The following is a 59,564-nucleotide window of genomic DNA, read 5'->3' as shown; positions in this document are numbered from 1 at the left end:
CCCTCCAACAGCAACTACATGGGAAACATTATTTATATTATTCATATTTTAAATAATCTGTAATCACTTCAATCTGAAGTGATGAACTTTAACCTTTAGCCTCCCATCATGTCTCATCTGAAAGCTTTTAATTAATTACAACATTTTACTTTCTTTCTTTCTTGTGTTTCTCTTCAACAGAATCAGAATCATCTTTATTGTCACATCACAGGTTAAAGGTGTAAAGAAGTGGGTGAAATTATTTTTTGTGTAGCTCCATCGTTTTATTATTTTCAGAAAGAGAAAGAAAAGAAGACGGGGGAGGAGAGAATAAAAGATGAATTAAACAAAGATATTTACATACTGTATGTAAATAAATAGCATAAGGTAAAGCATGTACATGAGGAGACATAAGGTGCATAAGGTACAGTATGTACATGAGGAGACCTAAGGTGCATAAGGTGCAGTATGTACATGAGGTTAGACATAAGGTGCATAAGGTACAGTATGTACATGAGGACATATAAGGTGCATAAGCAGCAGCTATATACATGATTATGTGCAATAATCCAGACTGTCGTCTTTCTGGAAACAGATGATGTAACATCATATCTTTAATCTGATTGGCTGATTCTTCTGAACTAAAGAACGAGTCCTCCTTCATTCTCTTTCAGACTCCAGAACTTCTCTTTCAGTAAACATCTGTTTATTCTGATCTGTTTATTCTCATCTATTAAATTCAGTTCAGTTTTGATCAGTGATGATGAAGATTACAGCCACCCTCCTCATCCTCTCCTCTGTACTTCATGTCAAAGCGATCCCAGGAAGTAAGTACATTATATTTATGTTATTATATAATATATACATTTATATCTACTGTTATTATATAAAAACAAATATGGACAATGCACAATACAAACAAATGACTTCCACGAACGCTTGCATGCACAAACGCACACACACACATGCACGCATCCTCATACACACACACACACACACACACACACACACACACACACACACACGCACACGCACACGCACACGCACACACACACACACACACACACACACACACACACACACACACACACACACACACCCTCCTTTTACCTGTATACAGTATTGAATCTTGAATGTTGGTCCAAATACATAAACATTAAAACAGATGTTAGGAGCTGTTAATGTGACATCATGAAAAAAAAATCTGTATGAATTACTTTCATAATAAAAAATAAATAAATACATAAAAACATTTTAATCTGTTTCAGTGTGAATAAAACGTTTGACAGGAAGCTACTTTTAATATCCAACCTTTCACTTCATATAAGAACCAAACATGATTGTTTAACATGATGATTATGTGTTATTGTCTGTGAAGAAGTTTGTTGTTGAATTTAATTTCATCTTTGTTACTTTTGCAGTGTTCCACGAGGAGATTAAAGTCCTTGGCTGTTCAGACACAGTTAAAGACCCATATAAAGAGGTCATGTTGGGACTGGATGGTGAAGTGATGTTCTACGCAGACTTCAACAAAGGGAAGGAGGTGGTGGCTCCGTTTGTGGCTCCAATGACCTTCCCAGGAGCTTATGAAGTAGCTTTGGGTGATCAGGCGCAATGCAAACACAACCTGGACACCATTCGCACTGCCTTGAAGAAACCACCAGTGAAAGGTACATGAATACTATTAACACAGTTATTAACTTAAACGGTTGAATACACACACACACACACACACACACACACACACACACACACACACACACACACACACACACACACACACACACACACACACACACACACACACACACACACACACACACACACACACACACACTTCAATTTATTCATTTCATTCTCAATTAAAAGACATGAATCATGTCAAAATCCAAGATAATACGATTATACAACAGTTACCATCCAAATAAAACACATCAAAATTCCTTGGACTCTATTAAAACAAAAATCGTATTAATTAAGTACTGTACTTAAGTACAATGTTGAAGTATTTGCACTTTACTCAAGTATTTCCAATTTCTAATATTTTTTACTTCTACTCCACTACATCTCAGAGGCAAATAGTGTACTTTTACTCCATTATAATTATTTGAAAACTTAGTTACTAGTTACTTTGTAGATTGTGATTATTATTATAACACATAGTAACAACTTCAGCCCTATCGGCCTTTTGAAAATAGCCATCTACAAGCATGAGGCATTGTGAGCTTAGATCTGCTATTTTCAAAAGATTTGTATTCATTTGAAAACTTGAAATGGGACATTTTGTACAATGAGTACTTTTACTTTTGATACTTTTTAAGTACAGTATTTCTACATTGCAGTATCGATACTTTTACTTAAGTACTTTTTCCACCACTGAAGGCTGGTAGAGTGTGTTGTTAATGTTGTTTTATGTTCGTTTAATTAATCAATTAATATAAAAAGTTGCGTGCATGTGACCCGCACTGCATAGTGCACCCCCCCCCCCCCCCCAGCGCACCATAATGACATATTTAATTGTCTATTTCCAGATGGATATGTGTTCTATTTGGCTTACCGCTGTGTGTTTAACTCCAGTGAGCTGAAGGACATACAGTACATACAGTCATATAATTTCGATGGTGATGAGCTGGTCAGGTGGGACAGTAGAGTAGATCAGTATGTTGGATACACTGAGTTTGGTGTGAAGAACGCAGAGCGCTTCAATAAAGATCCTACACTACTGCGTGTGATGAGAGCACAACGAGAGGCAAACTGCAAACACAACGCTGAGAGCGCCTACTCTGTTCTGAACAAGAGAGGTGAGCTGATCTCAGAGCAGCACTCAACACTCATCACCTCATAAACTATAACATGAAATCACATGATTCTATTCAGAGATGATTAATGGTGTTAATATTGATCTGATAATGATTATAAAACATTACTTAATCTGCTGAGACACTCAGACACATTTCAGATCCTCTTGATTTATACTATCTGAACAGGCTGTCACGCAGTGGAAATAGCAGATCTACAAGCTCACAACATGTGGTGTCACCATCGTACACCGAGTATAAATGAAACATATAGATCTATTTCTGAGTGTTTTCACCCTCATATAATGACCTGCCTAAAACAGAGACACCAGGAAGGATTAATGTTTTTAAATTAACGTTAAAAAGAACCATGCAGGCTAAAACACACCTCTATACACTTCATTTCACCACCTGATTTTATATTTTAATGATTGTCTTTACTAGTTTGTTTTTTATGTTTTTAATCACAATATTTTACAGGATTATGTGTATTGTTTTGTTTGTTTTTACTCTTATTAATTTGAGCAATGTTCATTAAATGATATTGCTGGTTTATTGTTGTTTATGTAAAGCACTGTGTAACTGTGAACTATTTAATATGTTTAAATTACGTTATATAAAATTCTATGTTGTAGAAAACTGTAGACAATGGTAGAATCTACAGTTTACTCTATGAAACGTTGTTCTCTGGTGCCATCTGGTGGCCAAACACTGACTTTTACAGTTACAATTTACAATGCAGGCATTTATCAGACGCTCTTAATCCAGAGAGACTTACAGTAAGCAAGGAAAACACAAGTTAATACATCAAATATATAGAAATAGTAATCTAGAATCATAGGTAAACCAAGAACCTATCATCAGTCTAAACAGTATAATATCAAATACAAACATTTTGGCTGGTTGAAGACCAAGTGCGTGCAGCTTTCTGGATCATTATAATCATTCATTATCATCATTATGATCATGATAATGACATTTTCCTATGACGGTTATATAATAATAATAATAATAATGATAATAATAATAATATTTATTTTTATTATAAATTGTACTTATTTATCCAGTGGAGCCCAAAGTGAGACTGAAGTCAGAGACTCCCCCTCGTCGTAGTGAACACACTCACATGCTGAGGTGCAGCAGCTACGACTTCTATCCTAAAGTGATCCTGGTGACCTGGTGGATAGGGAAAGAACCTTTGACCTCTGGCCTATCCTCTACCGATGAGCTGTCTGATGGAGACTGGTACTACCAGTACCACTCCTACCTGGAGTACACACCCAGGTACACACCTAACAGACACCTATACATAGAAATACACACCTAATAGACACCTATACATATATTCTTTAAAAATAAAACAAGTGTTACTCACTTGCTGAAAATGGCCCATTAATTGGTAGGCTAATATTAAGTCTCACACACACACACACACACACACACACACACACACACACACACACACACACACACACACACACACACACACACACACACACACATACACACACACACACACACACACACACACACACACACACACACACACACACTCTCACACACACACACACACACACACACACACACACACACACACACACACACACACACATACTAAGTTTCTTCTGCCTCTTGCCTTCCTATTTTTTCTGCAATGGGGAGGGAATAGTGGAATACACAATAAACACTATAGCGGAGGAGAGCCCAGCGGGGCATTCACGCTCCTACACGAAAATAGTCAAACTTTTTTTTTCTCCAAAACACTAAATAACAACAAAGATAACGGATCAATGTCGAATCGCGGCGCGTTTCAGCGTGTAGATCGTCTACTTTCGCAATCTGTCCTAATAGTGCTAATTAATGAGCGGCGTGACTCATTTTGGTGCCCGCCCTCTGCACCGTGGTTCCCCCCCCTCTGCACCCTGGTGCGTGGGCCCCCCCCTCTGCACCGTAGTTCCCCCCCCTCTGCACCGTGGTGCCCGCCCTCTGCACCGTGGTTCCCCCCCCTCTGCACCGTGGTGCCCCCCCTCTGCACCGTGGTGCCCCACACACTGTGCGTATAGATACTGATCATCCTCCTCAGATAGAAAACATGCTGTGCTTTTTGAAGAGGATCATCAGCAGATAAATGTGTGTGTGTGTGTGTGTGTGTGTGTGTGTGTGTGTGTGTGTGTGTGTGTGTGTGTGTGTGTGTGTGTGTGTGTGTGTGTGTGTGTGTGTGTCTTACAGATCAGGAGAGAAGATCACATGCATGGTGGAACATCCCAGCCTGACCGCGCCTATCAAGATGGACTGGGGTCAGTTACTGTAATCTACTCTATTCTACTGTATTCTACTCTACTCTACTGTAATCTACTGTATTATACTGCATTCTACTGTAATCTACTGCACTCTACTGTACTATACTGTAATCTACTGTATTATACTGCATTCTACTGTAATCTACTGCACTCTACTGTACTATACTGTAATCTACTGTAATGTGTTATACTACACTCTGTTTTATGGCAATGGTCATGGTAATGGTCTAGTGGTTAGAGTGTCTGCCCTAAGATTGAGAGGTTGGAGTTCAATCCCTGGCCGGGTCATTCTAAAGACTATCAAAGTGGGACCCAATGCCTCCCTGCTTGGCACTCAGCATCAAGGGTTGGGTTGGGGGGGTAAGTCTCTGTGACTAGAGTCACATCAAGGGTTGGGTTGAAAGATTTGCAAAAAATCTTTATATATTTTTGAATAGTCTAAGTATAAAATAATGGTTATAGCTCAAAACTAAAATGACACAGATGATTCCATGTCAGAGTCAGTGAAGGAGAAGGTGTTTTAATCTACTGTAATAATATAATGAATATAATATCATATAATATCTTTAATATCATATTTGTATTATCAGATGACTCCATGCCAGAGTCAGTGAAGAACAAGGTGGCCATGGGAGCATCAGGTCTGGTTCTGGGTCTGGTCTTGTTCCTGTCTGGATTCATCTACTTCCAGTGGAAGAAACGAGGTGATTAGCATGTTTAATTAACATGTTTAATTAACATGTTAAATTAATGAATCTACTACCAGTGGAAGAAATTAGGTCAGATCAACAGAGGATCACATGACATGTGGAACCCTCACAGAAATGCAAACACACAAACAAACATGTAAAGCCACAACCTAAACTGGTTTATATCGGTTTAAAACCTTAACCGGTTTAGACCAATTTAGAGGTCTAGTTAGAGGTCAAAGTGTGTTCTTTTTGTCACATTTAGTCTTAAATAAGAGTCAAATGTTCACTTTAGTTCTGATGACTGAATGTTATTGTGTTGTGTGTACATTTATGCATTTGATGGACATACACACAACAGTACATAGGATTTATTTGTCTGTTTTAACTGTCTCTCTTCTTCTTCTATCAGGTCGTATTCTGGTGCCGACAACCAATGAGAATCTTTAGACTTCTCCCACACACCCAGGTTCACTTCCTCTTTCTTTTTACTAAACTTTTTTATACATTTTATACAGTTTTAATGTATAAAAGTGTATAAAACTAGAAAACATACACAAAACAACGTGCTTGTGTAAGAAGTGAAACAACTAGCTTGGTAAACCATTCTGTTTAATTTCTTATAATAATGAATCTAATAATCAAATTTAATAATCAACTGTTCTATCAGACAACACTGATGACAATGTGGTCAGATGGGGGGGTCCTCTTTGTGAACTGTGTAGTTTGGACCATTCATCATCAATCAAATATAAACATGTTTTACATTACGCAGGAGTAGATCCCATAGCCTGAGAGGACGTTCAGGTGATTCAGTCAGGAAGGGAAGAGACGACACAATGCAGCCAAACTCTGAACCAATCATTTGAACAAAACATTTCAGTGAACTGTACCCAATGATTCAGTACATTGAACACAACATTTCAGTGAACTGTACCAATGATTCAGTGACTAATAATTTGGGAATGATTAATTTAATTTTATAAGGGAAGGTTATTCTAAAGTGTTAACATGTTATTGTTCACACAGTTAATACATTCTGATTCTTATTGGTTTATTGTCTTTTCACAGAACACCTGGGTGTGTTTTCAGAGAATCAGAGAGTCATCGCTGCCCCTAGTGGAGAGAGGAGTAAATACATGTGTGTCCATTCAGCTTTTAAATACTCATAACAGCAGCACAATGATGACATCATCAACCTTTTTCACGAATGTGTCCTTTCCACAATTAAGAATGCTAATTAGCTAGCCAAGGCTAACGATAATTAGTGTGCGGACTCTGTCTTTTCCCGGTGTTTCGTCCAGTTCGACCTGGTTTTGAGGTTAGGTTAGGGTTAAGGTTAGGTTTATAAACATAGTTTCTGTGAGGTTAAAGGTCAGGGTTTAGGGTTATAATAGTTCAGTTCTACACTATATTGAAACATTAAATAAATGATCACACACACAATCAGAGTTCTTCATAACATTAATATTAATATCCATCTGAATGGAAGTCAGTCAGCCATGTTTGGTTTGGTTTGGTTAGGTTTGGTTTTATTATTTTTTAATTGACCATAAGTCATTTATTATGTAATTGTTTATAATGTGTGATATTTAATGTGTTAAGATCATTATGACATCACTGTTTCACCTGTGATGGGTGGACCTGGACCCTCTAGGGTGGTCCGGGGTTATGGGTGGACCTAGACCTTCTAGGGTGGTCTGGGGTGATGGGTCCACCCAAATTAGAAAACGGTGAGCCACCACAGTCTATGAAATGAATGGGAAACACTGATGTCATGTGTTACGGCCCTGTGTGGCCTCATATTGTGTGTTTTAACCCTCTGAGTGTTCTCAGTGCCCCGTTTGGTAATTGGAGGGTGGAGTGGAGATTGGAGGAGTGGCGTGGTGTCTGGAGACACACCTGGGCTTCATCCTCAATCAGCCCAGCCAGCATAAAAGCCTTTAGGAAGCTCCTTTCCAGGCCTGTTATACCCTCCGTCACCTCCATGTGCTGAACCCTTTCTGTAGTTAGTTGGTGTTTACTACTGTAGGTCTATATAGGCTGTGTGCCATACCTTTTTCTGTTTAGTGCGTAAAGGTAACTTTAATACTGTGTGTTTAAAGTACAGACACTTATTAGATAGGAAACTTCACTTCACTATGTTCCAAACCTTCACCTGAGTGTACTAGAGAAGGGAAGCTTGGTAGGGGTGTGCCGCCGTTTGTTTTGTTCCCCGTTTTGAGCCTGTTTTGTTTAGTTAGGGAGCCTAGACTAGTGGTGCTCAAACTTTTTCACGGCAAGGACCCCCAAAATGATATGTATTTGGCCGCGGACCCCATCTCGAAATATTTAGTTCCAGGGACCCCCCAGAAGCCAAGATTTGCGTTAAAAATGTTAGCTTTAAAAATATATATATTCAAAGATTTTCACTCATTTTCATGTTTTTTCAAAAATAGCAGATCTACAAGCTCGCCGCGCTATGAGCTTGTAGATCTGCTATTTTTGAATAGCCAAAGTGTAAAAGGTTGAAGTGATTTAAAATGATTGTTTGCTATATTAACACATTTTGCTGGGGACCCCCTGAAACCCCTCCAAGGACCCCTGGGGGTCCCCGGACCCCACTTTGAGAACCGACGGCCTAGACTGTAACTCTTGTTTTGGTGTAGTTTAGGTTTTCTTTTCAGGTAGGGTTGGAGTATTTTGGCTTTGGCCACCCTGACGTTTTGTGCTTTCTCTAATCTGTTTAAAAATCTATTGTAAATTTAAGTTTGATCCTATTAATAAATTGTTCCTCTGGTTTGTGATATTTTTTAGATATATTACCCCTTTATAGCCTCTAGACCATATAAGGTCGTAACACTACTGTTCATTTATGTGTCAAGTAGGGGTCGGTCTCTGTGTGTCTGTCTCCCTCTCTGTCTGTCTGTCTGTCTCTCTCTCTCTGTACATCTATTTCCTGTACATTGTCAATGTCTTTCTCAGGTTTTTATCAGTTACTGTGCTTAGGTAGTCTGCCTCAGTATAGTGTCTGTTTAGGGCCAAATATGTTTCTACTTTGTGTTGTGATTGTGTAAGTTCATTCCAATATAGTGATTTATTTATATTTTTCTTATAATGTGGTTACGATACGATAATACTTTATTGTCAGTTCACACTGAAATTTGTCTTGCGACCCAGCAGCCATGTATGCAACAACAAACAGTACACACATTTGACATGACACAAGAAAAACAAAACAAAATACATACATAAAGACATACAAAGACAAGAGCAGTGTCCACCTCTCAGCCTACCCCTGGCCTATAACTCCTGATTAAGCCTCAGTGTCGTCTGATGGACAAAGGACCTCTTCAGTTTGACCTTATTGTATGTAGGAACACTGTATCTCCTTCCTGAAGGAGTTAGGTCTAATCTTTAGTTATAATGTGGTTAGGTCTAACCTTTAGTTATAATGTGGTTAGGTCTAATCTTTAGTTATAATGTGGTTAGGTCTAATCTTTAGTTATAATGTGGTTAGGTCTAATCTTTAGTTATAATGTGGTTAGGTCTAGTCTTTAGTTATAATGTGGTTAGGTCTAATCTTTAGTTATAATGTGGTTAGGTCTAGTCTTTAGTTATGATGTGGTTAGGTCTAATCTTTAGTTATAATGTGGTTAGGTCTAATCTTTAGTTATAATGTGGTTAGGTCTAATCTTTAGTTATAATGTGGTTAGGTCTAATCTTTAGTTATAATGTGGTTAGGTCTAATCTTCAGATATACAGATATAGATATACAAGCTCGTAGCGTGGCACTCGGTGCCGCGCTATGAGCTTGTATATCTGCTATTTTTGAATAGCCAAATTGTAAAATAATGCTTTTTAGCTCAAATCAAAAAGTGACACAGATGCGTTCCTGGTCTTAAAGGGTTAATGGACAATTGAAAAGGACAGAAGCGGTTCAGCATTCTCTAAATCAGAGTTCAATCTTAAATTGAACATTCCAACGTCAATGCTGGCAAGTCCTCAATAACCAAGTATCACAAAACTGAAACGGGTAAATTATGCTTCATTGTATGGCAGGTTCACTGTGCCATACGCTGAGAAAATAAATGTAAGTAAATGTGATTAAAAGTAAATTATTTTCGGCGAGCAACACTGTACTTCATATGAAGTACAGTAGGACATTACTCACCTTCCTAATGTGAAGACACCTCACCACAGACTGCTGAGAGACAAGACAAAGGAAGGGGAGACGTCCTCTTTTAACAACTGATCAGATCCACTGCACTTTGACATGTTTATTTGTCCAATATGTTTCTTATATGCTCTGCCTCTGTATTTATTCTGTGTAATGATTACTGTTAAACTATCAAGCATGGAATCATGGCTGAGATTACAACAGGAAACGGTACAAGTCAATTATTCATACTCTTCTCTAAACATATCTGTAGTCTCTACAGTATCACATGCGCAAATCTGCGTCGTCATGGCAATAGGGGCCTCTGTTCTGACGTCACAGCACCCCCTATATAAAGGTGAAGATGAGTTCCCGGAGTCACACTGAGACAAAGCTATGTACTGAGTTTATACTGTTCCTTCCAGAGCATCACCTACAGCAGAGTCTACAGCACATTGGATCCAGGACTGTCAACAATGGGACGCAGAAAGTCCACCAGGAAGCCAGCAGCGGCCAAGAAGCAACAGATGGGTCTGGACACCATGTTCACCTGTCCATTCTGTAACTACCTAAACTCCTGTTCTGTCACAATGGAAAGGACTCGGAGTGTGGGGATTATAACATGCTATGTTTGCATGGAGGCGTACCAAACGCCTATACATTATCTGTCAGAGCCGGTGGATGTTTTCAGTGAGTGGATAGATGCCTGTGAACAGGCCAACGCATAGCCCTTCAACAAGGTGTCTTTACACTGAAGTCTTCCTCAGAAGGAGGAACCTGCAGCCTGTCATGGATGCTTCCACACACAAGAGGGCGCTCCTCAGTCTGAAGGAGAACAAGGGAGTATGAAGTGAAGTCACTTGAGAAGCCATAATGATGGAGCTGCTTCAGACGCTGCAGTAATTGGAGGATCTGCAGTGTGTTTAATATTTCGCTGTAATTTCTCTGTTTATAGACTGGCTGCTATGCGAGACCTGTGTACTTACAGTAAATAATATTGCACATTTTACTTGTTAACTATGATTTTGACCCCACCTTACATGTTTTGGATCTGGTCATATAAAAAAACAAACAAAGAACAAGCCACATTTAATTCCACTTTAATTCAGCAGTTCAAGTTTAAGTACAACTGCAATTTCCCTTTTCTCCATTGGTTACAATACAGAAATATGTCTGGATGAAAACACAATAAACTGTCTGTCTGTCTGTATCCATAACTATCAGAAGATAGTATTAAGTATTATCCACAATTTATCTCAAACCTTACTGAGGAACATTATCTAGTAAGGAATAGGCAATCATTACAGCATATGTTATGCTAATTTGTACACTATCAATCAAAACTAATTTTATATCTACAGTGAAGCAATAGAGGAATTTGACGTTTGGATAAAATCTAATAAAAACGAAACCCCAAAATGATTGTAATGTGTCACATTGTTTATTAAGGATCCCATTAGTCCTCACAGCAGTGAAGGCTATACTCTTCCTGGGGTCCAAACATTCACAATCAAAATTAAAACATAATACAATGGAATTCCACCATTACATAGTTAAAACAAAACTATCATTATTATTCCAGTGTGTTACTGCTCTATAAATCTCATCAACCACTTTCTACCTATTTTCTCTCTATTTTGAGCATGTCATAAGGGAAAGATTTAACAAATAAAAACATGGTCAAAACACACGTGAGCTTGTATATCAGCTATGTGTGGTTAACACGTGTAGTAACATATCGTTGCTGTTTAGGCAAAAGTGGCAGATCCACAAGCTCGAAACGTGGCGCGAAGCGTGGCGCTTTGAGCTTGTAGATCTGCTACTTTTGCTGTTTTTGAATCCTGAAAAGTAACAGTTCTGGACATATTTTTGCACCCGGCAGAGACGACGTGGTATACACACCTTTTGTGAGTAATTAACTATAAGGTCCAATTGGACTGTAACATCTTAAGCAATTAATCATATGGAATGATGCTGATTAATACTTGTTTAAAAAAATATTTAGCAAATTGCCAAACCATTTTATGTTAATGTTGCTTTCCTAAAACAATCCACTATATGAGGTGCATGGAAATACCTCATATTGTACAATTAGAAATCACCATTTATTAGCAAGTTAGGCTCTAATGCCACGGCAGCGATTCCCTGGTTCGATTCCCAGACCAGCTCGACCATTGCTCTTTGTCACTCCCCTGCTTTCTCCCCCACCTCGTCTCTACAATGACCAATCCAAATGAAGCAGAAATGCCCGGAAAAGCTAAACATTTAAATGTGTCATGAAAGTATGCTTTTTGCCTGTAGGCTTACATTAATATTAGATTACCTTCAGTTGCTGTGAATACTATGAATAATTAGGAACGTAGGGCCCTATCTTGCGCATCGCCTTACCCCTTAATTGTTTTTGCCATTTTGAAAAATATTTTAAAATAGTTCAAATCAACGATGTAGATCGGCTAGTTGAACTACTAAATGTTTTTCAAAATAGTAAAATATGGCTAATAAGTTTAGGGATAAGGGGTAAGGCGCAAGATAGGGACCCTAGTATTTTATCCCTGGTCTACACTTGACTTCACATTTTCAAACTACTCAGAAAACCACCAAAGAAACAGGTTTCGAGAAATTATGTTGACGGTCAACCATCTGTGCTTGAATGATTGTGAACAGGCGGTTTTGACTCAGAATCAGACGTTTGGATTGACGATCTTTCCCATGAACAGAATGTTGTGGGAGGAGTCAGCGATGAGAACCATGAAGGGACGATCAAAGCTCAGCTCGGGGACGTAGTCCATGATTTTCAGCACGAACTTGGCGGTCGTGACCGCGGTCGCTCCAGACTCGTCCACATCCAGCGTGGCTCGGTGCGCGACCTGCACATGAACAATGATTAGTCAATCAGTGATTCTCACACTTTTTTTTTCATTTCAAGGACCCTCAGTTTCTTGGTGTGCATTATAGGCCACAGAGCCCCATAACTCTCTAGAGTTAGAGCTGTAAGGGTCCATTTGGTTCCTAACTCTTTTTTTTAAATTTAGCTGGGGACAGTGGTGGAAAAAGTACTAACACGTTTTACTCCTCAGGGGCGGCCATAGCTGAGTGGTTAGTGAGCCCGCCTAGGGAGCCAGAGGCCATGGTTGCCCCAGGTACGATTCCAGGCCACGCCAGCATATGTGTCGGTGAAATGAAATTTGTCCCTGAGCAAGACTCTTAACCCCTAATTGCTCACAGGCCCTCATTGGAAACAAGCCTGCAAGGACTTTCATGAATGTCCTGTTAAAAGGAATTATCCTTATCCTTACTTAAGTAAAAGTATCAATAGTGCAATGTAGAAATACTAGAATACTACTAGTATTAGTAGAAGTACTTGTTATGCAGAATGTCCCTTTTTCAAATGTATAAATATCTTTTGAAAATAGCAGATCTACAAGCTCACAATGCGTTGCACCGCAACTCATTGTGAGCTTGTAGATCTGCTATTTACATATGGCCGAAATGTATATAGGGCTGAAGTGGGTAATGTATGTTTTGTAATATTAATACAAATCTACAAAGTAACTAGTAACTAAAGTTTTCAAATAATTGCAGTGGAGTAAAAGCATAATATTTGCCTCTGAGTTGTAGTGGAGTAGAAGTAAAAGTACAGACAATTGGAAATACTCCAGTAAAGTAAAAAATACCTAACAATTGTACTTAAGTACAGTACTTGAGTAAATGTACTTCCACTACTGGCTGGGGACCCCCTGGAACCTCATCAAGGACCACAGTCTGGGGGTCCCCAAACCCCACTTTGATTAGATAAGATAGGATATCCCTTTATTCAGCCCCCTGGTGGAATTCAGGTGTCATAGCAGCAACAGCAGTATAGGCTTTTTAAAGGAGCAGTTCACCCCCAAAATGACACGCACACTATGAAGCCTTGAATTCATGGACATTCTTCTGTTTTTGTCATATTCATACTATATATATTCTACTATTTGAATATCCGGAGTACTGGGTTTGGTGATGTTCCATATTGTCTGAATCAGCTTTGTTTGTGTTCGTTTCGGTGCTAAAAGAGTGACTTTGAGAAATGTTTCACCGTACAATGTAAGTCAATGAGGAGCATGTTTTGAATGATCAATATATCAATGGAGCAATTATTTTTGATTTCTTGTCCACCTTTGGAGTTACATCTTGGTAAGGTAAATACACAACCCAAACCTCTACCAAAGTGGTCTTGTCCTTGAAGTGATAGAAGCTTCTAGATCATGTGACAACAAACTGTCTGTCTGTCTGTCTGTCTGTCTGTCTGTCTGTCTGTCTGTCTGTCTGTCTATATCTCACTTGCTCGCTCTCTCTCTCTCTCTCGCTCTCTCTCTCTCTCTCTCTCTCTCTCTCTCTCTCTCTCTCTCTCTCTCTCTCTCTCTCTCTCTCTCTCTCTCTCTCTCTCTCTCTCTCAGGTTGTTAACGTCATAAAGTCTGTCTCTCTAAGTAACTGGTGATGTTTAATAAAATAATAATTCTGATTTGCTGCTGAGTGAATCAGGAAGTGAAATTAACATTTGGGGAGTTTCCAGTGAGAGGCTTCACACACACACACACACACACACACACACACACACACACACACACACACACACACACACACACACACACACACACACACACACACACACACACACACACACACACACCTCTCATGTGACACTATATGATCACATGACCAGTGTGTTTTAAAGACATTAGATGGTTTCAGCAGTGAGATGTAATGAGGCTTGGATTGATGTTTAATGAACATGAACAGCATTTTACCAGCAACGCTGAACACACACACACACACACACACACACACACACACACACACACACACACACACACACACACACACACACACACACACACACACACACACACACACACACACACACACACACACACACCTCTGAAGTAACACTTTGATCACATGACGTGATGGTTTCATCAGTGAGATGTAATGAGGCTTGGATTAGAGGAGCGTCTGTGAGTTCAGTTTACAGAGGTTCCCGGTTTGATTCCTGACTCCTCCTGGCTTCATGTTGAAGTGTCCTTGAGCAAGGCACTGAACCCCTAACTGCTTCTGATGAGCAGGTTGGAGGAAAGCCTGGTATTCATTCTAAAACTGAGCCCTGTGATCCGGTGGTAAAATCGCCGCTACTCGAGGTCCGTTAGAACGATGAACTGCAGCTGCCAATAAATTCCCTATGAGAGGATATGAAAGTTAGCCTACTTTTAAAATGATCCTGCATTAACTGAAGACGATATTGATTTAAATAAAAATATGTTTCCAAATGTATGGAGTGTCTTTGTCAACATATCTTCTTGTTTTCTTAATAGTTGATGTGTTTCACATTTAATTTGCCACTTTAACGAGTTACCCATAATGTTAACACAGCAGAGGGTAGACAGCAGACAGACAAGTTGTCGCATTTCAGTGACATCACTGTCTTTACGAGCGCCGAGCGCCGACCAGTGGCGTACCCACTGTAGAGGCAGGAGAGGCGGTCTTCTGCCCAACTAAGATCTCGCCTCCCCTAAAAAAAATATTATAACCCGAAAATGTGTCATTGCGTGCTTAATGTCCCCAAAGTCACGCATCCAACAAGCTTTGAACTGAGCAGATTGGACCTTCTGTTCCAGAGATAATGACCAAAACCTATTGAAAACGGCCACTTTCGCCAGTTTTCTGGGTATTGAAAACCTCAAGGGATGCGTCCGTGACGTATATACCATGCGACCACTTAAACTCTGGATCTCCGATGCTAGCGGTTTTGACATACTGATGGAGTATATTATAGTATATTGTGGGTAGTATATCGAGATGAAAGATATGGGACATTAAAAAGGACAAATTAAACAAATGGGACAGATTATTAGAACAAAAAAAAATCGCTACAGCCTCAGTAGTTAACCAGTGAAATGACGGTATTTTTCAATGCCTCTCATAGAGATTGCATTGAGAGCTGGAGTTCATCGTTCTAACGGACCCGAGTGTCAAAAGTGGGCGTGGATTTGTAGGCCTTCCGCTTCCGGCCGTGTGTCTCTATGCTCCAAGATGTCACCTGTGACCTTTGAACTTTGACCAAGAAGATGTGGTTGAGTTAGGAGGTCAAATGTGACTCCTTTGTGTGAGAATGTAGAACACCTTAGCTTATAAATTATTAAAAGTAAATTAATAGACTAAATAGACTTTTACTGCACAGCCTTCCAATCCAATGGTCTCTGAGTTCTGTCCATATGAAGTGTTAAACACTGTGTAACACTGCTGTAGAACCATATGTGTGACATTCAGTTTATTTGGTGAGACTATTCTCTTACCAGACCTGAACAGTGTTTGTGTAAAGTTTGGTGTGGATTGGAACCCCCCACCCGTTGCCCTCCAACAGCAACTACATGGGAAACATTATTTATTTTATTCATATTTAAAAATAATCTGTAATCACTTCAATCTGAAGTGATGAACTTTAACCTTTAGCCTCCCATCATGTCTCATCTGAAAGCTTTTAATTAATTACAACATTTTACTTTCTTTCTTTCTTGTGTTTCTCTTCAACAGAATCAGAATCATCTTTATTGTCACATCACAGGTTAAAGGTGTAAAGAAGTGGGTGAAATTATTTGTTGTGCAGCTCCATCGTTTTAGTTATTTTCAGAAAGAGAAAGAAAAGAAGACGGGGGAGGGGGGAATAAAAGATGATTTAAACAAAGATATTTACATACTGTATGTACATGAGTAGACATAAGGCGCATAAGGTACAGTATGTACATGAGGAGACATAAGGCGCATAAGGTAAAGTATGTACATGAGGAGACATAAGGAGCATAAGGTACAGTATGTACATGAGGAGATATAAGGAGCATAAGGTACAGTATGTACATGATGAGATATAAGGAGCTTAAGGTACAGTATGTACATGATGAGATATAAGGTGCATAAGGTACAGTATGTACATGATGAGATATAAGGACCTTAAGGTACAGTATGTACATGAGGAGACAAGGTGCGTAAGCAGCAGCTATATACATGATTATGTGCAATAATACAGACTGTCGTCTTTCTGGAAACAGATGATGTAACATCATATCTTTAATCTGATTGGCTGATTCTTCTGAACTAAAGAACGAGTCCTCCTTCATTCTCTTTCAGACTCCAGAACTTCTCTTTCAGTAAACATCTGTTTATTCTGATCTGTTTATTCTCATCTTTTAAATTCAGTTCAGTTTTGATCAGTGGTGATGAAGATTACAGCCACCCTCCTCATCCTCTCCTCTGTACTTCATGTCAAAGCGATCCCAGGAAGTAAGTACAACACTTTTATTATATTAAATATACATTCATATCTACTGTTATCATATAAAACAAAATATGAAAAATGCACAATACAAACAAATGACACACACTCACTCACACACACACACATGCACGCACGCATAAACAACCATGCGCACACACGCACACACACACACACACACACACACACACACACACACATACACACACACACACACACACACACACACACACACACACACACACACACACACACACACACACACACACACACACACACACACACACACACACACACACACACACACACACACACACACACACACACACACACACACACACACACACACACACACACCCTCCTTTTACTACCTGTATATACAATATTGAATCTTGAATGTTGGTCCAAATACATACAAATTAAAACAGATGTTAGGAACTGTTGTTGTGACATCATGAAATATGGAGAATATAATATAATACATCATGAAAATGAGGGTTTTGTGCAGAGGGAGGAGGAGGGGCCTATTATAGAACCCTGGGGATTCCAGAAACCTCACATCTCCATATTTCATCATACAAGAGTGTTGCACTTATATGGTTGTACATTTCTTATACCTCTTTGCTACTGCTGCTATGTAAAATATACTATTTTAACTGTTAAAGAAATGTTACACGTGTGGGGTTTATTTTACTTATTTATTATTGTAAAGTATCATTTATTATTTATTGGTAAAGAAAAAGTACCAAAAGTAGAAGTAGTCATTACTAGAAAAGTACCAAAAGTAGAAGTAGTCATTACTAGAAAAGTACCAAAAGTAGAAGTAGTCATTACTAGAAAAGTACCAAAAGTAGAAGTAGGCTAGTCATTATGCAGAATGTCCTGTTTCACAAGTTATCGTCTAACTCTAAAATGTATAAAAGTCTTTTGAAAATAGCAGATCTACAAGTTCACAATGTGTCGCTATGCGACGCATTGTGAACTTCTAGATCTGCTATTTTCAAATGGCCAAAATATATATAGGGCTGAAGTGGGTAATGTATGTTTTGTAATAATAATGAGCAAAATCTACAAAGTAACTAGTAACTAAAGTTGTGAAATAATAGTAGGCCTAGTGGAGTAAAAGTACAATGTTTGTCTCTGAGGTACTGAGTACTGAAATTTTGAAATACTCAAGTAAAGTAAAAAATTACCTCAAAATTGTACTTGAGTAACTGTACTTAGTTACCGCTACGCCGGGTGGTCGCTCGGCGCTGCGCACGGTAAACGCTGATCAAGGACGACACGGAGACGTCGGGTCCTGACGAGCGGACGCTGCGGTGGGCGGGGCGTGGAGACGTCGTCACACTAGAAATCTGACATGATGTGTTACCTGGGTTGTTGTTGTGACCTGAAATCATGATCGATCATGAAATACATCATTCCGTATGAATTACTTTCATAATAAAAATAAATAGATACATAAAATCATTTGAGTCTGTTTCAGTGTGAATAAAACGTTTGACAGGAAGCTACTTTTAATATCCAACCTTTCACTTCATATAAGAACCAAACATGATTGTTTAACATGATGATTATGTTATTGTCACGTGAAGAAGTTTGTTGTTGAATTTAATTTCATCTTTGTTTTATTTTCTAGTGTTCCATGAGGAGATTCTAGTCTGTAGCTGTTCAGACACAGTTAAAGACTCATATAAAGAGGGGATGATGGGACTGGATGGTGAAGTGTTGTACTACGCAGACTTCAACAAAGGGAAGGAGGTGGTGTCTCCGTTTGTGGCTCCAATGACCTCCTTCCCAGGAGCTTATGACAATGCTTTGGGTGATCAGGCGCACTGCAAAGCCAACCTGGACACCATTCGCACTGCCTTGAAGAAACCACCAGTGAAAGGTACATGAATACTATTAACACAATAGATATTAACTAAAACAGTTGAATATATACACACGCATGCACGCACGCACGCACGCACGCACGCACGCACGCACGCACGCACGCACGCAAGCATGCACGAACATACACACACACACACACACACACACACACACACACACACACGCACACTTTAATTTAATTATTTAAGATTTTCAATTAAAAGACATGAATCATGTCAAAATCCAAGATAATACGATTATACAACAGTTACCATAAAAAAAAAACATATTTCTGCTGTCCGGCAGCAACCAGCTAACTCCAAAATGTTCATTTTTCAGGAAATGACAAAAAAAATAGTGGAGTTAGGAGGTTTTGTTCATCATTGATAAGAACAGCTGAATGGATCTCCAAGCTCACAATGAGGTTGGATGTCAAAAGGGGGTGGAGCCTGGAGTCAGCTAAACCAGCTAACTCCACCCCCCTTTGGTGAACTTAGCTGGTTTAGCAGAAAGTTTGAGGATCTAATGGAGTTAGCTGGTTTTGTCAGAAGCACTTTTTAATACTTTTCATTAGTTCTATAATTTTTTAATCAACACACAGACGTAAAGGGTGTTCAATGGCCCTGATTTATGGAATAAAATGCAAAAGCGGAAAAATGGAGTTAGCTGGTTTCTGCCGGACAGCAACGACATAACATAACACAATTAGGGCTGGGACTGGGAAATAATCTAATTAATTAGAGGCTTTTAACAGTGAGAAGCAATTTTTTTTAAAATGGATTTTGGTATAGTCTTTCCATACATGTACTCAAGTACTGTACTTAAGTACAATTTTGAGGTATTTGTACTTTACTCGAGTATTTCCAATTTCTAATACTTTTACTTCTACTCCACTACATCTCAGAGGCAAATGTTGTACTTTTACTCCACCACAATTATTTGAAAACTTTAGTTAATAGTTACATTGTAGATTTTGATTATTATTACAAAACATACAGTAACCACCTCAGCCCTATATCGGCCATTTGAGAACAGCCATCTAGTGTGACATTGTGAGCTTGTAGATCTGCTATTTTCAAAAGATTTGTATACATTTGAAAACTCGAAATGGGACATTTTGTATAATGAGTATTTTTACTTTCGATACATTGTACATTTTGATGCAAATACTCTTATACTTTTACTCAAGTATTTTGAATTCCAGACTTTTAATTGTAACAGAAACAGAGTATTTCTACATTGCAGTATTGATACTTTTACTTAAGTAAAACATTTGAGTACTTTTTCCACCACTGAAGGCTGGTAGAGTGTGTTGTTACTGTTGTTTTATGTTCATTTAATTAATCAATTAATAGAACAAATTGCGTGCATGTGACCCGCACTGCATAGTGCACCCCCCCCCCCCCCCCAGCGCACCATAATGACATATTTAATTGTCTATTTCCAGATGGATATGTGTTCTATAGGGCTGACCGCTGTGTGTTTAACTCCAGTGAGCTCAAGGACATACAGTACATACAGTCATTGAATTTCGATGGTGATGAGTTCCTCAGGTGGGACAGTAGAGTAGATCAGTGGGTTGGATACACTGAGCTTGGTGTGAAGCACGCAGAGCGCCTCAATAAAGATCCTAGAGTACTGCGTGTGATGAGAGCAGACCGAGAGGGACTCTGCAAACCCAACGCTGAGAGCGCCTACTCTGTTCTGAACAAGAGAGGTGAGCTGATCTCAGAGCAACACTTAACACTCATCACCTCATAAACTATAACATGAAATCACATGATTCTATTCAGAGATGATTAATGGTGTTAATATTGATCTGATAATGATTATAAAACTAATTTAATCTGCTGACAAACATTTCAGATTCTCTTGATTTATACTGTATCCTAACACAATGTCACGCAGTGGAAATAGCAGATCTACAAGCTCACAACATGTGGTGTCACCATCGTACACCAAGTATAAATGAAACATATAGATCTATTTCTGAGTGTTTTCACCCTCATATAATGACCTGCCTAAAATAGAGACACCAGGATTAATGTTTTTAAATTAACGTTAAAAAGAACCATGCAGGCTAAAACACACCTTTATACACTTCATTTCACCACCTGATTTTATATTTTAATTATTGTCTTTACTAGTTTGTTTTGTATGTTTTTTATTACAATATTTTACAGAATTATGTGTTTTGTTTGTTTTTACTCTTATTCATTTGAGCAATGTTCATTAAATGATATTGCTGGTTTATTGTTGTTTATGTAAAGCACTGTGTAACTGTGAATTATTTAATATGTTTAAATTATGTTATATAAAATTCTATGTTGTAGAAAACGGTAGACTATTGTAGAATCTACAGTACTCTATGAAACGTTGTTCTCTGGTGCCATCTGGTGGCCAAACACTGACATTTACAGTTACGATTTACAATGTAGGCATTTATCAGACGCTCTTAATCCAGAGAGATTCACAGTAAGCAAGGAAAACACAAGTTAATACATCAAATATATAGAAATAGTAATAGGATCATAGGTAAACCAAGAACCTATCATCAGTCTAAACAGTATAATATCAAATACGAACATTTTGGCTGGTTGAAGACCAAGTGCGTGCAGCTTTCTGGATCATTATAATCATTCATTATCATCATTATGATCATGATAATGACATTTTCCTATGACGGTTATATAATAATAATAATAATAATAATAATAATAATAATATTTTTTATTATAAACTTTACTTATTTATCCAGTGGAGCCCAAAGTGAGACTGAAGTCAGAGACTCCCCCTCGTCGTGGTGAACACACTCACATGCTGAGGTGCAGCAGCTACGACTTCTATCCTAAAGTGATCCTGGTGACCTGGTGGATAGGGAAAGAACCTTTGACCTCTGGCCTCTCCTCTACCGATGAGCTGTCTGATGGAGACTGGTACTACCAGTACCACTCCTACCTGGAGTACACACCCAGGTACACACCTAACAGACACCTATACATAGAAATACACACCTAATAGACACCTATACATATATTCTTTAAAAATAAAACAAGTGTTACTCACTTGCTGAAAATGGCCCATTAATTGGTAGGCTAATATTAAGTCTCACACACACACACACACACACACACACACACACACACACACACACACACACACACACACACACACACACACACACACACACACACACACACACACACACACACACACATACTAAGTTTCTTCTGCCTCTTGCCTTCCTATTTTTTCTGCAATGGGGAGGGAATAGTGGAATACACAATAAACACTAGAGCGGAGGAGAGCCCAGCGGGGCATTCACGCTCCTACACAAAAATAGTTAAACTTTTTTTTCTCCAAAAAACTAAATAACAACAAAGATAACGGATCAATGTCGAATCGCGGCGCGTTTCAGCGTGTAGATCGTCTACTTTCGCAATCTGTCCTAATAGTGCTAATTAATGAGCGGCGTGACTCATTTTGGTGCCCCCTCAGCACCGTGGTGCCCCCTCTGCACCCTGGTGCGTGGGCCCCCCCTCTGCACCGTAGTTCCCCCCCTCTGCACCGTGGTGCCCCCCCCTCTGCACCGTGGTTCCCCCCCCCTCTGCACCGTGGTTCCCCTCCCTCTGCACCGGGTTTCCCGCCCTCTGCACCGTGGGGCCCCCCCCTCTGCACCGTGGTGCCCCCCCCTCTGCACCGTGGTGCCCACTCTGCACCGTGGTGCCCCCCCCTCTGCACCGTGGTGCCCCCCCCTCTGCACCGTGGTGCCCCCCCTCTGCACCGTGGTGCCCCCTCTGCACCGTGGTGCCCCCCCCCTCTGCACCGTGGTGCCCCCCCCTCTGCACCGTGGTGCCCCCCCCCTCTGCACCCTCTGCACCGTGGTGCCCCCCCCCTCTGCACCGTGGTGCCCCCTCTGCACCGTGGTGCCCCCCCCTCTGCACCGTGGTGCCCCCTCTGCACCGTGGGGCCCCCCCCTCTGCACCGTGGTGCCCCCTCTCATCATCCTCCTCAGATAGAAAACATGCTGTGCTTTTTGAAGAGGATCATCAGCAGAAAAATGTGTGTGTGTGTGTGTGTGTGTGTGTGTGTGTGTGTGTGTGTGTGTGTGTGTGTGTGTGTGTGTGTGTGTGTGTGCGTGTGTCTTACAGATCAGGAGAGAAGATCACATGCATGGTGGAACATCCCAGCCTGACCGCGCCTATCAAGATGGACTGGGGTCAGTTACTGTAATCTACTCTATTCTACTGTAATCTACTGCATTCTACTGTACTCTACTCTATTCTACTGTAATCTACTGCATTCTACTGTACTCTACTCTACTCTACTGTAATCTACTGTAATCTACTGTATTATACTGCATTCTACTGTAATCTACTGCACTCTACTGTACTATACTGTAATCTACTGTAATGTGTTATACTACACTCTGTTTTATGGCAATGGTCATGGTAATGGTCTAGTGGTTAGAGTGTCTGCCCTAAAATTGAGAGGTTGGAGTTCAATCCCTGGCCGGGTCATTCTAAAGACTATCAAAGTGGGTCCCAATGCCTCCCTGCTTGGCACTCAGCATCAAGGGTTGGGTTGGGGGGGTAAGTCTCTGTGACTAGAGTCACATCAAGGGTTGGGTTGAATGTTCAAAGATTTGCAAAGAATCACGATTTTTAAAAAATAGCTATTTTTGAATAGTCTAAGTATAAAATAATAGTTATAGCTCAAAACTAAAATGACACTGATGATTCCATGTCAGAGTCAGTGAAGGAGAAGGTGTTCTAATCTACTGTAATAATATAATGAATATAATATCGTATAATATCTTTAATATAATATTTGTATTGTCAGATGACTCCATGCCAGAGTCAGTGAAGAACAAGGTGTTTTAATCTACTGTAATAATATAATATAATATAATATTTGTATTATCAGATGATTCCATGTCAGAGTCAGTGAAGAACAATGTGTTTTAATATACTGTAATAATATAATTAACATAATATTTGCATTGTCAGATGACTCCATGCCAGAGTCAGTGAAGAACAAGGTGGCCATGGGAGCATCAGGTCTGGTTCTGGGTCTGGTTTTGTTCCTGTCTGGATTCATCTACTTCCAGTGGAAGAAACGAGGTGATTAGCATGTTTAATTAACATGTTTCATTAACAAGTTTCATTAATGAATCTACTACCAGTGGAAGAAATGAGGTCAGATCAACAGAGGATCACATGACATGTGGAACTCTCACAGAAATGCAAACAAACAATGTAAAGCCACAACCTAAATTGGTTTAGAACCTTAACCGGTTCAGACCAGTTCAGACGACCTAGTTAAAGGTCAAAGTGTGTTCTATGTTGTCACATTTAGTCTTAAATAAGAGTCAAATGTTCACATTAGTTCTGATGCAACATGTGACCCTGATGACTGAACCCTAATGTTGTTGTGTTATTGTGTTATTGTGTTGTGTGTACATTTATGCATTTTATGGAGAAATACACACAATACAGTACATAGGATTTATTTGTGTGTCTGTTTTAACGGTCTCTCTTCTTCTTCTATCAGGTCGTATTCTGGTGCCGACAACCAATGATGAGAATCTTTAGACTCCTCCCACACACCCAGGTTCACTTCCTCTTTCTTTTTACTAAACTTTTTTACATATGCATTTATACAGTTTTAATGTATAAAAGTGTATAAAACTAGAAAACATACACAAAACAACATGCTTGTGTAAGACGTGAAACAACTAGCTTGGTAAACCATCCCGGTCGTGTGAATTCACATTATCATGTGTCTTCTGCTTAATTTCTTATAATAATGAATCTAATAATCAACTGATTAGTAACACTGATGTCAATGTGGTCAGATGGGGGGGGGGGGGGGGGTCATCTTGGTGAACTGTGTAGTTTGGACCATTCATCATCAATCAAATATAAACATGTTTTACATGACGCAGGAGTTTAGATCCCATAGCCTGAGAGGACGTTCAAGTGATTCAGTCTGGAAGTGAAGAGACGACACAATGCAGCCAAACTCTGAACCAATCATTTGAACACAACATTTCAGTGAACTGTACCCAATGATTCAGTACATTGAACACAACATTTCAGTGAACTGTACCCAATGATTCAATACATTGAACACAACATTTCAGTGAACTGTACCCAATGATTCAGTACATTGAACACAACATTTCAGTGAACTGAACCCAATGATTCAGTTCATTGAAAACACTGATCATTCCATCACTAGCAGGATCAAAGACAGAACCTTGTGGTCCAAAGGAGAGTGTTCTACCAACTGAGCTGCCCTTCCTACTAAGATACACTATTGACAAAGTATTGGTCAAATGTTGTTTGAATGGACTGAGTTGTTTCTACTTTGATGGTTACTGTAGTTGCAGGGAGGGTGCTGGGAGGTTAGGTTTTTAAGTAGTTTACTAATAACTTGTTCATGATCTATTAACTATTTATAGCATAGTTTTAAATCATTAAATCATTAACCAACTGTTTAACATGTTATGAATAACACATCTTTTTTTATTTAAATTAATAATTTATGAATGATTAATTGACTATTATAAGGGAAGGTTATTCTAAAGTGTTAACATGTTCACACAGTTAATACATTCTGATTCTTATTGGTCTATTGTCTTTTCACAGAACACCTGGGTGTGAGAGGAAGCGTGTCCAATCAGCTTTTAAATAGTCGTAACAGCAGCACAATGATAACATCATCAACCTTTTAGGGTTAAGGTTAGGTTTAGGCATAGTTTTTGTGAATTTAAAGGTTAGTGTTAAGGTTAAAGTTAGGTTTATAGGCATAGTTTCTCTGAGGTTATGGTTAGGGTTAAGGTTAGGTTTAGGCATAGTGTTTGTGAAGTTAAAGGTTGGGGTTAGGGTTAGGTTTAGGCATATTTTTTGTGAGGTTAAAGGGGTTAGGGTTAAGTTTGTGTTTAGGCATAGTGTTTGTGAGGTTAAAGGTCAGGGTTTAGGCGCCACCTGGGCCATGTTTGTGAAAAAGGTTTTATTATTCTATAATTGACCATAAGTCATTTATTCTGTAATCATTTATAGTGTGTGATAATTAATGTGTTAAGATCATTATGACATGGGTGGACCTAGACCCTCTAGGGTGGTCTGAGGTGATGGGTGGACCTAGACCCTCTAGGGTGGTCTGAGGTGATGGGTGGACCTGGACCCTCTAGGGTGGTCTGAGGTGATGGGTATACCCGGGTCCACCCAAATTAGACAATGGTGGTCTGCCACAGTCTGCCATATGATTTATATGTAATGATTTATATGTAATCACTAATCACGAGCAGGGGAGCAGATCTCATTACAATTTAGGAGGGAACCACAAACAAGGAATCTTCTCATGATCAATAATATCACCAACATAGAGCTAATGCTAGGATTCTAAACTAACTAATAATGGTCACAATGATTACAGTTTGTCTGACATTTGGTATAAAAAACTAAACACCAAATCCATGTTCAATGCATGAAACAAACTATAATGTTATGATGTTATGATGTAAATAATCCATTATAGGTTGACATCACGTGATTTAACAACAAACACATTAACATGGCTCCATGTTTAACTGCAGGACTTACAAACATTGATACTTTCACATTAATTCATCATTTGAGATTCGATTTGATTTTGGTAAAAGATATACGAGCAAAATCACAAAACAACTTAAACCTAGGATAACACATTAAAGTGTAATGAAACACTTGTTTCCAATGTGGTCCTGCAGCATAACTAAAAATACATAGTCCAATAAATGTATTTGAATTCCCATGAGGTTTTAATTATTAATTATTAATTATGTTAATTAAGAGAATGAGCGCTCTGCGTTGTGACAGTGACACGATGAGAGTTAATAACAGAAAGGTTGTGCAAACTTTACTAAAATAAAGAACAAAATATGTGTCTAATTCAGACTTTAGATATTCCTTGGTCAGTATTATTTATCTTTCCGTTTTTCAGCTCCACTGTTGTGTTTCTATCCGTTCATATTGGCTGAACTTCACTCATTAAACTAGTTAACAGCTCTGTGGACAAGTGATGATGATGATGATGAAGCTTGTGGATTCATTTATTTGGCAGTTGTTGATGATCAGTACACATGGGTAGAAAAAAAAAAACCTTCAGAAAGTATTGTGTTTACTGTATGTGAGAATGATTTCAAAAGTGGAATCAGCTTCTATTAAATATAGATGTTAAATTATACAGTATCATTTATTTAAAGATACTTTATTGGAGGAACATGTCAGACATGTCCCCTCCTTCCCCCCTGGGATCTGCACCCCTGATCATGAATGGTTTGAAGTTCAGATGTTATTTTGGCTTTAATTTGCTTGGTTTGAATGGAATGTCACAATATCAATAAAGGAATAAGAAACAAATTGGGCCTCATGTTTTCTTAAATTTCAGTCATACATATCGGTTTTACCTACTTCTTGGATAATTCTCATAGCGGCTTCGGATCTGGTCAAACAATCAGCTGATTATCAGTTTTATAGTATGTAATGACTGTAATGGTACTCATTATGCAGTATGTCCCATTTCACAAGTTCTCAAAGAAAATACGTCGCATCGCGACGCATTGTGAGCTTGTAGATCGGCTATTTTCAAATGTCCAAAATGTATATAGGGCTGAAGTGGATAATGTATGTTTTGTAATGTAACCTCCTGGCCAAAATAGGGATTACTAAAATACATAAAAACTACTGACTACACCAGTTGGAATTTCACCAACAAGCCAATTAAGGCTTAACATAAAAAGGGGGTTTGTTTTATAGAGCTTTAAAACTGGGTTGGGGACTTTAGTGAAGACACCATGATTGACAAATTATAACATTTATTTCACATTAAATAGATACACACACAATTAGGCCACTGCCAATATGAAACTGGTCCTTTAACACAATCACATGTTTGCCTCCATACGGTGCATCATTAAGAGCAGGTAGAACACATCACACCAACTCATTAGGTTAATAGTTTCACTGCAAAATAAACACACAGTAGGCTATACTGCACTCAACAATGCCCTGACATGGCATCAAGGTGAGCAGTTCAGAGGACCAATACATTAATATAGTGGGTAAAAACAATAAAATAATTCAATACATTACGTGCACGTAATACAATAAACATTCTTACCCAGGTGAGCAGAGTGAAGTGCACCTTAATGCAGAAACCTGCCTCACACAGGAGTGTAAGTGCACATAAATGTGCAACATCATTACACAGTGACACTCAAATCAGTTAGCCTTATTTCACTTCAGAATTACGATAAGCATTAAAAACATATTGGTGACACTGGGGCACACTCTACTCACCCATTACAAAATCTGTTTCCTACTTGCAAACTTCCTGCTTTTAAAAGCAGGCCCAGATCATGATTGGTTGGAATCATCTGAGTGGCTCACCAATCACCAAAACAATAAACCACAATCAAGTGTCAAAGACATACACTAAAACTCCACCCGGTTACAGTAATAATAATCAAAATTGACAAAGTAACTAGCAACTAAAGTTTTCAAATAATTGTAGTGGAGTAAAAGTATAATATTTGCCTCTGAGATGTATTGGAGTAGAAGTAAAAGTACTGAAAATCAGAAATACTCCAGTGAAGTAAAATAACTCAAAATGTTACTTAAGTACAGTACTTGAGTAAATGTACTTAGTTACTTAACACCACTGTCAAGGAGGAACCTGCAGCCTGTCATGGATGCTTCCACACACAAGAGGGAGCTCCTCAGTCTGCAGAAGAACAAAGGAACATGATGTGAAGTCACTGGAGAAGCTGTGACTCAGCTGGAGACAGAGATGAAAGAGCACCTGATTGATATTTCTCCTTAATGGTGTTTATAGTCTGACTGCTATGCTCAGAGAGCACCACCTTGTGTATAGTACTATACATACTGTAAAATGCTGTAAATAATGTAATGTTAAATGTGATTTTACCACACCTATAAATATGTTTTGGATATGGTCAATAAAAAAACTAAAGAAAACAAAGACAAGCCTCATTTCATTATCTTTAATTCAGTTCAGTTCAAGTTTAAGTACATAACATAATAAGTACTTAACTACATTTGAACGGTTATCTCTGAACTCTATAGTATCGCTGTTCTATAATAGGCGGACATTAAGCATAAATAGGTGAACATTCGGCGAAGATGGCAGATCTACAAGCTCACAAGGCATCGCATTGTGACGCATTATGAGCTTGTAGATCAGTTATTTCCGGCGAAGAGATTCGGTGTAGAGGGAAAAAAGGAGGGGACCAAGTAGGCTATATAGACCCCAGGCAACAAAATATATTGGAGGAATTTGATATTTATTCGGGGAAAAAGGCTAAATAATTTTAATGTGTTATTACATTCAAATAATGTTTAACCTACATAGGTGAACGTTTTGACAAATGTTCAAATACTGTGAAAATAAATTGTTAGTAATGAACTATAATGTCAGTAAAACTTTATGCAATTACCCAAGAATTTATGTTGAATAATACTTAATAAAAAAATTAATAATCCACTATAGACTGCCGAAGTCTGACGTCATTTACACATCCTTTGTTTGTCTACCTGGTTCGCAGTTTTCCACCCCCGTTCTGAATCCCATAGACGTATTTAATATCGCGTCAAATAAGAACTGTGTTCCAAAAATAAACAAATGACCACGGCGGGTTGACTCTTATGGATATGAAGCATCAACTGACGGTGAGAAAACGCTAATGTTACTTCCGCCAAATTAGTTACATTTTCGCCAGAAACAGACTGTATCAAATATAAGTGACTGACTATCATAAACTATACAGAACCTCCTCCCGGACAATAACGCCGACACGCGGTGTTTATTTTTGGACCACAATTCTTATATGAGACGATTCTAAGATGACCCAATGTTATTCTCCATAGAGAAATTACTTCCGCAAACCTGGGGATGAACGAGTGACGTCAGGACTTCGGTGCTCTATATGAGGTGGATATTGTAATATTTGAATCCACTATATGAGGTGGATATTGTAATATTGTAATGAATATACGTTAAGATATGGCCAATACGTTAGGCCTGACAGCGAGTCCCTGGTTTGATTCCCGGAGCGGCAGGACCATTTGCTGTACTGTATGTCCCTCCTCTACTCTCTCTCCTAGCTTTACTGTCTACACATTCTACACTGACATTGAAATGAATCAGAAATGCACACAAAAAAGCAAAATATTTCCATTTGTCATGAAAGTATGCTTATTGCCTGTACAATTTTTATCTTAGATTACTTTCAGTTACTGAATAATTAGAATTATGTTTTATCCCCGGTCTGCACTTGACTTCACATTTAAAACTACTCAGCAAGCCAAGAACCAAATACAAACAATACAGATGTCAGGATTATAAAATGAAGGATCCACAAGAAACTGGGTTTTGAGAGGATTTAATATGTTGACAATCAACATCTGTGTTTGAATGTGAACAGACAGTTTGTCAGATGTTTCCCACTGAGACATTTTCGGTCTAAAATAATATTTTAGACTAAATTAGACAACATTTTAGACTAAAATCATAATAGATTATGTCTAAACGACTAGGCTAAAACCGGGTTATAACTGGTCTAAAACTGAACGTTTTTTCAACGACTAGGCTTAGCATAGACGTTGAAACAACGTCATTTCAACAGCTATATATAGATGGCCTATATAGACGCTTAAAAAAACAGCTAATTAACGTCTAGGCTAAGCCTAGCCGTTGAAAAACGTACACTTTTAGACCACTTTTAGACCCGTCTATAGCCGACTATGGCTCACTGGGTTGGATTGACGATCTTTCCCGTGAACAGAATGTTGTCAGAGTCGGCGATGAGAACCATGAAGGGACGATTGAACTTCAGTTCAGGGACTCGGTGGAAGGACAGCGGTGTGATGCCGACGCCTGTAGCTCCAGACGCAGTAGCTCCAGTCTCGTCTACATCCAGCGTGGCTTGGTGCACGACCTGCACATAAACAATGATTATAGATCAGTGATTCTCACACTTCTTCATGTCAAGGACCACCAGTTTCATGGTATTATGCATTAGGCCAAGGCTACGAAAAAAAGAAAATGGACTATTTTTGAAAGAATTTGATCTTTCCTTATGTGGGGGTCCCTGGCACAAAATCTTTTCAAATGGGGGTCAGCAGCCAAATACATTTCAATTTGGGGGTCCCTGACATGATGTCTGAGAACCAGTGCTGCTGTAGTGTACATGCCAGTAGTCCATGTGTGAATGTGACAGAGTGAAACATGAGTCAGTAATCCAGTAGTTCATGTGTGAATGTGACAGAGTGAAACATGAGTCAGTAATCCAGTAGTTCATGTGTGAATGTGACAGAGTGAAACATGAGTCAGTAATCCAGTAGTCTATGTGTGAATGTGACAGATTGAAACATGAGTCAGTAATCCAGTAGTCCATGTGTGAATGTGACAGAGTGAATAGAACACAACATAAGGGGGTCAGGCTTGGTCAGTGTTGCCAGATGGGAAATGTTCAATTATCGTACCGGAGGCTTAAAATTATCCTATTTAAAAGAAAACTATCACACACAGCCAAAACAAAGAGGAATCACATGTGGAAATATGTCATTTCACAAATAAAAAGCATATTTATTGTAAGAAACAACCTTGTTTGAGACTCCTCCTATTGTATTGTTTATTGGATCTTGTTTAGTCGATACACTTATTTGTTTTAGCTCATGCTCATTTGATTTAGCTATTTTGTCTCATCTGTTTAACGAAATAGGTAGCTGATAAATTGCACTTTTACCTTAGCGCTAGGTATACTCTTGGTTGCTTGTTTTTGCAGAAAATGCACTAAAGACTTCTGGTGATTAGTAGTTTTCGTTCCCTACCTATGTTGAATACACTTATTGTAAGTCGCTTTGGATAAAAGCGTCTGCTAAATGACTGTAATGTAATGTAATGTAATGATAAAAACACATCACATATTATGCTGCGTGGAATCAGACAACTTCCTGGACCTTTACACAAGTAAAAGCCTGAAACTGGACTGGAAAGACTGACCGGTGTTTTTAATGCCTCTAACTACAGATCTAGAGTCAGATTTACTGATTTACTGACTTATTTTGAAAAGCCAAACCGGATCCTGAATCAGCAGACAGGGAATCTAGTAAATTCACACACTTTTTTTGTGATTGGGAGAAATTATCGTACATTTGGAATTTTTGGGAATTATTGATCGTACATCGTACAGAGGGTAACATTATCGTGCAAATAGGATAATTATGGTACATCGGGCAACACTGGGCTTGGTTGAGGAGCCTGGTGGCTGCTGGACTGATGGACTGTCTCTGTCCTTTGTTGTGATATAAAAGAAGGGACAACTAGACTAGTCAGACACTCATCCATTGTGACAGCTCCTACCTCCAGTGGTGGAAAAAGTAAAAGTATCAATACTGCAATGTAGAAATACTCCATAAGTATAAGTCCGGAATTACACATTTTGTTGAGTAAAGGTAAAAAAGTATTGGCATAAAAAATGTACTTAAAGTACCAAAAGTAAAAGTACTCATTATGCAGAATGTCCCTTTTCACAAGTTTAAAAAAAAGAAAATCTTTTAAAAATAGCAGATCTACAAGCTCGCAATGCGTCGCGATTTTCAAATGGCCAAAATATATATAAGGCTGAAGTGGTTACTGTATGTTTTGTAATAATAATCAAAATCTACAAAGTAACAAAAGCTTTCAAATATTTTCTGTGGAGTTAAAGTACAATATTTGCCTCTGAGATGTAGGGGAGTAGAAGTAAAAGTACTGAAAATTGGAAACAATCAAGTAAAGTAAAAAATACCTCAACATTGTACTAAAGTACAGTACTTGAGTAAATGTACTTAGTTACTTTACACCAAAGCTCTTACCTCTGACACAGCCACATTGTCTGCAATGCCACTGAGATCAGCTGCAGCACCAAACACGTCTGTTATTCCCATCTGACGCAGCACAGCGTTCAGGTTCATCTTAGTCTTGATGGAAAACTTGGGAACAAATAAATTGTACTTCCTGAAAAGGAAATACAAAACACTTAAGACTGTATATGACAAAATATTGTGGATGATCATGTTATATAAGATAATTCTGGAATTCATTGATTCATCTCTGACTTTAAAGTGTTTTGTGAAAGTAATGCAAAAAGTCATTACTTGCCACAGAAAGTAATACATACAACATAAACATACCATTGGAAACCTTGAAAAGTGCTATATGAATGTCATGTATTATTATTATTAGCTTTAAATTAAAGTAACATGTAATTTACACAATTTTGAATCTAATTTAAAAAACAACCACTTAACCTGATGTCCCTATTTTGCGCATGTGAACTTTTCAAACATTCTTCAACAGTAGCAAATCTACAAGTTCACGACACGTCATGATGACACGTTGTGAGCTTGCAGATTGGCTATTTTCGAAGAAATGTGTAAAAAAATGAAAAGTGAACATTTATGAAAACCTTTGCAACAACAGGGCATACAGGATGTATTTAAAAGTGTCATGTCAGGCCTGGGCCGTAGCGTGACGGTCCAGGCACCCTAGGCTGCAATGCCAGCCTGACAGCGTGTTGCGGGTTCGACTCCCGTTCCCTATGACCTTTGCTGTGTGTCACCCCCCCCTCCCTTTCTAAATAAAGCATAAAAAGACCCCCAAAAAAATCTTTTAAAAAAAAGGGTCATGTCAATGGCCCGGACGGTCCGGACTCCGGGTTCAAGTCCTGATCCCGACGGCCTTTGCTGCATGTCACTCCCCATCTCTCTCCCCATTTCCTGTCAACCTGCTATCCTATCCTATCAATAAAGGCATATGAAAGCCCAAAAATAAAATCTTAAAAAAAAAGAAGTGTCATGTCAAACCCTGGCTTCATCCACTTGAGCCACTTGAGCTGTTGAAGCCCAGACCACTGAAGAGCTGCTGGTGGGTTTGGCCCCGGGCCCCTACAGACAAGGCTGCCAGGGCCAGGCTGACACTTACGGGTGAAAAGAAGACGTTCTTGCCTTGGTTGTCCGTCTGAGCGGCCAGATGCCTGTACAGGTCTGCAGCGTTATCTGAAGGTGATGAGTTAGATTTGTTAACCACTTAAACCCTTTACTTCCTCCTCGTACGACAAATAGCAAAGATATCTGATTTACAAGCTCACAACACTTCGCATCATGATGCATTGTGAGCTTGTACAACTTTAAAAAATTATAATAATTACTCCTCGGAGCACAGGTCTACACCAGGCCAGGTAGTAGAAGTCAAACTTAGCCAATCAGGATGTAATATGAAAAATCTGACAGATCAGTCTTGATCACATGACTATAGAGATAATGTGTACCGATTTGCATGATGTTCGGACACAATCTGTAGGAGTAATATCAAAAACTTGTTTTGGAAAAATCGGCCTACTGGTGGCGCTATAACAGGACAATGTGAAAAGGGTGGCATTTCTTCCTCAGCCTAGTGCGAATGTGCGTGCAATGTTTCACGGCAATCGGACACTGCGTTCAGAATTTGAGGCATTTTGTTCAAAACGGGCTACTCCTGCAAACTTTGGAAAACAATCTCAGCCAATCAGGATGTAATGTGAAAAATCGGACAGATCAGTCTTGATCACATGTCTATAGAGATAATGTGTATCGATTTGCGTGATGCTAGGACTAAATCTGTAGGAGTCATATGAAAAGATGTGTTTTGCAAAAATCTGCCTCCTGGTGGCGCTATAACAGGTGAAACATTTGGGGCAGAGGTTCTGCTCTGGCATCAAAGTGTGTGTGCTCAGTTTCATGCCGATTGCGCCAACGGTGCCGGAGATTAGCTGTACACGGACGGACGGACGGACAGACAGACAGACGGACGGACGGACGGACGGACGGATGGGGGCAAAAACACTCCCCTTCTCTGCCCATTTCCTGTCAGGCTAAATAAAGGCATAAAAGCCCCAAAATAAATCTTTAAACAAAAGCTCTGTTACCTTCATGTCCTGCATGGTGATGACCTGTACCCAGACACACCAACGCTGATAGAATCCACACCAACACGGCTCCTTGCATCATGGTGAACTGAGACAAAGGTTCAAAAGGTTCCCATCAGTCAATAGTTCACTCACTGTTAACTAAACAAACCTTTCTCTGTCTGGAACCACCATGAATGTGTACTACTAGTCCAGGGGTTCTCAACCGAAAGGTCGGTTTCAAGTGATATTTTTTGTTAAATCAAAAAGTTATTTTGTTAAAAGGTTAAAGCAGGAGTGGGCAACTTTGATGATGTAGAGGGCCACTATATTTCCACACTCACTCCAGAGGGCCTTTTTGCATATACTGTCGGGGCATTCTATGTCACACAAAAGTAGCAAAAATAGCCGATCTACAAGCTCAAAACGCGTCTTAGCGCGACGCGTTTTGAGCTTGTAGATCGGCTATTTTTGCTACTTTTGAATTGGAATCCTGAAAAGTAACATTTTTATTTTATTTCAAATGCATTTAGTTATACTTATGTTAACTTTATGAACTTAATACAAATATATTGGACATAAAAAAGACACTAGAATTGTAATACTAGTCATTAAGCTACTAATATAGACTGAAGTAATTAAAGCGGGTCATGTTTGCATGTTTGGAATTGTAACAGCTGAAATCAATGATATATCAGTATTCTGATATTAACCTGCGGGCCGCATTAAGTGAAGGTGGGGGCCGCATGTGGCCCCCGGGCCGCCAGTTGCCCATGTATGAGTTAAAGAGTTAACACTGACCTGGCTCTGTGTACACCTCGGTGAAGTCCCCGGCCACCATGGAGAAGTCAGAGTCAGGCGGCAGACCCTGAGGGTTCACGTCTGGGAAGCGGACGGATCGCGTCTGGTCTGAGGACTTCTTATTGTTGCTGAACTGGTGGATCCACGGGTACAGGGTCAGAGAGTTCACCTTGTCACACCTGAGGGCAGCCGCACCGTGTTATAAGGACCAGTACACAGACTGCTGGGGCACTGCAACACTATGGATCATTCTGGATCACTATGATCAGCTTGGGTCCAGCACTTATATAAAATGAATTAAAACATATTGTTTTCAGCAAGGGGACAGATGGATAGTGATGATGAATTGTGGTAGAATTACAACTTATCTGTTAAAAGGTAGGGTAAGTGATTTAATTTGGTTTAAATGAGTGTAAATAGCTCTATATTGTGATAGTACTCATTCCTATAGAGTGTTTGTTCAGTTGTTGTGACATTTTGCATAATATTATAAGAGTCCAGATGCAATGTTCTCAGCCCCGGTATCTATTGTTTTGGCTACAGCTTGGTTCTTATGACACAAGCAGCTTCTCTCTTATATTGTGTAGAACTACTGTATGATGCCTGTGTTTGACACAGAACTACTTTACCATCGACCTGTGTGTCTGATGTACTTCTCCCAACGATACACTCATTTCAAAAGGTGGTGGTGCTGCTCTAACACATGACATCATGGGAAGAAGTACTTTAGACACACATACAGTACAATCTGACCCTTGGCAGCTATACTTGAAGCTGGACTGATATGAGTTGTACAATCTTTCACCAAATAATGTGTACATATCGTCTATAAAAGTCACACCCTGGTGCATATGATGGTAAAGGAGATTCATAGTTTGAAAAAGTTGAGTGTACGATAACTTGAGTTTGTATGAGTATATATATATATATATATATATATATATATACATATATATGGTCTCTGTCGGGTAGAAACCTCATATGTCCAAAACTGTTCCTTTTCAGGATTCAAATTAGAAAATAGCTTAAGTAGCAGATCTACAAGCTCGAAACGCGTCGCTTCGCGCTGCGTTTCGAGCTGCGCTTCGAGCTGCGTTTCGAGCTTGTAAATCTGCTGCTTTTGATGCTTTTGTGTGACGTAGTATGTATTATGATCAAGTAGGGGTGTTGATTTACGAAACAACACAAAAAGTTTAAATATGGAGATAAGAGGTTTCTGCCCGACAACAATGATATTATGCATTAGTGCAGTGGTTCCCCCGCTCTGCTCCGGTCCTACTGGTTTTACATCCTACCAGGATATAAAACCAGTGGCTACTACGGGTCCATAGATGATTCCCAAAATGACTCCCAAAATGATATGTATTTGGCCACGGACCCCCATCTCAAAATGTTTTGTTCCAGGGACCCCCCAGAAGCAAAGATTTGAGTTACAAATGTTGGCTTTAAAAATATACATTGAAAGATTCAACTGGGGTGGCATTTCAATTCAACTGGGGGCATTTCATTGACTTAATGGCAATATGGCCGCCGTGTGAATATGGTCTATTACCTGTTGAGCACAAAGTTGGAGGAGAACAGCATGAAGAAGCTCCACTCGTTGCCCTGGCAGACGTATCCCAGCCGGGCGATCTCCCAGGCCAGTCGGCCCAGCCCCGCCCCCGGAACCAGCACGCTGACCTTGGACAGATCACTGACACAATAAAATACATACAGTCACATGGAAAACATCTGGTCAACATCTGGTGCTATAGGAGGACTGACTGACACAATAAAATACATACAGTCACATGGAAAACCTCTGGTCAACATCTGGTGCTATAGGAGGACTGACTGACACAATAAAATACATACAGTCACATGGAAAACCTCTGGTCAACATCTGGTGCTATAGGAGGACTGACTGACACAATAAAATACATACAGTCACATGGAAAACATCTGGTCAACATCTGGTGCAATAGGAGGAGGACTGTGTGATGAATTATGCTGCGTTTATGTTTATGTTATACAGTAGAGAAGATGCAACAGGCATGCATATACAGTACATATACAGTACATATACAGTACATATATACATACATATAGTTGTGGTAGCCGATGCTTAATTGATTGAAACAAGACTAGAGCTGTTACGATCGCAAATTTAAGTTGACGATTGATTTTCACACAAATGATTGCGATTAAGGATTTAATTGTGTGCTTGGCGGTGAACATTGGAACATATGAATCACAGTTTTATTTCAGATTGCCTTTTAGGCTTCGTAATCATAGTCATAGTCGTAGTCATATATCTGCACAGGGCAGATATATGACAAATAACTTTAAAAATATTCAAAGAAATTACTGACATATTTAATAATATTATATGGTTACTGTTTCCAACACTTCCAATCGCCACCGACGTCTGTGTAATGGAGAGCCACCTTTAGGTTTTCAAACATGCATGTAAACTCACTGTCGGTCGGCAGGGAAGAGTCTCTGGATCTCCTGGATGAGAGGCTTGTAGCAGGTGTCCCTCTCAGCCTGGCCCGTCTCGCTCCAGTCCCTCACAAACTGCTTGATGGTGGACTTCAGCTTGTCCATGTCAAAGGTGGAGGGCGGACGCACCTTCCTCAGATCGTCCTGGAGAGAGGAAGACAAAATGTCATCAACTTCCTAAAACAGTTTTCTAGCTGCCAGTCGGTGCTCAAAATATTAATCACCTGCAGGACAGTGTTGATTTAGACAGCAGATTTATATTTAGTTTTAGTCATAGCCTTTTCAATACAATTTCATTTAGTTTTAGTCATATTTGAGTCATCTGAAATGTTTTACTGTTAGTCTAGTTTTAGTTGACTAAATACCATCAGATTTAGTCGACTAAATCTACAGTTGATTTAGTCAACTAAAATGTGTTTTGGCGGTGCCGTGATGGTGTCGTAATGGCAGATTTTATACCTATTTGCATGCTGAAAATATCCGATCTACAAGCTCACAACGCGACACGTTGTGAGCTTGTAGATCGGCTATTTTCAGAGCACAACACCAGAGCGCAACCAAACATAAAGGGGGGTTCCAGGGGGTCCCCAGCAAAGTGTGCATCACACAATACAGCATCACAATTAATTTTAGCCACTTTAGCCATGTTTTATACATTGGCTATCAAAGAATAGCAGATATACATTCTCACGGTGTGTGTGTGTGTGTGTGTGTGTGTGTGTGTGTGTGTGTGTGTGTGTGTGTGTGTGTGTGTGTGTGGGGGGGGGGGGGGGAGGAATTTATTGGCACGATGACTAAATTGGGGAGAAGAAGGGGTAACAACATTTTTCACCCAAATCTTCTCTTCTGGGGGTCCCTCCCTTGCACAAACATTCTCATCTGTGTCATTTTACATTTGAGCTATAACCATTATTTTATACTTTGGCTCTTCAAAAAGATAAAGATAAAGATAGAGAAAACTTTATTGTCCATTAAATTGACATGAAATGGAAATTTGTGTTTGGCACACCAGCAGTCAGTTACAACAATAAAACATTACAAAAATACACAGGTGCATTAAAATACTATATAAAAATGCACTCACATTAACACAACAACAGTGGTCATGAGCAGTGGCGATTAGACTATCTAAACATTTTCTTATTTAAAATGTCCACAGCAGTTGGCACAAACGACGTTTTGTAACCCTTCTTTTTTGCTAGTTTTGCCCTAAGCCTCCTGCCCGATGGCAACAAGTCAAAATATAGCAGATCTACAAGCTCATGGCGCGGCACGAGCTCGTTCCGCAGTACAAGCTTGTAGATCTGCAATTTTTTTTCTTAAAGTGACACAGACAGATGCGTTCCTGGATTGAATGGGTTATTATAAAGGTAAAGCGTTAGGTGTGTCTGACCTCCTGGCCGTACTCCATGTTCTCAAACATGTGTTTGCAGTTGCGGACGATGGCCTGCAGCACTTCCTGGTTGTGCTCCACACAGCGGCCAATCAGGGCCAGGTTAGGGAGGACGGCCGGGAGGAGCATCTGGTGTCGAGGCTGCAGACCACGGAAGTGACGCTCCGCCCGCGTCACCTGCTCCTGGACATGGTCCCTGACACGCACACGCACACACACACACACACACACACAGTTATTACAAAGAGCCAGTGTTATTGTGAACAAAAATTATACCCATTCAATCCAGAAACACATCTACAAATGTCTTCTAAATCCTAACAGTTTTATGAAAACCGTATGTTGCTATAATATCAGTGGTTCTCAACTTTTTCATGTCAAGGAGCCCCAAAATTATGTGTATTTGGCCACGGACCCCCATCTCAAAATATTTTGTTCCAGGGACCCCAGAAGCACAGATCAGACTTAAAAACGTTCGCTTTAAAACATATATATATATTCATAGATTTGCACACATTTTCCAAAATGTTCCAAAAAATTGCAGATCTACAAACCACGCTATGAGCTTGTAGATCTGCTATTTTTTGAATAACCAAATAAATCTTGAAATGACACAGATGTGTTCCCGTTCTTAATGGACTAAATAACATCTATTAGACTTTCTATTAGATTAGATCATAAACACTGAAGATAGTTATGAGAAGTGATATATAAATGAGGCTCTACCATTTGGTCAGGACAATAAGTCAATATTATATGGATGTTGTGATAATATCAGACTAGATAACGCATGGGATCATGTGTAATATCTGTAATATGACATGATGACTGTTATCTTCTCCTTGTTTTAAAGGCTGCATTAGATTACACTGACTGTTCTTCTGTTATATTATTAGCTTTGACCCACACTTAGTTATTATATATCATCATACATAATAATACAGCTCATATAATATGGATGTGGGCCTGCCGAGTATTATTTATGAAAATATCTCAGTGTGTGTAAATATTGTGTGTATTAAATCACCATCCATTACAAAACACACAATTGGTCTTAAATATGATGTGATATTTAAGATGGTGGAAGAAGTACTCAGATATGTTACTTAAGTGAAAGTAGCAATACCACAACATAAAAATACTTGTTGCAAGTAAAGGCCTGTGTTCAAAATGTTACTTGATTAATAGTGCAAAAGTATTGGTAAAGTACAAAAATGTTTGAAAATAACCTATATATAAAATAGGGCCAAAGTCGCTAAATGTTTTATAATATATATCTGCAAAGTAACTAATATGTTCAAATAATTGTAGTGGAGTAAAAAGTACAATATTTGCCTCTGAGATAGCCTTAGATAAAGACTCGTATCGTATTTTATCGATTGACATGTTTTATCTCTACTAGAGTCTTAGCTCCACCCCCCCAGTTTCCACTGGAATATCAGCTCCAAAGCCCGTATTTCTCCAAACATATACAAATGCTAAATATAAGGTGATTACCCGGTTGCCCCAAATGTTAACTAGGTGTCCGGAGTCTTAGTGTAATGTATTAGTTCATATGTTTCAATAAAGAAGTGTTTTAATCCCGTCTGTGGCCGAATGTCATTCCCCCTCGTTTACTTCCTGTTTACATTGAGTGTAATTCGGGCTTTCACCGGATGCGCCCCGTCACTACCGCCCATTGAGAACTTCCGACAGAATCGGCCACAGACGGGATTAGAACACTTCTTTATTGCAAAACAGTGAAAAACAATAGCCATTCATTAAGCCCTGTACAAGTTAATAGCCAAAAATAGCAGATCTACAAGCTCACAATGCGTCTGAGCTTGCATATCGGCTGTTTATCGCGATGTTATGCTAGCTCTATTAGCTAACCGTTAGCATCCAGTGTTATTGTTGTTCTACCTGTAATATCTAAAGGCATCGATGACCTTCCAGAAGTGTTGTCTCTCCAGCCTGGCCTCCTGCTCCCTCACCTCCTCCTCCACCTCCTTCCCTAGCTCCTCCGCCTCCTCCTCCAGCCTGGCCTCCTCCTCAGGACTGACTTTCATGAAACAACCATCATGTTGCTCTGCCTCCCCACACACTGCAGCCATGTCTAAAAGAACTACAAACAGACCTGACCAATAGAAACACCAACATTGTCTGCAGCCATGTCTAAAAGAACTACAAACAGACCCGACCAATAGAAACACCAACACTGTCTGCAGCCATGGCTAAAAGAACTACACACAGACCCAGCCAAACACCGTCCAATATATGTCTCCCCACACCAGTGGTGGAAAGTAACTAAGTACATTTACTAAGTACTGTACTTAAGTACAATTTTGAAGTATTTGTACTTTACTTGAGTATTTCCAATTTCCAATACTTTTACTTCTACTCCACTATATCTCAGAGGCAAATATTGTACTTTTACTCCACTACAATTATTTGAAAACTTTAGTTACTAGTTACTTTTCAGATATAAATTATGATATTATGAAACGTACATTAACCACTTTAGCCCTATTTTATAACTAGTACTTTTTCCACCACTGCCCCACTCACTGCATTTAGCCCTGATCCAGAGGCGTTAGTGAGTTCTCTAACGCCCTGCCAGGCGCTCAGCTCGGAAAAGAATTCCACTGCCCCACAAAGGCTCCAACTTTAGTAAAATTAAACTAAAATACTTTGCTACTCACCGAAACAAAGGTTGTTTTGTGTTGTTGAAAGTCTATTCTCCAGGGTGGGAGGCCTCTCAGCACCCCACCTTCTCTATATAATACACTTTTTGGGCAGAAAATAAAATGTGTCCGCCAGATGGAAATTATTGTATTTACTCCACTGCGCCCCCTACAGATCTGGTCAATGGTAATTTATATTGACCAGATCAGATCAGAACATAATACAATGGTATTCCACCATTACATAGTTAAAACAAAACAACAAAAATTATTAAGATTTCTTCACATAACTCCACTAAGATTCTATGAATGATTACATAAGCATATTACTCTCTGGTGAACAAACCAAGACATTATATGTATCCATGTACAAACTAAAACATTTACATCCAATTACAGACAGTCCAAACATTAAACAAGCAAACTGAACGCCCTACTTGATCATGCAGCGTCACACAAAAGCATCAAAAGTAGCAGATCTACAAGCTCGAAACGTGGCGCGAAGCGACACCTTTTGAGCTTTTAGATCTGCTACTTTTGATGTTTTTAAATTTGAATCCTGAAAATTAACAGTTATGGTTTCCACCCGACAGAGACGATGTGGTATACACACCTTTTGTGAGTAATTAACTATAAGGTCCAATTGGACTGTAAAATCTTATGCAATTCATCTTATGGAATGATGCTGAATGCTGAATCCAGTATATGAGGTGCATGGAAATACCTTATATTGTACAATTTGAAATAACCATTTATTAGCAAGTTAGGCTCTAATGCCACGGCAGCGATTCCCGTTCGATTCCCAGACCAGCTCGACCATTGCTCTTTGTCACTCCCCTACTTTCTCCCCCACCTTGACTGTCTCTACACTGACCTATTGAAATGAAGCAGAAATGCCGGAAAAGATAAACATTTAAATTTGAATGCATTTTACTATTTGAAGATCCGGATCTGCAGACCCAGTCCGGGTTTCTTCCTAATAAAAATAGTAAAATCAACAGGAAGTTGACATTTTTATAAAAAAAAAAAAACAGTACTGGGTTTGATGATGTTCCATATTGTCTGAATCAGCGTTGTTTGTGTTCGTTTACGTGCTAAAAGAGTGACTTTGAGAGATGTTTCACCGTACAATGTAAGTCAATGAGGAGCATGTTTTGAATTATCGATTTCTAATCAATGGAGCAATTATTTTTTATTTCTTGTCCACCTTTGGAGTTGGACATCATGGCAAGGTAAATACACAACCCAAACCTCTACCAAAGTGGTCTTGTCCTTTAAGTGATAGAAGCTTCTATATCATGTGACAACAATCTCTCTCTCTCTCTCTCTCTCTCTCTCTCTCTCTCTCTCTCTCTCTCTGAGTGAATCAGGAAGTGAAATTAACGTTTGGGGAGTTTCCAGTGGGAAGCTAGAATCACACACACACACACACACACACACACACACACACGCACACGCACACGCACACGCACACACACACACACACACACATACACACACACCATTTGCTGATTTCAACAAAACTAATTCACATTTATGTGTTTCCACTGCAAGACAAAAAGCTCAATAATGCTGATGACTGTTTTACTTCATAATTATGTAACAACTCAACTCAACTGAAACTGTATTTATAGCACATTTAACATGACCATGTCAACCAAAGTGCTGTAAAGACAAAAACAATACAATATAAACAGACATAAGCAAATGTAGCCAGGGCACTTAGGCCCGGAAACAGAATACCAGACTACGCTACCCTGGGAGTTTCACTTGTATGGAGTGTGGACATAAATAAATTGTTAAAATGTCTGTCAGTCTGTCTGCCTGTCTGTCTGTCTGTTTCAACTTTTAAATTACTTCAGATTTAAAGTGTCCATATTGACATGAGCAACACGTTGACATTACCAACAAGAGTCAAATAAAACAAACAATAAATAAATATATAATTATGTACAGTCTGTCAGGTTGTTGACATCAACATGTCTCTCTAGTAACTGGTGATGTTTAATCAAATAATAATTCTGATTGGCTGCTGGTTGAATCAGGAAGTGAAATTCAAGTTTGAGTTTCCAGTCAGAAGCTTCACACACACACACACACACACACACACACACACACACACACACACACACACACACACACACACACACACACACACACACACACACACACACACACACACACACACACCTCTCATGTGACACTATATGATCACATGACCAGTGTGTTTTTAAAGACATTTGATGGTTTCAGCAGTGAGATGTAATGAGGCTTGGATTGATGTTTAATGAACATGAACAGCATTTTACCAGCAACGCTGAACACACACACACACACACACACACACACACACACACACACACACACACACACACACACACACACACACACACACACACACACACACACACACACACACACCTCTGAAGTAACACTTTGATCACGTGACGTGATGGTTTCATCAGTGAGATGTAATGAGGCTTGGATTAGAGGAGCGTCTGTGAGTTCAGTTTACAGAGGTTCCCTGTTTGATTCCTGACTCCTCCTGGCTTCATGTTGAAGTGTCCTTGAGCAAGGCACTGAACCCCTAACTGCTTCTGATGAGCAGGTTGGAGGAAAGCCTGGTATTCATTCTAAAACTGAGCCCTGTGATCCGGTTTAGAAAAAAGGATAAAAAACAATCGTGTTCCAGTGGTTGGTTCTTGTTGGTGTCACATTGTTTTTGTTCCCCACATAATGTGAATCAGTTCGTTTAGTCTTGCTAGTCGCGCTACGAGTTAGAATAAAAGATGAACATACCAAACCATTATTATACCAAAAAGAAACAAAACAATTATACCAAACTAAACAAGTTTTAAACTAGGGGAATCATTTTGGAGGCGCACGGCGCTGGAGGTTCCGGTCGTGGGTTCCGGCCGCCTGATGACGTAAAGTTATTTCCACTCCAGACCGGACCAGAAACCTGAAAATGGTATTTGATCCCAGGCTACCTTTAACCACTCTGATGCTCCAAGATGTCACCTTTGACCTTTGAACAAGAAGATGTGGTTGAGTTATTAGGTCAAATGTCACTCCTTTGTGTGAGAATGTAGAACACCTTAGCTTATAAATGATTAAAAGTAAATGAATAGACTAAATAGACTTTTACTGCACAGCCTTCCAATCCAACGGTCTCTGAGTTCTGTCCATATGAAGTGTTAAACACTGTGTAACACTGCTGTAGAACCATATGTGTGACATTCAGTTTATTTGGTGAGACTATTCTCTTACCAGACCTGAACAGTGTTTGTGTAAAGTTTGGTGTGGATTGGAACCCCCCACCCGTTGCCCTCCAACAGCAACTACATGGGAAACATTATTTATTTTATTCATATTTTAAATAATCTGTAATCACTTCAATCTGAAGTGATGAACTTTAACCTTTAGCCTCCCATCATGTCTCATCTGAAAGCTTTTAATTAATTACAACATTTTACTTTCTTTCTTGTGTTTCTCTTCAACAGAATCAGAATCATCTTTATTGTCACATCACAGGTTAAAGGTGTAAAGAAGTGGGTGACATTATTTTTTTGTGCAGCTCCATCGTTTTAGTTATTTTCAGAAAGAGAAAGAAAAGAAGACGGGGGGGGGGCAAGGAGAGAATAAAAGATGAATTAAACAAAGATATTTACATACTGTATGTACATAAATAGCATAAGGTAAAGCATGTACATGAGGAGACATAAGGTGCATAAGGTACAGTATGTACATGAGGAGACCTAAGGTGCATAAGGTGCAGTACATGAGGTTAGACATAAGGTGCATAAGGTACAGTATGTACATGAGGAGACATAAGGTGCATAAGCATTAGCTATATACCATACATGATTATGTGCAATAATCCAGACTGTCGTCTTTCTGGAAACAGATGATGTAACATCATATCTTTAATCTGATTGGCTGATTCTTCTGAACTAAAGAACGAGTCCTCCTTCATTCTCTTTCAGACTCCAGAACTTCTCTTTCAGTAAACATCTGTTTATTCTGATCTGTTTATTCTAATCTGTTTATTCTGATCTGTTTATTCTAATCTGTTTATTCTCATCTGTTTATTCTCATCTGTTTATTCTCATCTATTAAATTCAGTTCATTTTTGATCAGTGATGATGAAGATTACAGCCACCCTCCTCATCCTCTCCTCTGTACTTCATGTCAAAGCGATCCCAGGAAGTAAGTACATAATATTTATGTTATTATATAATATATATCTACTTTTATTATATAAAAACAAATATGAACAATGCACAATACAAACAAATGACTTCCACGCACGCTTGCACGCACAAACGCACACACACACACACACACACACACACACACACACACACACACACACACATGCACGCATCCTCATACACACACACACACACACACACACACACACACACACACACACACACACACACACGCGCGCACGCACGCACACGCACGCACGCACGCACGCACGCACGCACGCACACACACACACACACACACACACACACACACACACACACACACACACACACACACACACACACACACACACACACACACACACACACACACACACACACACAGACACACACACTCCTTTTACCTGTACAGTATTGAATCTTGAATGTTGGTCCAAATACATAAACATTAAAAAATATGTTAGGAACTGTTGCTGTGACATCATGAAAAAAAAGATCTGTATGAATTACTTTCATAATAAATACATTAAAACATTTGAATCTGTTTCAGTGTGAATAAAACGTTTGACAGGAAGCTACTTTTAATTTCCAACCTTTCACTTCATATAAGAACCAAACATGATTGTTTAACATGATGATTATGTGTTATTGTCACTGTGAAGAAGTTTGTTGTTGAATTTAATTTCATCTTTGTTTTTTTTTCCAGTGTTCCATGAGGAGATTAAACTCCTTGGCTGTTCAGACACAGTTAAAGACCCATATAAAGAGGTCATGATGGGACTGGATGGTGAAGTGATGTTCTACGCAGACTTCAACAAAGGGAAGGACGTGGTGGCTCCGTTTGTGGCTCCAATGACCTTCCCAGGAGGTTATGCTGCAGATTTGGGTGATCAGGCGTTCTGCAAATCCCAGCTAGACACCATTCGCACTGCCTTGAAGAAACCACCAGTGAAAGGTACATGAATACTATTAACACAGTTATTAACTTAAACGGTTGAACACACACACACACACACACACACACACACACACACACACACACACACACACACACACACACACACACACACACACACACACACACACACACACACACACACTTCAATTTATTCATTTCATTTTCAATTAAAAGACATGAATCATGTCAAAATCCAAGATAATACGATTATACAACAGTTACCATCCAAATAAAACACATCAAAATTCCTTCGACTCTATTAAAACAAAAATGTTATTAATTAAGTACCGTACTTAAGTACAATTTTGAGGTATTTGTACTTTACTCAAGTATTTACAATTTCTAATACTTTTACCTCTACTCCACTACAGTACATGACATCTCAGAGGCAAATATTGTACTTTTACTCCATTACAATTATTTGAAAACGTAGTTACTAGTTACTTTGTAGATTTTGATTATTATTACAAAACATACAGTAACAACTTCAGCCCTATCGGCCATTTGAAAATAGCCGATCTACAAGCGCGAGGCATTGTGAGCTTAGATCTGCTATTTTCAAAAGATTTGTATTCATTTGAAAACTTGAAATTGGACATTTTGTACAATGAGTACTTTTACTTTTGATACTTTAAGTACAGTATTTCTACATTGCAGTATTGATACTTTTACTTAAGTAAAACCTTTGAGTACTTTTTCCACCACTGAAGGCTGGTAGAGTGTGTTGTTAATGTTGTTTTATGTTCGTTTAATTAATCAATTCATATAAAAAGTTGCGTGCATGTGACCCGCACCGCATAGTGCACCCCCCCCCCCCCCCCCCCCAGCGCACCATAATGACATTTTTAATTGTCTATTTCCAGATGGATATGTGTACTATGTGGCTGCCCGCTGTGTGTTTAACTCCAGTGAGCTGAAGGACATACAGTACATACTGTCAATGAATTTCGATGGTGATGAGTTCATCAGGTGGGACAGTAGAGTAGATCAGTGGGTTGGATACACTGAGTTTGGTGTGAAGAACGCAGAGCGCATCAATAAAGATCCTACAAGACTGGCTGTGAGGAGAGCAGAACGAGAGTCATTCTGCAAACCCAACGCTGAGAGCGCCTACTCCTCTGTTCTGAACAAGAGAGGTGAGCTGATCTCAGAGCAGCACTCAACACTCATCACCTCATAAACTATAACATGAAATCACATGATTCCATTCAGAGATGATTAATGGTGTTAATATTGATCTGATAATGATTATAAAACATTACTTAATCTGCTGAGAAACATTTCAGATCCTCATGATTTATACTGTAGTGTATCCTAACACGCTGTCACACAGTGGAAATAGCAGATCTACAAGCTCACAACATGTGGTGTCACCATCGTACACCGAATAAAAATGAAACATATAGATCTATTTCTGAGTGTTTTCACCTACATATAATGATCTGCCTAAAACAGAGACACCAGGATTAATGTTTTTAAATTAACTTTAAAAAGAACCATGCAGGCTAAAACACATCTCTATACACTTCATTTCACCACCTGATTTTATATTTTAATGATTGTCTTTACTAGTTTGTTTTGTATGTTTTTTATTACAATATTGTACAGAAGTATGTGTATTGTTTTGTTTGTTTTTACTCTTATTCATTTGAGCAATGTTCATTAAATGATATTGCTGGTTTATTGTTGTTTATGAAAAGCACTGTGTAACTGTGAATTATCTAATATGTTTAAATTATGTTATATAAAATTCTATGTTGTAGAAAACGGTAGACTATTGTAGAATCTACAGTACTCTATGAAACGTTGTTCTCTGGTGCCATCTGGTGGCCAAACACTGACATTTACAGTTACAATTTACAATGCAGGCATTTATCAGACGCTCTTAATCCAGAGAGATTCACAGTAAGCAAGGAAAACACAAGTTAATACATCAAATATATAGAAATAGTAATCTAGGATCATAGGTAAACCAAGAATCTATCATCAGTTTAAACAGTATAATATCAAAAACATTTTGGCTGGTTGAAGACCAAGTGCGTGCAGCTTTCTGGATCATTATAATCATTCATTATCATCATTATGATCATGATAATGACATTTTTCTATGACGGTTATATAATAATAATAATAATAATGATAATAATAATAATATTTATTTTTATTATACATTTTACTTATTTATCCAGTGGAGCCCAAAGTGAGACTGAAGTCAGAGACTCCCCCTCGTCGTGGTGAACACACTCACATGCTGAGGTGCAGCAGCTACGACTTCTATCCTAAAGTGATCCTGGTGACCTGGTGGATAGGGAAAGAACCTTTGACCTCTGGCCTCTCCTCTACCGATGAGCTGTCTGATGGAGACTGGTACTACCAGTACCACTCCTACCTGGAGTACACACCCAGGTACACACCTAACAGACACCTATACGTAGAAATACACACCTAATAGACACCTATACATTTATTCTTTAAAAATAAAACAAGTGTTACTCACTTGCTGAAAATGGCCCATTAATTGGTAGGCTAATATTAAGTCTCACACACACACACACACACACACACACACACACACACACACACACATACACACACATACTAAGTTTATTCTGCCTCTTGCCTTCCTATTTTTTCTGCAATGGGGAGGGAATAGTGGAATACACAATAAACACTAGAGTGGAGGAGAGCCCAGCGGGGCATTCACGCTCCTACACAAAAATAGTCAAACTTTTTTTTTCTCCAAAAAACTAAATAACAACAAAGATAACGGATCAATGTCGAATCGCGGCGCGTTTCAACGTGTAGATCGTCTACTTTCGCAATCTGTCCTAATAGTGCTAATTAATGAGCGGCGTGACTCATTTTGGTGCCCCCTCTGCACCCTGGTGCGTGGGCCCCCCCTCTGCACCGTAGTCCCCCCCCCTCTGCACCGTGGTGCCCCCCCCTCTGCACCGTGGTGCCCCCCCCCTCTGCACCGTGGTTCCCCCCCCTCTGCACCGTGGTGCCCCCCCCTCTGCACCGTGGTGCCCCCCCCTCTGCACCGTGGTGCCCCCCCCCTCTGCACCGTGGTGCCCCACACACTGTGCGTATAGATACTGATCATCCTCCTCAGATAGAAAACATGCTGTGCTTTTTGAAGAGGATCATCAGCAGAAAAATGTGTGTGTGTGTGTGTGTGTGTGTGTGTGTGTGTGTGTGTGTGTGTGTGTGTCTTACAGATCAGGAGAGAAGATCACATGCATGGTGGAACATCCCAGCCTGACCGCGCCTATCAAGATGGACTGGGGTCAGTTACTGTAATCTACTCTATTCTACTGTAATCTACTGCATTCTACTGTACTCTACTCTACTCTACTCTACTCTACTCTACTGTAATCTACTGTAATCTACTGTATTATACTGCATTCTACTGTAATCTACTGTAATTTACTGTACTATACTGTAATCTACTGTAATGTGTTATACTACACTCTGTTTTATGGCAATGGTCATGGTAATGGTCTAGTGGTTAGAGTGTCTGCCCTAAGATTGAGAGGTTGGAGTTCAATCCCTGGCCGGGTCATTCTAAAGACTATCAAAGTGGGACCCAATGCCTCCCTGCTTGGCACTCAGCATCAAGGGTTGGGTTGGGGGGGTAAGTCTCTGTGACTAGAGTCACATCAAGGGTTGGGTTGAATGTTCAAAGATCATAAAATAATGGTTATAGCTCAAAACTAAAATGACACAGATGATTCCATGTCAGAGTCAGTCAAGGAGAAGGTATTCTAATCTACTGTAATAATATAATGAATATAATATCATATTTGTATTGTCAGATGACTCCACGCCAGAGTCAGTGAAGAACAAGGTGGCCATGGGAGCATCAGGTCTGGTTCTGGGTCTGGTCTTGTTCCTGTCTGGATTCATCTACTTCCAGTGGAAGAAACGAGGTGATTAGCATGTTTAATTAACATGTTTGATAAACATGTTAAATTAATAAATCTACTAACAGTGAAAGAAATTAGGTCATATCAACAGAGGATCACATGACATGTGGAACCCTCACAGAAATGCAAACAAACAAACATGTAAAGCCACAACCTAAATTGGTTTATATTGGTTTAGAACCTTAACCAGTTTAGACCAGTTTAGACGACCTTGTTAGAGGTCAAAGTGTCTTCTATGTTGTCACATTTAGTCTTAAATAAGAGTCAAATGTTCACATTAGTTCTGATGCAACATGTGACCCTGATGACTGAACCCTAATGTTGTTGTGTTATTGTGTTGTGTGTACATTTATGCATTTTATCGAGAAATACACACAATACAGTACATAGGATGTATCTGTGTGTCTGTTTTAACGGTCTCTCTCTCTTCTTCAGGTCGTATTCTGGTGCCGACAACCAATGATGAGAATCTTTAGACTCCACACACCCAGGTTCACTTCCTCTTTCTTTTTACTAAACTTTTTAATATATACATATATACAGTTTTAATGTATAAAAGTGTATAAAACGAGAAAACATACACAAAACAACATGCTTGTGTAAGAAGTGAAACAACTAGCCTGGTAAACCATCCCGGTCGTGTGAATTCACATTATCATGTGTCTTCTGCTTAATCATTTGAACAAAACATTTCAGTGAACTGTACCCAATGATTCAGTACATTGAACACAATATTTCAGTGAACTGTACCCAATGATTCAATACATTGAACACAACATGTCAGTGAACTGTACCCAATGATTCAGTTCATTGAAAACACTGATCATTCCATCACTAGCAGGATCAAAGACAGAACCTTGTGGTCCAAAGGAGAGTGTTCTACCAACTGAGCTGCCCTTCCTACTAAGATACACTATTGACAAAGTATTGGTCAAATGTTGTTTGAATGGACTGAGTTGTTTCTACTTTGATGGTTACTGTAGTTGCAGGGAGGGTGCTGGGAGGTTAGGTTTTTAAGTAGTTTACTAATAACTTGTTCATGATCTATTAACTATTTATAGCATAGTTGTAAATCATTAACCAACTGTTATGAATAACACATCTTTTTTTAATTTAAATTAATAATTTATGAATGATTAATTTACTATTATAAGGGAAGGTTATTCTAAAGTGTTAACATGTTCACACAGTTAATATATTCTGATTCTTATTGGTCTATTGTCTTTTCACAGAACACCTGGGTGTGAGAGGAAGAAATACATGTGTGTCCAATCAGCTTTTAAATAGTCGTAACAGCAGCACAATGATGACATCATCAACCTTTTAGGGTTAAGGTTAGGTTTAGGCATAGTTTTTGTGAATTTAAAGGTTAGTGTTAAGGTTAAAGTTAGGTTTATAGGCATAGTTTCTCTGAGGTTATGGTTAGGGTTAAGGTTAGGTTTAGGCATAGCTGTAGTATACAACCCTCGTAGACGTATTTATGATTCTGACGTCTTCAATCTACGAGAGTTGTAGGGTTCACGCCCCATGGAGACCTGGACTTTCAGCACTATGCCCCGTAGACACCCCAAACATGTACAAATGTGAAAATAAAGGTGCTTACCCCCAAGCCCCAAATGTTAACTGGCTCTACGGGGTAGTAGTGTAATGTAATAATCCATATCTTTCAATAAAGAAGTGTTTTAATGCCGTCTGTGGCCGAACGCCATTTTTTCACCCTCGTTTACTTCCTGTTTACATTTAGTGTAATTCCGGGTTCCACCGGATGCGCCCCGTCACTACCCGTCACTACCGCCCATTGGGAACTTCCGACAGAATCGGCCACAGACGGCATTAAAACACTTCTTTATTGAAAGATATGGATTATTACATTAAACTACTACCCCGTAGAGCCAGTTAACATTGGGGGCTTGGGGGTAAGCACCTTTATTTTCACATTTGTACATGTTTGGAGTGTCTACGGGGCATAGTGCTGAAAGTCCAGGTCTCCATGGGGCGTGAACCCTACAACTCTCGTAGATTGAAGACGTCAGAATCATAAATACGTCTACGAGGGTTGTATACTACAGCTAGTTTAGGCATATTGTTTGTGAAGTTAAAGGTTGGGGTTAGGGTTAGGTTTAGGCATATTTCTTTGTGAGGTTAAAGGGGTTAGGGTTAAGTTTGGGTTTAGGCATAGTGTTTGTGAGGTTAAAGGTCAGGGTTTAGGCGCCACCTGGGCGACACACCAAAGGAAATGGGAGTCCCAATTAGTGTGGGTGGTTCATCAAATGACTTTGTATAGTTTCTGTCGTCAGAAAACACAAACATAATATTTCAGTTCTAAACTATATTGAAACATTAAATAAATGATCACACACACAATCAGAGTTCTTCATAACATTAATATTAATATCCATCTGAATGGAAGTCAGTCAGCCATGTTTGTGAAAAAGGTTTTATTATTCTATAATTGACCATAAGTCATTTATTCTGTAATCATTTATAGTGTGTGATAATGAATGTGTTAAGATCATTATGACATGGGTGGACCTAGACCCTCTAGGGTGGTCTGAGGTGATGGGTGGACCTAGACCCTCTAGGGTGGTCTGAGATGATGGGTGGACCTGGACCCTCTAGGGTGGTCTGAGGTGATGGGTGGACCTGGACCCTCTAGGGTAGTCTGAGGTGATGGGTGGACCTGGACCCTCTAGGGTGGTCTGAGGTGATGGGTGGACCTGAACCCTCTAGGGTGGTCTGAGGTGATGGGTATACCCGGGTCCACCCAAATTAGACAATGGTGGTCCGCCACAGTCTATGAAATTAATGGGAAACACTGATGACATGCAATCATTTATATTAAGTAATGATTTATATGTAATGATTTATATGTAATCACTAATCACGAGCAGGGGAGCAGATCTCATTACAATTTAGGAGGGAACCACAAACAAGGAATCTTCTCATGATCAATAATATCACCAACATAGAGCTAATGCTAGGATTCTAAACTAACTAATAATGGTCACAATGATTACAGTTTGTCTGACATTTGGTATAAAAAACTAAACACCAAATCCATGTTCAATGCATGAAACAAACTATAATGTTATGATGTTATGATGTAAATAATCCATTATAGGTTGACATCACGTGATTTAACAACAAACACATTAACATGGCTCCATGTTTAACTGCAGGACTTACAAACATTGATACTTTCACATTAATTCATCATTTGAGATTCGATTTGATTTTGGTAAAAGATATACGAGCAAAATCACAAAACAACTTAAACCTAGGATAACACATTAAAGCGTAATGAAACACTTGTTTCCAATGTGGTCCTGCAGCATAACTAAAAATAAATAGTCCAATAAATGTATTTGAATTCCCATGAGGTTTTAATTATTAATTTTAATTATGTTAATAAGGAGAATGAGCGCTCTGTGTTGTGACAGTGACACGATGAGAGTTAATAACAGAAAGGTTGTGCAAACTTTACAAAAATAAAGAACAAAATATGTGTCTATTTCAGACAGTTTAGATATTCCTTGGTCAGTATTATTTATCTTTCCGTTTTTCAGCTCCACTGTTGTGTTTCTATCCGTTCATATTGGCTGAACTTCACTCATTAAACTAGTTAACAGCTCTGTGGACAAGTGATGATGATGATGATGAAGCTTGTAGATTCATTTATTTGGCTGTTGTTGATGATCAGGACACACGGGTAGAAAAAACAAAACCTTCACAAAGTATTGTGTTTACTGTATGGGAGAATGATTTCAAAAGTGGAATCAGCTTCTATTAAATATAGATTTTAAATGATATCATTTATTTAAAGATACTTTATTGGAGGAACATGTCAGACATGTCCCCTCCTTCCCCCCTGGGATCTGCACCCCTGATCATGAATGGTTTGAAGTTCAGATGTTATTTTGGCTTTAATTTGCTTGGTTTGAATGGAATGTCATAATATCAATAAATGAATAAGAAACAAATTGGGCCTCATGTTTTCTTAAATTTCACTCATACATATCGGTTTTACGTACTTCTTGGATAATTCTCATAGCGGCTTCGGATCTGGTCAAACAATCAGCTGATTATCAGTTTTATAGTATGTAATGACTGTAATGGTACTCATTATGCAGTATGTCCCATTTCACAAGTTCTCAAAGAAAAAACGTCGCATCGCGACGCATTGTGAGCTTGTAGATCGGCTATTTTCAAATGTCCTAAATGTATATAGGGCTGAAGTGGATAATGTATGTTTTGTAATGTAACCTCCTGGCCAAAATAGGGATTACTAAAATACATAAAAACTACTGACTACACCAGTTGGAATTTCACCAACAAGCCAATTAAGGCTTAACATAAAAAGGGGGTTGTTTTATAGAGCTTTAAAACTGGGTTGGGGACTTTAGTGAAGACACCATGATTGACAAATTATAACATTTATTTCACATTAAATAGATATACACACAAATTAGGCCACTGCCAATATGAAACTGAAACCTCTAACACAATCACATTTTTGCCTCCATACGGTGCATCATTAAGAGCAGGTAGAACACAAATAAACACACAATTAGTAGACTATACTGCACTCAACAATGCCCTGACATGGCATCAAGGTGAGCAGTTCAGAGGACCAATACATTAATATAGTGGGTAAAAACAATAAAATAATTCCATACATACTTAACATTACGTGCACGTAATACAATAAACATTCTTACCCAGGTGAGCAGAGTGAAGTGCACCTTAATGCAGAAACCTGCCTCACACAGGAGTGTAAGTGCACATACATGTGCAACATCATTACACAGTGACACTCAAATCAGTTAGCCTTATTTCACTTCAGAATTACGATGAGCATTAAAAACATATTGGTGACACTGGGGCACACTCTACTCAATGAAGTCAACTCTCCTACCCGGATACTACCGTCAGGAGAAGGCGTGCTCTATAGATGTATGTGTTAAAAAAACAAACAGAGGGATTCAGACAACAGTGTACCGGAAAAAGACGGATCGAAACAACTATCTTCATTTTTCTAGCTATCACCCTTCTAGTCTAAAAAGAGGGTTACCGTATAGCCAAATGTTAAGACTTAAAATAATCTGTAACAGTGAATCTGATTTTGATAGTCAGTCTACAGAAATGTGCAGTAGGTTTAGAGAAAGGCGTTATACCGAAAATATTTTAACTAATAGTAAGTCTAAAATCAAGCCCCTTGATAGAACCAGTCTCCTTGCTCCTAAATCTTCTTTTGCTTTAAACAGACAACCTATAGTTAGGGCAGGTACACACTGCAGGAGATTTGGTCCGATATTGCTGTCGCAGACCTTTTTTGGCGCTCGCCGACAAAACCTCCCGATCTGACACAGATCGGCCTTTGATCGGCGAGCTAATGCTCGCTTGTGTGTGAAAGGCTCCGCGAGACGATATGGCCGCGATTATCCGCTCTGCGACGGCTTTCCGACCGTTTTCAGATAACTACCATGTTAGATATTCAGCTCTGTCTGGGACAGGACAGCAGACAATATCATACAATATGAACGGGGCTGCGACCACCTTGCGAGGAGATGCACGCTACAGCCAATGAGAGCACATTACAGCCACCGTGGCTATGGAAGGTCGGTGGACCTGTCCACAACAAACAGATCCCCCACATAGTTATTGTCCAGTCCTGTATTAAGTTAAACATTATTATAAAACAGAATGAGAGTGAGCGAGCGTGCTTGAAGGGGGCTGTTTATTTGAGACTATTGCACAGAGATAGAGAGAGAGAGAAAGACACACACAGAGAGCGAGCGATCTGTATGTATGTGTGTGTGTGTGTGTGTGTGTGTGTGTGTGTGTGTGTGTGTGTGTGTGTGTGTGTGTGTGTGTGTGTGTGTGTGTGTGTGTGTGTGTGTGTGTGTGTGTGTGTGTGTGTGTGTGTGTGTGTGTGTGTGTATGTGTTTGTCTGTGAGTGTTGCCAGATTTTGCGAGAGAAATAAGCAACCAGGTTTGTGAAAACAAGCCCAACAAGCGACTATGCATGAAGCCTATATACAAATACATTGGATACTTGAAAATAGACGATCTACAAGCTCACGTTGTAGATAGGCTATTTTTAAAGAAGAAATCTTGGGGGGGAAAAAAATTTAAATATTTTCCAAATCCACACAGATCTTGTATGGGGGTCTATGGCACAACATATTTTCAGAAGGGGGAGTTCTGCGCCTCTGCGGACAAATATTAATTTGGGGGTCCTTGCCATGAACATTTTTGAGAACAACTGGTTCAAACAACATTAGGAAACAAGGCCAAAAAAGCAACTACACTTTCAAGCAACTTTACAGAAAAAACATCCCAAAGTCGCTTATAATAAGCGGACATGGCAACTCTGTCACTGACTGCTTCTGCGCACTTGACGTGCGAGAGAGTGAGAGAGAGATCGAGGGGCATATCACGGGATACGTCGATTAAAATGAATTGGAATAAACACAAATGTATGTATTGGGTCTGACTCTGGAGATAGCATCCTAGTGAACTATCCTACAGTGTGTAATCCCTGGTCGGGGATCAATCTATAGTGTGAAAACCACAACGATATATGACAGCCGATTTCAAGAAATAAACTCCTGCAGTGTGTAATCACGTCATCACGTCAAACCAAATACATCCACTTGAGCCACTTGCACCTCTGTCCCATGCACTACGCCATGGGACAGATGTGTTCCTCCAGCTCCGTCAGACCTGCGTCAGGCAGCATCAGCAGCATGGAGTAGGAGTTGTTGAAGGGTAAACGGAGGACAGTGGTGGACATAGTAGACATCGAAGAAGTCCTCTGTGTTCATCATCTGGACTGGAACCTGCAACAACATAAACCATGTGGATCATTATTAGAAGAGCCCGACCCATGACATGTTTTTTTTTGGGGTCCAATGCCAATCCCGGCAAAACACTGCTGCTGCTGCTCGTCCCTGTTCACAGCAATGTAGTAGCTGTAGGTATAAAGTTCAGAACCCAGAGCGGAGCCGCATTAAACGGGCCACCAATGTTTTTATGAAGTATTTTGTTGATAGATCAACAGTTTGTTCATAGAAGCACCGTCATGACTTACTGTCATGCAGTGGTGGGAAAAAAACGTTAATTTCAGTGAACGAACGATTTCGTTCACGTTCACGGCAATGATCCGTTCAAATGATTCGTTCAAATGATTCGTTCATGTCTAATGAAACATAACTCGGCCGCACGCTGTCAGTCTGTCACGGGAACAGCCCGCCTTCCTCCCGTCCTGTGTACAGGGGGAGGAGGAGGGGGGGCATGAACGAAAGCGGGAACGTAACAGCTTCAGGAAGCGATTTCAAGCAAGTGTGAACAGGCTTGCCCATTGCTTTCTTCTATTTCCCCCTGATTTACATAAACATACAGTATTTCTATTGTTTATGTGGTTATTATCTTAATGAACAGTGAGAAGCATTGCAATAGTGAACTATAAGATACAATACAAAACAAATAGGTCTAATTGGTGGTTACCAAACAAACTAATAAAAAGCCATTCAGTCAGACAGTAGTGTTACCTGGGTTGTTGCATCCACATTAAACTGCTCCTCCTTGGTGTCTGCAGGGTCAAAGGGAGTCTGCCATTTTCCTGTTTGACAGAAAACAATGTAGAAACAACAATGACAATAGTGAGACGAGATTTAAATGAGGGAAGGTGACTGTAGCCATGAGAGTGTGTGTAAGGACCACTAGAGGTCCAAAGGGGTCCCAGAGATTAAAGAAATGTTATCAAATGGGGATTAAACAAATGTTATCAAACAGGGGTCCATGGCCTAATCATACTAGGGGTCCTTGAAAAAGGTTGGAGATTAACCCTACCCATGGTTAGGTTGATAATAACTAGTTAACTGTTTTCATTTCTGTCTGGTATATGAATTGAATGACGGCTGAGAGATGACATCTCTTACCTTTGTAGTATATGTAACTAATGAGATACATGATAGTAGCAGGATCCAGGTTTTCCACTAGTTGGTCTATCTTGCCGTGGGTCTTCTCCCCTACATACTTGTTGATGG

General features: G+C 39.3%; 3 protein-coding genes and 2 long non-coding RNA genes across 5 annotated transcripts; 4 read left to right on the top strand and 1 right to left on the bottom strand.

Annotated features, from left to right (window-relative positions):
* Positions 1-6,176: 6,176 nt before the first annotated feature.
* On the top strand, positions 6,177-7,212 carry LOC308087943. Its single transcript, XR_013933390.1, has 2 exons — positions 6,177-6,235; positions 6,838-7,212. It is a non-coding gene; the product is annotated as an uncharacterized lncRNA (long non-coding RNA).
* A 9,868-nt stretch (positions 7,213-17,080) lies between these two features.
* LOC308088254 (HLA class II histocompatibility antigen, DP beta 1 chain-like) lies at positions 17,081-23,859 on the top strand (the record flags this gene model as incomplete). The annotated part of the gene is made up of 6 exons (XM_080432658.1): positions 17,081-17,216; positions 18,848-19,099; positions 20,531-20,800; positions 21,842-22,058; positions 22,582-22,607; positions 23,834-23,859. Exons 1-6 carry the CDS (start codon positions 17,153-17,155, stop codon positions 23,857-23,859), a joined length of 855 nt encoding a protein of 284 aa, XP_080288784.1. The 5' UTR covers positions 17,081-17,152.
* Positions 23,860-24,091: 232 nt separating this feature from the next.
* LOC308087939 lies at positions 24,092-27,470 on the top strand. Its single transcript, XR_013933386.1, has 3 exons — positions 24,092-24,206; positions 24,637-24,696; positions 25,737-27,470. It is a non-coding gene; the product is annotated as an uncharacterized lncRNA (long non-coding RNA).
* A 3,215-nt stretch (positions 27,471-30,685) lies between these two features.
* Positions 30,686-41,845, bottom strand: LOC308088253 (carnosine N-methyltransferase-like; the record flags this gene model as incomplete). Its single annotated transcript, XM_080432657.1, has 6 exons — positions 30,686-31,087; positions 33,009-33,150; positions 37,431-37,571; positions 38,337-38,503; positions 39,753-39,948; positions 41,655-41,845. 6 exons carry the CDS (start codon positions 41,843-41,845, stop codon positions 30,899-30,901), a joined length of 1,026 nt encoding a protein of 341 aa, XP_080288783.1. The 3' UTR covers positions 30,686-30,898.
* A 4,606-nt stretch (positions 41,846-46,451) lies between these two features.
* LOC308087931 (H-2 class II histocompatibility antigen, E-S beta chain-like) lies at positions 46,452-55,396 on the top strand. The gene is made up of 8 exons (XM_080432190.1): positions 46,452-46,624; positions 47,336-47,584; positions 48,451-48,723; positions 49,777-49,993; positions 50,806-50,873; positions 51,403-51,516; positions 51,949-52,004; positions 52,746-55,396. Exons 1-7 carry the CDS (start codon positions 46,558-46,560, stop codon positions 51,987-51,989), a joined length of 1,029 nt encoding a protein of 342 aa, XP_080288316.1. The 5' UTR covers positions 46,452-46,557; the 3' UTR covers positions 51,990-52,004; positions 52,746-55,396.
* The last annotated feature ends 4,168 nt before the right edge of the window (positions 55,397-59,564 follow it).

This window comes from Gymnoscopelus braueri (assembly GCF_963280865.1).
Source record: "Gymnoscopelus braueri genome assembly, chromosome: 7".
Taxonomy (NCBI): domain Eukaryota; kingdom Metazoa; phylum Chordata; class Actinopteri; order Myctophiformes; family Myctophidae; genus Gymnoscopelus; species Gymnoscopelus braueri.
This window is presented reverse-complemented; position numbering and strand designations above follow the sequence as displayed.

Excerpts from the sequence above, each read along its gene's own strand:
- LOC308087931 (XM_080432190.1), top strand. The coding sequence starts at position 46,558 with ATGATGAAGATTACAGCCACCCTCCTCATCCTCTCCTCTGTACTTCAT. Across the intron at positions 47,585-48,450 it reads GAAGAAACCACCAGTGAAAG|ATGGATATGTGTACTATGTG; the intron begins GTACATGAATAC and ends GTCTATTTCCAG. Across the intron at positions 48,724-49,776 it reads CTCTGTTCTGAACAAGAGAG|TGGAGCCCAAAGTGAGACTG; the intron begins GTGAGCTGATCT and ends TTATTTATCCAG.